The following is a 72089-nucleotide window of genomic DNA, read 5'->3' on the forward strand; positions in this document are numbered from 1 at the left end:
ACAAGTAACACACACGAAATACGAAAATAACCAAAGGGGAAAGAAAGAGGAAAGGAGAGGCGAGGGGAGGAAAGAGGAAAGGAGAGGCGAGGGGAGGAAAGGGAAAGGAAAAAAGAAAGAGAAGAAAACGGGAGAAAAGGAGGGAGGAGGAGGGAGCCCAGCGGTTGACAGAAGGAAGGGGCTGGAGGACAGAGAAGAGGGCTCCAGGCAAAGGGATCCAGTGAAAAGCCCCATCAACCAGGGCTGATGGATTCAGGATCTGGAGGAATTCAACGAAGGGAAGAAGGCCAGCATGGGACAGGGCTGCTGCAGGCCTGTCACACTGCATGTCCAGCTAACAGCAGCAAGGACGTGTTTTTAAACCTAGACGGAAAGAAGCCACTTTCGCGTTCACTCTGTAACCACATAGAAAGTGATGACCCAGATGCAAGATGATGGAAGGTGGATTGAGTGCTGTCGACGTGACAGAGAGAACTGGGCCAGTGTGAAAGGCATTTCTATGGTGGTATTTTACTTGTACTGAAATGTGATTTTAATTGTATGTTAATAAATAAAATTGCCTGGGGGGTCAGAGCTATTAGAGCCATAGCAAGAGCATGGCGGTGGTGGCGCACGCCTTTAATCCCAGCACTTGGTAGGCAGAACTAGGTAGATCTCTGTGTGTTCAAGGATACAGCCAGCATTGGAGACACTCCTTTAATCTCAATACCAACCATAGAAGACCTGGAAGTCTCTACAGACAGGCAGTGATGAGGCAGTCATGTGTTTGGGTTTACAACCAATGAGAAGGCAGAACCGCTAGACTATATAAAGACATACACACAGGAAGTAGGTCCCTTTCGGAGAGCTCTCTTGGCTGAAGCAGGAAGGGTAAGGCTCTTAGTTCTGACCTCTTGGCTTTCTTCTCTGAATCGGCTCTGTGTTTCTTATTTAATAAGACGGCTGGTTACATCTACATGTTTCCACAGTGAAGTTGACAGAAGTCGAATCCAGGGTTGAGGGAGAAGAAAGCATCCATGTGACTGCAATGCTGTCACCTGGATTTGAAGAAGAAACAACACCCAAGAGTCGAGCTGGTACACCAGGTAGGCTTCCCTAACATCTGTCTTTCTGAAAACTATTCCAAATGTTTAATAAAAGGAGATAACAGTAGAGTTTCTGCCCATTCGTCTCATCCTCTCCAGTAGACTGCTGCTTTTAGAGACAGATGCTGGGCCAGGTGAGGAAACTCTGGACCAACTTTGGACTTTTCAGTGGTTATTGATGGTCCTAGGCAAATCATTTCACTTCTCTGAATTTCTGTTTGCTGGAAGCCCCCCTTTCCAACACCTTCTTCCCCCATAGGAGTCCCCGTAAGTATGTTAGTGTGAAGGTTTGTCACATTGTGGGTAATGGAAAGGTGTCAATTTATGAGTTGACTGTCCACACGGGTAGTCAGAGCCAGAGCTGAGGGCTCGACTCCACCCTGTCTTACCCCGGCACTGCAAGGCATGAGCAGCAGCAGAACGGTGCCATTCCGAACAGCACTCCAACTGTGTCCCTAACAATGTCCTGGTGGGACAGGGCTAGGTTTGGGGGAGAGCTTCAGTTAATTCACCATTTCCTGGTTGGAGAGTGCTACAGGTAAGTGTCAGTAACCCATCATTTCCTACACACACACACACACACACACACACACACACACACACACACACACACACACACAAAGTAAAAAAAAAAAACAACAACCCTACAAACAAACCTAAACTTTCCCCTTGAAACCTTTTGAATAAACCCACCTCACATCTACAGTAACAAAAAAAAAAAAACAAAAAAAAAAAACAAACAAACTTTTATTATTTCCAGGATGTTGACTCTACAGAACCATGATAATCATGCAATGGAACATTTGAAAAACAAGATAATGTATCAACCTTTCATATGACTTATGAGATGCTCCAAGAAATCCTTGCACAGTTAAAGAAAACTCTTCAATGTGTCAAAACCTGCACCAAAGAAAATACTTCATTGCAACTGACATTTAAAAAAATTATCTGAGTAGACTCCAAAGTCAGTCAGGATTTGGAGGGCAGTTAGAGCTCGTGAGGTCTTTGTTGTTTCCTGATGGTTTCCAATAACCCTGTATTTTCTGAATAAGCCCAGTACCTCCTTTTACATTCTCAGTGCCTAATACTGTTGCAGCATCGAGCATGTACCAGATAGAGTAGTGCTCAGGGCCAGCAGCTACTGAATACTAACTACGTGTCCCATCTGATTTAGCTTCACAGCAGCCCCTGTAAATGGGGAAACAGGTTGTACTGCTAGCGAGTGGTGGAGCTGAAAGCCTACCCTGTCGGTATGCTTCCTCTCCCAGGAGCCGCTGTCTCCTATCACATTGGTACTCACCAATGTCTCATACCTCCCTTTCCATCTCTTCCTCTCTTCCTTCTAAATACTTTCCTGTGTTCTGTTAATTGCCCTTGCCATTAAAACCATTGACTAAGGGGGAAAGTGCCTTTGTACTAGTGTGTGAGACTGACAAAATGGTAAGACCTTTTTACTCCAGTCTTCAGTATTGAGATCAGGTGGCTCAGTAGCTACTCCATTACTGGATATGGCCAAAGAGTATAGTCTCACAGATACGAAAGGAACTGCATCGCATACACTATAGCGACATTTGTATTGACAGTGACAGAACTGTATGCCAAGAGAAGACTGGGAAAATAAGTTAGATTACTCCTTATGCCAAACTGCTCTTTAAAACATATAAGAAGGCAGCATCGGGCGGTGGTGGTGTACGCCTTTAATCCCAGCACTCGGGAGGCAGAGGCAGGCAGATCTCTGTGTGTTTGAGGACAGCCTGGTCTACAAAGCGAGTTCCAGGAAAGGCGCAAAACTACACAGAGAAACCCTGTCTCAAAAAAAAAAAAAGAAAGAAAGAAAGAAAGAAAGAAAGAAAGAAAGAAAGAAAGAAAGAAAGAAAGAAAGAAAAAGAAAAAAGAAGACGGCATGAATTTGAAGAAGAGTGGGGAGGATGTATGGGAGGGCTTGGAGGGAGGAAAGGAAAGGGAATTATTTTCTTTTTTCTTTTCTTTTTCTTTCTTTTTTTTTCTTTTTCTTTTTTTCTTTGTTTTTGTTTTGTTTTGTTTTTGTTTTTTTTTTTCGAGACAGGGTTTCTCTGTGTAGTTTTGTTGTCTGTCCTGGATCTCGCTCTGTAGCCCAGGCTAGCCTCGAACTCACAGAGATCTGCCTGCCTCTGCCTCCCGAGTACTGGGATTAAAGGCGTGCGCCACCACTGCCCAGCGAATTATAGTTTCAAACATAAAAAAGAAGAAGGCCAGGTATTGTGACACTTGGGAAGCAGAGGCAAGCAGATCTCTGTGAGTTTCAGGCCAGTCAGAGCTACACAGTAAGATCCTGTGTAAAAAACAAAAACAAAAACAAAACAAAACAAAGATGTGTATATGATCATGGAAAGATCTTTAAGAAATATTAAGTTGAACAGAGTACTAACTATACAAAAACCTTACTTTCCATTAGTTAGACTACATAAAAGATACACACCTATAAGAGCTTACCATTTTGTAGTATTTCCCAATTTATTTATTTATTTTTAAGGGACAAGTGTATTTCTGGTCCTGGGGTGCATTTCCCATTTAAATTAAGACATAGTGCCAGAGTTGGGATGGAGAAGGATGAGCCATCAGAGAAGCCCTTCACATACCAAAAGAAGTAAAGTGCAAGAGTAACCTTCGTGCTGTGTGGACTGTGTGAAGAGGAGACTGCAGGTCAGGGAAGTAGACACCGTGTCAGGGACAGATTTTCTGCCTCACAAACCAAAGATCCCGAGGGAAGAGATGAAGGGCAAGTTACAAGCAGCAGCTTGCTCTGTCTTTCTTCCTGTGGCTGACCAGGAAGATCATGCTCCCACGGGAGAGGGGCAAAGTCCTCTGTGAGTTCTGATAAGACAGGAAAGGGGCGCTGAGTTAGTGACCCACCGCTCCTCGCTGTCCTGTGACAAAGGCGTATATGCCAGTTACTGTCTACCTCGGAAAGAGACGCAAAGCGGCTGGTAGCGCCGGCTGGTAGCGCCGGCTGGTCAGTTCATAAAGGGTGGGGAAGGGGTGGCCATCTGAGGGTTGTTTTGTCAAGAGCTGCCACCAGGCCTGCCTCAGGAGAATTGCAGGTGGGCTAAGTCAGAGCAGTGGAAAGAACACACTCCTCAGGTCTTCTAGCCACAGGTTCTAAGTGTCGCTACAGGAGGATGACAGGCAGTTGCAGGTACGGCCCACGGTCCTAGCACAAGTACCGGCGAGCGCCCAGCTAGGAAGGTCCTAGAAAGGAAGGGTGTCTAAGACAGCAGATGGCAAGGACAGAGCTACTTCTCCAACTGGCGCGGCTACCTTCCACACTGCCCAGAAGAGACAGTGCCGAGAGAAAAAAGAAATGGCCTGCTTACAGCAAACCCGGGCGCATCTGAGTGGACAGTGAGCAGTCAGTGACCCACCATGGAAAAATCTACTTCATAAAATTTCCAGAATCTTAGCTTACCTTTGTGGTGCCATTTGTCACCGGAAGTTACTGGACATGAGGGAAGGAACTTTAGTACTTTCATAATAGGAAATGTTGGAATGGTACAATTTTTTGCATCTATTTAGTGTGTGTGTGTGTGTGTGTGTGTGTGTGTGTGTGTGTGTGTGTGTGTGTGTGTGTGTGTGTAGGTCAGAGAACAGCTTGCTGGGGTCATTGCTCTCTACTCCACCATTCCAGAGATGGAAGTCAGGTCCTCAGGCTGGAAGCGAGTGCCTTTAAGCTACTGAGCCAACTCCTGACCCTGTGAAAACACCTAAACAGGCATCTCTAGTGGTCTCACTTCCCGTTTACTCTATGTACCCTATACCTACATAAAAAGTTAAAACGGTACGTTGTTAAAAGCCAACCCTTTCTTCTATTTTGTTGATTGAAACAGCAACACCAGATTAATTTTTTGCATAGCATATATCAGAAACAATTCTTTTTTTTTTTTTTTTTTTGGTTTTTCGAGACAGGGTTTCTCTGTGTAGTTTTGCGCCTTTCCTGGAACTCACTTGGTAGCCCAGGCTGGCCTCGAACTCACAGAGATCCGCCTGGCTCTGCCTCCCAAGTGCTGGGATTAAAGGCGTGCGCCACCACCGCCCGGCTTCAGAAACAATTCTTAAAGGGAAAGGCTCTGAGTTATTGAAGATTCTTCCAAACGTGGATTACTTTTAACTGAATTCTTGCTGCAGATATTTTTATTTACAAGTGTCCTTAGATTTTAGAAAGTAAAATTATTACACTATAGTATTGTCCAGATTTTTCCCAATAAAAAATAGCAACATAGAAAGGACGTAGCTAAAAGGATGGTACTGGCAGTGAGAGGATCAGGAAGGTGGGGTGATTATGAAGTTCTGCTGGAATCTGAGGCTAATGTGGCACACATTCAGCACTGTGTGGTCTACTCCAACCTACAAGATGGGCATTTTCATAAGGGCTGTCTTTTAAGACAAAGAAGAGGAGACTAGAATACCACATCCAGGGCTCAAACTCAGCGCTCTTTCTAAGATTAAAAAAAAAAGTGTGTGTGTGTGTGTGTGTGTGTTTGTGTGTGTGTGTGTGTGCACATGCACAGGAGTGCAGGTGTGCACGGGGAGGGGCCAGAGGAGGGTGTCAGATCCTCTGAAGCTGTAATTCTAGGCAGTGGTGAGAGGCCTGACATGGATGCTGGAACTGAACTTGATTCCTCTGGAAGAGCAGCAAGCACTCTTAACTGCTGAACCGTCTCTCCCTCAAATGCGGTTTTAAACTCCATATTTTACAGCACCCTGTAGACATACAAAGTAAGGCCTCTTATTTAAATTCACATATAGGAAGTGAAGGCAGAAAAATGCTTTGAGTGAATATCCTTTGGTAGGATAGGACTGGTTTTTCTTTGTTTGTTTTGTTTGTTCTGAAACCTACAACTGAGACAATTTGGATACAAAAGAATGCTTAATTTTTTTTCACCATAGCCCCAGACCACAAGAGAAGGCTCCCTTGAGTACACAAGAACTGCACTCCCAAGCATTACAGATTTGGGATGCTAAAGAGACACTTAGTGCTCTTATGTCTGAGAAAATTGATTGTCAATGGGAAAATTACTTACTGTTGGGATTGAATCTTAGCTTCAAGAACCTTTCCCACAAGTTAGCTTTAAGAATCCGGACAGGCCGGGCGGTGGTGGCGCACGCCTTTAATCCCAGCACTCAGGAGGCAGAGCCAGGCGGATCTCTGTGAGTTCGAGGCCAGCCTGGGCTACCAAGTGAGTTCCAGGAAAGGCACAAAGCTACACAGAGAAACCCTGTCTCGAAAAACCAAAAACAAAAAAAAAAAGAATCCAGACAGATGTAGGTTTGAATTCTGCCTTACTACCTTCTACCTGTGAGTCACGTGACTTTCCAGGCCTTGAGTTACCTGTCTATACAGGTATTTTTATTTTTATTTTACAGGTACTATTTATGTATGATTAGATGGGCTCAGCAAATATTTGTTGGCTATGGACATGTACCAGGCTGGCAATGGCCAGGTGTGATATGAAGATGAACAAGAGAAAAGTCTACTCTTGCAAAGCACCTAGTCTAGCAGAGGAGAGATGAACAAGGAATCCTTCTAATGCCACAAAGCAATTTCTGCATCTGAAGACAGACAGAAAGAGTGGTGACTTTTCTCCTGTGGTTGGGCTTCTAGCACTCAGGTAGGTACAGTTCTCTTTTCCTTCTGGCCTGTTGTCAACATGGTCCCTTCTGTTCCTTTCCGCCAGTAACAGTGCTGCTCTGTGGGCTGAGAAGGGAAGGGACTAATCACTGCTGAGTGAATATCTTGAATCGCTAGCAAAATGGCCTCCAGACTCATCACAGTAAAGAGTATATACATGAATCTCTCGGTCAGCCTTGCTAACAGAAACAAACAACCAGGATATCCACAAAGAGGAAACTGGCTGAAGAAATAATGTGACACACCAATATATCCCACGTTATTTACAAAAGTGAAAGCCATGCTAACTGATGTGGACAGAACATGTAGAGAAATAAGCCCCAAAGAACTGGAATTAACAATGTTCTTCCTACAAAGAATACGACCAGTTGCAAAGGCATTACCACCTTTCAGCCATTAGATTCCATGCTAGTTGAAGTTTCCTCTCTCCAAAGGAATGCAATTGTTTTTCAATCTAAGGCCTACCTTGCATTCTCTGTCATTATTCATTCCAATGGATTGAGCCATAGACTCTCAGGGGATTTAAATGGATTCTAGCCTTCAATACTAATAGCTCCTTGAAAGGAAGCCTAGGTCACTTTTAGGAAATGAATGGGCCTTCCCATCAGGATAAGCAAGTTACAGGACTTTAATCTATGGGAATAGGCATTTGCAATCTTCTTAACAGATTTTTTTTTTTAACCTTAAAGCAGCAAAAACATGCAAATCAAGTTGAATCACTAAAAGTTCCCTGAAGTCAGGAGTCAAGGTCTGTCAAAAGCTGAAAATTTATCTGAAATTTAAATTAAAGATGAGTACCACCCTGAGATACAGTGTCTGAGTTCACATCCCCATGTTTCCATCCACAGCCTATTCTACCAGGTATACACTAACCCTTCTTTCCAGACACAATCTTAGGGCATACAGGCTGAATTGAAAGTTCAGACATGCACCCTTCTGCTATAGACAGCAGTAGCTTATTTGTAAGTGGCTTTATATATTCTGGGCCCTGGGTCTACACACAGAAGAGAGCTTGTTTCTGCGTAGTGGTTAATTCACTCAGCTTCCAATCTGGGCTCTATCTTTTCTAGGTGGGTGCATTTGGGTGTGCTGTAATGCTTTGGTTTCCCACGTGTAAGTGAAAAGTTTCTAAGCATAGCTTCCTCAGAAAGGTGTACTGAAGCACAATGACACCCCTAAAATATCATATCTTAGGAGACTCAGTTGGGACAGTGACCTGAGCTACATCCAAAGGGAGGAAAGAGAGGCATCAGAGGTGGGAGGGACACAGAGGCCTGGCAGTAAAGAATGGTCAGGAGCTTCACAGATGCCATGAGGTAAAAGTAGAATGAGCATGCTTTCACAGGGGTTAGAGATGATGGAGTCATTAGGAACATACCAACACTATTTAAGAGGGAGACTGTCTACCAGGATAGATGGAGACATCATGGGAATAGGGAGAAACAGGGTGCTAGAGAAGTTCCCAGGAATCCACAAGAATGACCTCACCATAGACTACTAGCAATAGTTGAGAGGGTGCCTGAACTGGCCTACTTTGGTAATCAGATTAGTGACTACCCTAACTGTCATCATAGAGCCTTCATCCAGTAACTGATGGAAGTAGATGCAAAGATCCACGGCCGGGTGCCAGGCCGAGCTCCAGGAGTCCAGTCAATGAGAGAGAGGAGAGATTCTATGAGCAAGGGACATCAAGATCATGATGGGGAAACATACAGAGACAACTAGGCCAAACTAGTGGGAACTCATGAACTATGGACCAATAGCTGTGGAGCCCCCATGGAACTGGACTAGGCCCTCTGCATAGGCGAGACAGTTGTTTAGCTTGAACTGTTTAGGGGGCCCCTGGCAGTGGGATCAGGACCCATCCCTGGTGCATGAGTGGACTTTTTGGAGCCTAGTGCCTATGGTGAGACACTGTGTGCAGCCTTGGTGCAGGGGGAGGGGCTTGGACCTGCCTCAACTGAATGTACCAGGTTCTGCTGATTCCTCCGTGGGAGGCCTTGCCTTGGAGGAGGTAGGAATGGGGGTGGGTTGGGAGGAAGGCTAGGGGGCAGGAGGAGGGAGGAGAGGGTGATCTGTGGTTAGTATGTAAAATGAATAGGAAATTTCTTAATAATAAAAAAAGAAAAATATTGTTGGTATAACTAAAAGAAGAAGAATATTGGAGAGATGGCTCAGAGGCTAAGAGCACCGACTGCCCTTCCAGAGGTCCTGAGTTCAATTTCCAGCAACCACATGGTGGTTCACAACCATCTATAATGAGATCTGGTGCCCTCTTCTAACTAACATGCAGGCAGAAAAACGCTGTACAAATAATAATAAATAAATATTTTTTAAAAAAAGAAGAAGGAAAGAAAGAAAGGAAGAAAGGAAGGAAGAAAGGAAGGAAGAAAGGAAGGAAGAAAGGAAGGAAGAAAGGAAGAAAGGAAGGAAGAAAGGAAGAAAGAAAGGAAGAAAGAAAGGAAGAAAGAAAGGAAGAAAGAAAGGAAGAAAGGAAGGAAGAAAGGAAGGAAGAAAGGAAGGAAGAAAGGAAGGAAGAAAGGAAGGAAGAAAGGAAGGAAGAAAGGAAGGAAGAAAGGAAGGAAGAAAGGAAGAAAGAAAGGAAGAAAGAAAGGAAGAAAGAAAGGAAGAAAGAAAGGAAGAAAGAAAGGAAGAAAGAAAGGAAGAAAGAAAGGAAGAAAGAAAGGAAGAAAGAAAGGAAGAAAGAAAGGAAGAAAGAAAGAAAAGAAAGAAAGAAAAGAAAGAAAGAAAGAAAGTTGGGCACCAGTGGGGATTTCAAATGTCTTCCTACAAACCACTTTTCCTGTGGGGAGACTCTCTCACCCCTTACTCTAGTCAGGGTCCTGTGTGAGGGACACAGAGAAAGAGGCTTGTCTGGTCCACTCTGTGATGTCTAGTAGCTTCAGTAGCTCATTTGATTTTCCATTTGGGGTCAGTGGTGTGACTCCAGGGGCGAGAAGGAACTTTGGATCCTCATTGCCGTCCTACAGGCTCACTGGCTTTCTGGGCAGGTTCCAAGAAGGGATTCTACTTACAGAATGAAATGTTCTGACTTCTTTCCTCCAAGCTCCCGAGAGAAAAAAAAAGGCATTAAGAAGGCATTTTCCACAAGTTAAGAAAACCCCATGGTTTAAAGTAACATCTGCCCGTCATTGATGGTGAAATCACCCTGGGAAGACACAGGCTGAACTAACACAGTCTTTGAGATCCCCTCAAACACAATGGCAAGAGAAGAAAACATGGCAAGGACCTCTTGCAGTTTTGTCCCTAATGAGAGTCTCATCACAAACTTTATGTGTTCCTTCTATGTTAGACTCCAATTATTCTAAAAGTTTTACATCTATGCTGAGATCTGGGAAGAATTCCAGGGGCCAGCAGCTCAGCCTTCCTGTTTTCCACTTGAAAAAGAACTGGAGGAAGCCATTAGAGAAACGGGTGTGTGTGTGTGGAGGGGTTCCACATCTGTGTTGGGGAGGAATGGACTTGTGATGGTGGATGCATGTTTCAAACAAGTGCAGTCATCTGTGAGGTACAGAAGGGCACTGTGATATCCCAGCACCTCCATATCCAGCTACTCGGGTAGCCTGTGAGCCTTAGACAAAGAGGGGAAGGGTGAAGTTATTAGTAATAAACAATAATCAGATGCAAGACAAGAGAAACAGGAAAAGAAGGAAATAAAGGAGGAAAAATGTTATAGAACACCATTCTTCCTCACGAGGGGATGTTCATCTAGTCACAATGGCAGAGTTACAAAAGAGTGTGATAGATTCTATGACTAATATATGGACAAAATGTGATTGATTGATTCACAGGAAAAAATGTGTTTGCTTTTATAGAGAAGGTGAGATTTAAGTGAAGTTTACTTGTAACAGTGTAGCAGGTGAGGCTACTTTAGCATAAGCCCACAACAAAGAGCTTCTAAAATTGGGCACATATTTGTAGATGTAACTGTCTTGTTAAATAAGAAACACAGAGCCAATTGCAAAGTTAGAAGCCCAAGAGGTCAGAGCAAAAGCTAAGAGCTAAAATCCTTACCCTTCACTGCCGCTGCTGTCCTCCTCAGCCAGAGACCTACTTCCTGTGTGTTTGTCCTTTTTATTGACTTTCTATTCTGCTTTCTCATTGGTTGTAAACTCAACCACATGACCTCCTCGTCACTGCCTGTCTGTATAGACCTCCAGGTGTTCTAAGGTTGGTATTGAGATTAAAGGCGTATGTCTCCATGCTGGCTCACTCCCTGGAGGTGAGAAGGAACCTTGGAACATTTCATTCTGTCAATGAAAACACACAGAGATCTGCCTAGCTCTGCTCCCCAAGTGCTGGGATTAAAGGCATGCACCACCACCACCCAGCTTCTGCTATGGCTTGCTATTAGCTCTGACCCCCAGGCAACTTTATTTATTAACATACAAATAAAATCACATTTCAGTACAAATAAAATATCACCATACATATTGGTTTTTAGAGAGGACCTGTTTGATTCTTAGCACCCACATCACTCAGCTCACAGCTTCCTGTAACTCCTGGTCCAGGGAGTCCAACTCTTTGATCTCTGTGGACATGTGCACATAGACAAACAAACGTACATATTAATAACAGTAAAAATATTTTTAAGTAGTTTAAAATGGAGTGGAATTTTCTATGCTCAAACAGTACTCCCTCTTCCTTCAGTAAAATTTCCACAGCTATTTCTCACAATTATTCCTCAAAACATTGTTGAGTATAAGCTGTTTGGATTGAAGAGTACATGAGCATTAGATTTAAATGTTACTCTTCCTCTTAATTCTTTTGACCTTGAAAAATTTTATTTAAACAATGTTCTAATCAGGTTAAAATGAAGAAAACAGTAATTCATTGAGTAGGAGTGGGGGGAAGGGAAGGAGATTGTCACTGTTGTATTGCTATGAAGAGACACCATGACCACAGCAACTCTTATGAAAGAAAGTATTTAATTGGGGCTGTCTTAAAGTTTCAGAGGCTTAGTCCCTTATCATGGCAGGGAGCGTGGAGGCAGGCAGGTGTGGTGCTGGGTAATCTAATTCGCAAACCCAGAGCAGAACACTGGGCCTGTTGTAGGCTTTGGAAACCATTAAAGCTCACCCCTAGTGACACACCTCCTCCAACAAAGCCACATTCATTCCAACAAGGCCACCTTCTAATCCTTCTCAAATAGTGCCACGCCCTGGTGACTAGGTATTCAAATATATGAGCCGATGGGCGCCATTCTTACTCAAACCACACAGAGACCAAACAGATGGTTTCTGAAGCAAGCAGTCAGAATTACTAGCATTCTTTAATACCTAGGAACCAAGAGACAACTTTATGGAAGTTTAAAGGTAGCTGGATGGTGGCTCGTGCCTGTTATCCCACTAGCTGGGACACTGAAGCAGAATTGCCATGAATTTAAGGCAAGACTGGGGTACATAGCAAGATCTTGTCTCCAAAAAAAAAAAAAAAAAAGAGTCAAAAAAGGTCAAAACAAACTTTTATTAACGTTTTTCTTGCTATCAAAGTAATACATAATTAATGCAGAAAACATGGAAAACAAAGAAAAGTACAAAAAGAAAAAAAAAGGCTTGCTTGTTTGACATTCTAGCTAGACCTACATTTTTTTCTGCTTAGTTTATTTATATCAGGGGGTGATGAGCACAGTCCTTCTAGTCCTGTAATGAACAGGCTACAGCCTAGTGTCTTAAACCCTAGTACCTTGAATGAAGAAAGAATCTGTGACATCAGAGCAGACTAAATAACCTGTTAAGCTCAAAGAGTGAAAACAGATTCCTTTTGTGGCCACTCCAGAGGTGTCAATCATTGAAATCTAAGGTGGTTTTCAACTATCTGACTGAAGGCTCCACCTTTCTTGCAATAAGATGCAAAGGAAAACTCCAGTGAAATCTGGTTTTCTTTTCCTCTCATCAGGCTGGTAAAGATCAAGATTGCACGAGGTGTTGATGATAGCATGGGGGACGTCACTGGAGGGAGCGTTACGTTGGTGTAACCTCTATCTATCACTATCTGTCAAACTTGCCCATATCCTTTGAGTCAGCAATTCCTTTCTAGGAAACAATCCCACTGATACACACAAGTAAAGTCACACTTGGACAAGATTATTCATTACAGGTTTAGTTGTAGTAACAAAGACTGGAAACAACCTAAAATTCCATTGATGGGCTGTGGGTCAGATAGATGGGATACCAGGGCTACAAAGGAAGGGGCAGGCCTGGATTGAATGGTTTCTAAAGCACACTCCACAGAAATGGATGTCATAGCCATTAATTCCTCACTATATATGTAATGAATGATAATAGCAAAGAGAATATTTCACTTATACATTCATAGAGTATTTCTAGAAGGAACCACAAGAAGCCAGTAATCTCTCAATTGTTGGGCATGGTAGATGTGACTTGCTTTTCACTGAGGGTCTTTTATACTTTTTTTTAATTTTGTGCCATAAGCATGTGTAATTTATGCAAAAACTACAACGCTAGGTAAAATATAACATTCTAAAGCAAGATGAACCCTCCCAGTCACTTCCTAGCAGTTTCTTTGCTTTGGTACTGGGGGCTGACTCTGGAGCCTCCAATGCTGATCAAAGCACCCATCAACAAGATACACTCCCAGGCCCGTCCTTGGGTGGTTGTTTTTGAGACAGGGTCTTACTAAGTTTCCCAGGCCTTTGACTTTTCCCCCTGGCCCTTGAACTCACTTTGTATTCCAGGCAGACCTTGAACTTGCACTCCTCCTCCCTTAGATTCTCACAAGGCTGATATCAGCTTTTACTTTGGGTGGCCATGCTCTTGTGCTGTCAGCTTAGGTCCTTCTGTTTCCTTCTCAATATTTTCCCTTTGCCCTGCCTCCAACAACACGGCAACTGAACACTTTATAGTTACCACCAACTGACAACTTAGGACATTCTAGTAACTGCTCAGTGGCTATGACGTCATTTAACTTTCACAGTGTCTCTCAGATGGTTAATTCTGTCTACAAGATCCCAGAAATCCTGGTATCCATAGGAAGCTGAAGCATCTTGACAAAGCCACACAACCAACAAAGGGTGAAGCTGGGTTTTAGACCAAGTCTACCTCTATAATCCAGGCTTTCTCTAGAAAACCGTATAACCAGTGACACAGAATCAGCATATATCTATATCTATATCTATATATATTACTATTCTTCTTTTATAGTTTTCAAATCAAAGGAATATAATATTTTGTATAGCCCTTAAAACCACACAGCATTGTATGAATGAATTGGCTAGATTCACACAGGCACCAACAACCAGAAGTAAGGTGTAATTGCTGTTCCCATTTTGCAAGCGAAAACAATGAAATCTGATGTTAAAAACTCCCCAGTGGATTGGAGCATGTAAATTACTGAACAAAGATTTGAATCGAGGCAGTTTGACTCCATGACCTGCGCCATCACTGCCCTGCCTGGAAACACATTTGTACAGTGCATGACCCTATGGGAGAGACCAGAGGAGAGCCTCCACTATTCCTGGAAATGGATCTGCAGAGGCTTCCTGGAGGATGGAGGCAGGATCTGAGTCTCAAGGTTTAAGGCATAGAGACGTCACGACATCCGAAAGATGTCATTCTGTCCTGCGCTGAAACAGTTCTGGAAAGATCAACATGCTTTTGGGGAGGGAAGGGACGGAAATTGTAGCACAGAGCCTCATATGACGTGTCTGGGAACTGTGCCATGTAATAGACGTTTCTGTCAGGGATTTCAAATTTTACTCAACATTCTGAAGTTTGGCTAAAGCACAGTCAAATGTTGACCAGGTTCCTGTCATCATCAAGTACTGTCAAAGGCAGGTGGAGGTTGGATTTAATGGCATTGTTTGTTTTTGTAATGCAACATCCTAGAAATCCGCAACTGAGCTGTAGCAAAGCTGAATCAAATGTGACGCCAAGAATAACATTAGAAGTGATGCCCTGCCATTCTGGTGCAGCTATAGCCAGACACATCCAGTAACAATCCTTTAGGGACCCTCAGAATCCTCCATGGCTCTGGGAATCCTGTCTCGCTCAGGGCCTTAACACCAGCCTCTTTGTCCATCATCTCCCTGACCAGGATGGAACAGTGACACGTCAGAAAGCCCTGGTCCCCGGAGCTACCTCTGTATTGTGTCAAAGTCCATAGTGGTATGACTAGCCTTCAGTCTTAAAATGACTTGAAAAATCTGGACTTGACCTCTGCCCGTGAAGGCATGATCCAGTTCCTGGCTGGAGAAAATCCAAGAACATGTGTGTAAGATGGTCTACTCTGCAGAGTTCCTAATTCTCCCTTAATTCAGCTGGGTGCCTTTATTTGGGGACACAGAAGAAGCAGCATGCTTTGATTACAACAATGTTTTTTTAAAATTACACTTATTTATTGTGTGTTCACGGGTTCTTAGCGCATGTGCCATGTCATATGTATGGCAATCAGAGGACAATTTGTGGAACTGGCTCTCTCCTACCATGGGGTCCTGGGGACTGAACTGGGTTCGTTAGACTAACAAAAGGTGCCATCTCACCAGCCCCCACAACAATATTTAATCAAACGTTCTTTAATATGTTTGTTGTGTCTCTTTCAAAAGTATCCACATAATAACTAATCTCCATTTGAATTGATTTTGCTATCAAAATCTCCCTGCATTTCCTTGGCCCGCTGATGCACGTGAGAATATCTAACAACTTGTGAGGGGGAAGGAAAGTGAGCAGAGGGTTCTTATGTGCTGCTCTTGCCAACTGTTAGGTTGTAAGTATTTCCCTCTTGTCAATTCCAAGCTGCCATCAGGAGTCACTGAACGTAGAAGTGATGAGCACAGTTTTCTCTTGAGCCTAACCACACCAGCCAGCTCTGGTGGATGTCCACTGGGCTCCATCTGCTCTTAGGAGGACACGATTGCCACAGCCTCAAACCCCCAAATCCCTTTTCTGATTCAGGTCCCTGGGATCTTTTCCCTGCCCACTTAGATTAGATACTCCCTGCCCGATCCAGTGGCTCTCTATTCCCTTTACTGCCCTCTAGTTTTCAATGTCCTCCCTGCCGAACAAAGTTATTATTTTTAACAAAAATATAGAATACCCAGTTACATTTGAATTTCAGTGAACAAAGGAAACTTTTTAGCATGATCATGCAATATTTAAAATATATAAATATTAGAAATTTATTTGTGTGTATCTGAAATTTTTCTGGGCAACCAGCTTTTATCTGGCAATGACATGCCTGACCCACCCCAAACACTGATCTTAGGAAAGTCACCAAACCTCTTAGAAGTTTATACCCTCATCCATGAAGTGACATTAAAATGACTCAGTTTCTTTCAGGGATAATCCAAGGGCATTTCAATCTGTGGACTGAGCTCTGTCTTGTGCACATCCTGGCTCCTCTAACTTAGCTGGCAGCCTGTGTCTGTCTGTGATAGAATCCATTGTCGTACCTGTGCGGACATTTCCACCCAGCAGATGCTGAGGGCTTGGCTTGCTGAGGCGACGGTTACAGCTGAAGCAGATTAAGAAGCTCGCGCCGCCGGGCGGTGGTGGCGCACGCCTTTAATCCCAGCACTCGGGAGGCAGAGCCAGGTGGATCTCTGTGAGTTCGAGGCCAGCCTGGTCTCCAAAGCGAGTACCAGGAAAGGCACAAAGCTACACAGAGAAACCCTGTCTCGAAAAACCAAAAAAAAAAAAAAAAAAAAAAAAGAAGCTCGTGCCTTCTCTCTCTGGCTCCGTCTATGAGGTAGCAGGGACTTTTTAGTTTCTACATAGCACATTATAAGTCTCACTACTCACAGGAAAAGTCACCCAGTTCATGGTTATAATAAATCTGAATCTGCCTGGAATTGAGTGTTCCCATAATGGAGATAAATAATTTTCAAAACTGGTCTCAACCAATAAAATTGTGTTGGTTCCAGTTAGCAAGGTTTACTCTTCTAAGTAGAAACAATCCACTATAAGCATAACACATTATACATTAATACATTTGGATTTTCATGGTGGTGGTGGTGATTTTGTTTTTTCTTTGAGTTTTAATTTTTTTTATAAAATTCTTAAATAACTTAGACAAGCAAAAGGGCATTCCTGGTAATTGGCACTCAACGCATACTTGTTTGATCTACCTGACAACCCTCATTTATTAGTTTAGGAAGAACATACTGTTATGGTTATAGGGTCAAAAGAGAGGTGGTCTCTGGAGCTCACCCAGCATATCAGAATTATCACAACTTGGTACTTATGGCTGTATTTTTAAAGGGATCGACAGGGGAAATGTATGCTGAAATACTCTGTGTTCACCTATTTCAGCATCTGGGTCCTGAAGTTGTGGCTGTCTCCTTGTCCACATCAGCCTGCCCACCGTCATCTGCCTGGTCTGTGACAGGTCTTACCTCACCTTCTGGCAGTGTAGCTCCTCTTGCACAAGCAGAGCTATTATAATAGGTAACTTAGTGCCCTAGGGAGCACAGCCAGATCTGAGAAAAGAGACCTACCTCAACTGTAAGCTCCTTCTATCAAACTCCTTATCCATTTGCTGCTGTGTGTCACAGGCCCCACTAACGAAAGATACTAGAAGTACTGTGCCATATGAAAAGAATGGTCAGCCTTTGCCCATGACAACTATCTATATATCCTACCTCACTGAGAGCAATGAGCTACTGATGCCCACCGTGAGTCCGACCAGGGCTTGGCTGTGTTCCAGACTAGCTGAGAAGCAAGCATCAAGTCAAGCTGCCAAGTGTGCATGATATCAAACAACCGGCACAACTTGATAATTTAGAGATGCCATCACTCCATGAACAGACAAGAACTAAGCCCCGGGAAAGCAGTGGCTATTTTCACTGCCTCTTATCACCCTAAGGTATGAATGCTTTCCCTGTGTCTTGTGAACAGTGAGCATCTATAAACTTCATTTGACGCTTCTCTTCTGAACTCCAACTAGTTTATCTATATTCAGAGATAATATACTCAGTGTTTTATATGCAGAGAAATACAAGAAAGGAAGGAAAGCCAAGCCAGGCCTGGTGAGACGAATTTGTAATGCCAGCATTTCAGAAAGCTGAGGCCAGAGAATCAATGTCAACTGTACAGTTACTAGAAAATGTGCTACTTATTACACTGGTGTGACTTCACAAAGACACGCTAACTTCTCTTGAATTCGTTTATTTTGCCTGAGGCCACCAAGATCCTGGGCATGTAAAACTGGAAAGCATCCCAAACAGCTGAAATATCTCTTCTCTGGGTGGGACCTGGATGATAGCATCAGACTTCTCAACATTCCAGAATTATTTCTCAACTCTGAGGGCAACTCCAGTAACAGCCCTTTGGGTTGTTGAGTGGAGAGCAGCAGAACCACAGAGCATGGACAGACTGCTGGAGCAGGGAAAGAATTTAGAGATTATATTCTGTGGAGGACTGAGGTGGGAAAATACCCTGCCCCAACACCTTCCTGTTAGTCATCATCTCAATGTCCATACCTGCAAACAGCTGTATTCCTATAGTACAAGGACCCAAGGATTTGGTAATGTAGTAAAAAGACAAGGCCAATTTAGGAGAATCTACATTCAGCCAAAGGTTTTGCAACCTCATTCTGAATCCTGCATTCCAACTCATTCAATAAGGCTATTCAGACCCTCACAAGTCTGGCCAAAAAAAAAACAGTTATATAATATCAGACAGAACAGTCCTGGGCCTGAGTCTCCTTCTCTTGAGCACAACCTGCCCAAGACTACATACCTGGGTCCCTTAGTAGCTTCCCGGGGCCTTCGATGAACAAACTAATCACAGAGAAGGAGTGTATATAAAGTATACATACTGTTGTTACAGAGCGATAGGAGAATCAGATTTAATCAGCAGCTGTGGCTTAGGCACCAACCCGCAAAGCAGATGTTTTGTATTGCCAGGCATTGTGATCCCTTGTGAAGCTGACTAGTAAGAAAGTCAAGCTCTCTCTCCTATCACTCACTGTCTCTCATCCACCTGAATTTTACCTACAGGGAAGTAACGTGGTTTCCTGGAAAAGGGATCTAGATAAATCATCTCACAAGAGCCCAGATGTGCACCAATGTGGAGAAGCCACAGGCCTGGCAGAACAGTGACAGCAGACCATAGCCCAGGCTGCTTGGATACTTCAGATCACAAGGACAGCACTGTAGAGCTGTGATCATAGTAGGTCTGTGAGTCAAGGACTTTCTGTCTGTCTATCTATCTGTCTGTCTATCTATCTCTCCTTCTTCTTCCCCTCCCTCTCACTCCCCCCTTACACACACACACACACACACACACATACAACATATACACAGAGCAAGCAAGAGACAGACACACAGAGAATTCAGTACTTTCAATATATCACCTATCATTCTTTGACCTCGACTTGCTTACCAGGATCTGAATTCTTCTGTAGCACTTTCAATCAATCCAGGTGGATTTGCTTCAGAGCAATGAGCCCCAGTGTCTCAGATGTGGAGAGTGCTTCACACATCCAAAGTATTTTGTGGAAATGTTTCCACTCTGAAGATTAGAAAGACCTTTCCTCCCTCCATGAATCCAGCTTGCATGAATACAGAAGAGGCTTTATTCAGAGGAACTAAGACATTCTCTTATTAGCAAATAACTCAAAAGGGCAGGGAAGGGAGGTGAAATACATCATAGGCAGGCCAAAGGAATTCCCTGGTCTTGACACAACATGTGATTCTTTCAAGTGGGTTCTTAGTACCTTCATTTGGAGGGAAGGAGTGGAGGGAAAGTCAATGCTTTGCATGCTCAGTTTCTGCCCATGACACTGAACTCAGAGAACTGAGATCTTTGGAGAAGCCAAGGGTGGTTTAAGTGACTTGCCAGAATAAATTAACTGGTTTCTCTAAGCTGAAGTTTCTAACTTTGAAGCACAAGCAGCAGTCACTAAAAAACCACCCCACAGAGAGAAGCAAGCACAGAAACTCTGCCTGAGGGATCTCCCTGCCCTGTTCAGGATCACACAGTGATTTCTTATCACCAACCAGCTTATCAACATGTTGGTATCAGAGCACTCATCCTAGCAGATCTAGAGAAGAGACAGGAGCAGGTGCAGCAGGCACCTAGGCAGGGAAAGTCTTCCTTATTATCCGCAGGGCCACTCCTAAAATGCCTGGCATATCCCAGTTTTCTAAGGAAAAGGTATCTCCATGCACAGCAAAATAACAACGGCAAAGAAGAGATGAAACAGCTGGGCAGAGGTGCATTTAGCTTGCTATTAGGGAATCTAGGTCTAGCCCCAATGCACACTGGGAAATCTCAGGCCAGACCAAAAAGTTGTTAGTAGCTACACTAGGATTGGAGCATCAGAACTGAGGCTTTAAGGCCAGAACTGAGACTGACCTAGCTGGCAACTGTCAAGAACTTAGGACAGTTAGCCTGGCTGCCCTTCAGAATCAGCCAGTGCCTTCCAAACAGACACAACATACATCTCCCTAATATCCTCTTTCCAAGTAACAGCAATAATTTCCCCAATACAAGACATTTCTCAGAGCCTCTCTTGCAGAAGAAGCTGTTAAATTACACTTTGTTTCACTTTGCAAACATCTTCTGTCTGATGACAAGTGAAACTACATTCTAAAAGCAACTGCAAGTTCCCTAGTCCCAATGACTTCTCTTTTCTCTGAGCTATTCCCTTTAGTTAAATCACAGGCCCACCCATCTCCAACCCTAGCCCTCAGCACATTGCCTGCCACAGCTGAAGCGTGTGCAGAGCATTTCTCTCTTGGAGGCCTTAAGTACCAAATGGAAATGCCTTTCTTTTACTCACCTCAAAAGTACTAATGAACTCTGGATTCCATCACCACTAGAAAAGCAGATCTGAGTAGTAATTCTGGGGGACACAGCCAGCACCCTACAAAAGAAGATAGCTGCCTTTTCCTCCCTGTGTATATATTCCCACCTACCCTTCCTCTCTCGATCACAGCAAAGCTGAAGTCCCCGAAGTTTCAGTTAGTAATGGCAATGTACACTAGCCTTTCTTGGTTACTAATACATACTAAAGTGTGAGTGAGATTTGGGGGCAAGTAAGGGCAGCTCAGGAAATCAGTGCCTTCCTCAAGTTTTGCTGTGAATTTAAAATTACAGAAAAAAAGGTCTACACACACACACACACACACACACACACACACACACACACACACGATGAGTTCTTCAAGTGGAAAACTCACTAAGACACAGAGAAAAGAATCTGTAATGGTAGAAAAGGATTTCAGAGTTACTGTACTAATATTTTGGTTTAGGGAAACTCCATTTCTCACACAAGCAAATGACAATCAAAGGCATTGGCACTCATAAAGATCCATGCTGGTGGCATACAAAGGGACAAGACAGAATCACCTGGCCTTCCAAGCCCCATGTGCCTGTCTTTTGCTGACTGTCAAAAGCACACGCTTGGCTGCTGTCAGGACCATTCATGCTTGAGAAGCATGCTCAGAACTGTGAGGGATGAAGACACGCACGGGCTGTGACTCCTGACATAAGAACCTTAGCAGAGGGGGCTGGAGAGATGGCTCAGATGGTTAAGAGCACTGGCTGCTCTTCCAGAGGTCCTGAGTTCAATTCCCAGCATCCACATGGTGGCTCACAACCATCTGTAATGAGATCTGGTGCCCTCTTCTGGCATGCATGCATGCATGCAGACAGAACACTATATACATAATAAATAAATAAACCTCTTTTTAAAAAAAAGAACCTTAGCAGAAGGCACGGGGGAAATCTAGGAGTAAGGCAAAGGGGAGAATTATCTAAACCAAGGCCCCAGTCTGAGCACTGCTTGTCTGCATGTATGCATGTGCATCATGTATGTTCAGTGCCCACTGAGGCCAGAAGAGGGTATCAGGTCCTTGGGAACTAGAGTTACAGATGGTTCAGAGCCACCAGGTAGATCCTGGAAACTGAACCCAAGTCCTCTTGAAAGGGCAGTAAATGCTCTTAACTTCTGAGCCATCTCTCCAGCTCCCCATAATAGATTTTCAGTAGCACCTACCATCTCGTTTTTTCCAGAGGAAAATGTTTAGGAGACTAGCTCATCCCTGGCCCAGTAGGCTGGCTCTCCCTAGTAATGTCACAGGCAAGGCCCCAGGTGAACTGACAGTCATGCTGGGAGAGTTCCCCGAGGGAGACGTTCCAGCTCTTGAAAATTCTAGAATGGGTGTTTACTCTCTCGTTTATCTTCATAGCAGCCCTGTAAGTGATGCTCTAGTATTATTCTGGTACTACAGAGTAAATAAACAATAACACAGATCTTGGGGTAACTCAGACAGTGTCAAACAGCTAGCAAATGGTAGAGTTGGGCTTCAAACACTTAACTGTTGCTCAAAAGCCTATGGGCTCCATGTGCACCCCCATGAAAAGCTGTTAAAGACAGCATCCAGACCATTAACATACAATGTTTATCTACATGTGAATGCATGTCTAAGTTCGTCTTTTTCTACATAAATATGTATAAAATATATGTGTGTGAGCATATGAGCTGAAAAGACTCTTCCAGACTAGGCTGACAAGAGTTCCACTAAAACTACTAGGGACTAGGTACTACCAATGGGACCCTTACTTCCCCCTGTTGCCTTGTTTAAACTTTTTTTTCATGGATGCATGCCCCCTATTTAAAAAGCACCTTTTTATTAAAAAGAGAAATCTGGATGTTGTAGGAAGCAAAACAATCTAAAATGTATTGAGTTATTTTTAAAAAAAAATTGTTAAGTGGAGAAAAGAAACTCCATGCTGCAAAGGCCTGAGACAGCATGTGGTGGGGAGCTGGAATGGCGGGGAGCTGGAATGGCGGGGAGCTGGGGCAGTGGCTTCCTTCAGTGCAGGAGACAGACTCAGCTCAGGGCTGGTTCAGCTGCCTTTTTAAGTCCCGAGAGCACTAAAAGTGAAACAACCTGCCTTCTTCCCCCATCTTCCTTCTCAAACTAAAAACCCCTGCTCCCTCTAGGACCGGTGCCTCAAAGAGTAGAAGAACGGATGACCTCACTTCTTTCAACTGGCAGACCTAACATTTTATGTACACCAACGGGAGAGTAAATCCACGACTCCTGACACTGTCCTAGCAAAGGCCGCTGCTGTAAGAATCTTCAAGCAATCTTTGCAAGGTAAAAAAGCTGAATGTGATATTAAGAGTGTGTTTTGTAAATGATGTGGGGTTCTTATATACAGAACCACTTTCAGCCTGGAGTCATTCTGAATGCTGTCTAGGTATCTGGAAATGGGTGGGCAGCAGACCAGGGACCCTCCTGTAGAAGAAATCAACCAAAGGGAAGAAGAAGGAGTCTGTTCAAATTTGACCCAGCCTAGAAGACTTGGGCATTGGAGGGGTCACTCAGAGTGAGCCACACCCCTTCAGATTCAAGTCAAGACATCCAGTAAAAGGGAGCTTCAAACACAAGCTAGCTAAGATGTCATAGGTCCTTCCTTGACATCTTTATCCTTTGTGTATCCTGAACCAAGGAGACTTCAACAACTTGAGGACTGTGGCAGACCTTCAAGCCTCCTCGGGGTGACCTGGGACAGTAGGATTACACTGTGACATGTTTTGGGGGTGTTCTGGGAGCAGTGGGGTCAGCATTAGCAGATAAGGGCAACTCAGTTACACAGAGACTAACAGGCTTACCAGGAAGATACCCAAGAGGCCACTAGGAAGAAGGCAGAGGAGAGGATGGATGTGAGAGGAAGCCAGCAGGGCTGGATGGCACACAGAAGCTATTTCTCTCCTTTACTCAAGCTCCACCAGGGACTCCTAAGAAACCACTGCACAAAACCTGGAGGTGAACAAACCGTTTGGAAACAGCAAGTCCTGACAAGATCCGGGAACACAAGCACTATGCTCAGACATTATTACTGTCTGTATAGCCCCAGGTTGTTGTTGTTGTTGTTGTTGGTGGTGGTGGTGGTGGTGGTGGTAGGGGCTTTGTATGATCTGAAGAAACTCAGGTCAGAACATCTTAGGTGCTTACAGACATAAAAAAGTAGGATACTAAATGTTACCCTCTTTCTCAGTGGTGTGTGTGTGTGTGTGTGTGTGTGTGTGTGTGTGTGTGTGTGTGTGTTTAAATCACGTCAGCTGTAGCTTTTTTTTTCTCCTTATAAAACATTGTGCATTTCAGCTTTTCTTTTTTCCTCAAGACATGCTGAGTCACTTTTTTTTTTTTAAAGAAGAAAGTAGAGAGTGATCATGCTTCTTAGGGCTAGCCTCAAGGATGACTTAAGCACACTTTCCCCCCAGTTGTGATTCTTTCGACGCAAACGACGTCACATTGTGCAATCTTAATAAGGTTTCCAATCAGCCCCACCCACTCTGGCCCCACCCCCACCGTCCAACAAAGATTTTTATCAAATGTGGGATTTTCCCATGAGTCTCAAAATTAGAGAGTCGACTCCCAATAAATATGAGACTGGGGATGCCTGTAGCTCATTCTACTCTCGAGCCCACCAGGAACGAAAGACAACTCCATCTGCCCTCCAGGAACCGCTATGAAGTTCCTCTCCGCAAGTAAGTGAAGGCAGCTCCTCGCCCTCTGGTGGAGCTGTTGAGCCGGTGTGAGAGAGGAGCGTGCAGCTGAGAGCTGAGAGCCAGGGCTGCGGGCTGGCCAGCTTCCAGGGCAGGCTCCCAGCTGTGCTATCTGCTCACTTGCCGCTTTCCCTTCCCTCCACACAGGAGACTTCCATCCACTTGCCTTCTTGGGCCTGTTGCTGGCGATGGCCACTGCCCTTCCTACCTCACAAGTCCGGAGAGGAGACTTCACAGAGGACACCATATATACCACTTCACAACAAGTCGGAGGCCTGATTACATATATCCTCAGGGAAATCTTCGAAATGAGAAAAGAGGTGGGTAGGCTGTGAAAGTGATGAAGGCCCAGGGTGGGCGTTCATTCATTCTCTTTGCTCCTGGGTTGGGAATTCTCTGCTGGGTTCTAGGGCATTTAGGATTTGAGGCTAAAGATCAGACTCCACTGTGTTCTCTACCTCTTCTCTTTGCTGGTCTCAGGGGGTCCTTCCCTGTCTGGAAAATACAGAATGTGGCTGCGTCTCTAGAAAATTCACAGTGGGCCATTCTCAGCTCCACATTCAGTAATTGCTTCTTGGGTGGGGATTCCTTTTTCCTTACCAAAGAGTATGGTCTCTTTGCCTCCATTTGTTCCTTGAACTCTGGAGGACTGGAAGGTGTCACTTCAGCTGCCTGTGGCAGGTTGCAGCACTTTTTGGATGAATGGCAGCTGTGTGATCAGGACTCTCCAGGGCCAGCCCAGCAAAGATGAAAAACGGAGCCCAACAAAGTGCTAACGTAAAAACCAGATTAGGCTGGGCGTGGTGGTGCACGCTCCAACCCCAGCATTCAGGAGGCAGAGGCAGGAAGATCTTTGTGATTTAGAGGCCAGCCTGATCTACATATCGAGTTCCAGGACAGCCAGGAGAAACCTATATCGAGAAATCCTGTCTCAGAAAACAAAAATAAACAAACAGAACCTACCTAGATTAAAGTATCTCCCATCTTTAAATGCAAAGTATTTTGACTCTGCTTGATAGAAAGAAAACACACACACACACACACACACACACACACACACACACACACACACACGAGATAAGATTAAGAGCCCAGACTCTAGGTCTGGGTGTGCAGAACTAACTTTATAATCTTGGGGAAATTCCCTACTATTTAGGACTCTTATCTGCAAAATTATAGAGTTACAGATGATGGCACAGGCTCTTCCAGATGGAATATTCTGTGGCTTAAATTTATTTGCCCCAATTATCATCAAAATTTCTGTCATTTACTAAGTTCCTACTATGTGTCAGGCACATTGAATTCTTGAAACAAATGTATAAGGGGGACTTTAATAATGCTTTACTTGAAGATAAGAGACAGACTCAGGAGAGTAACAAGGTTGAAGCCAGAGGAGAGCCTGGGACTGAGCCCCAGGGTTTCTTTCTATTGGGCTGCTTGGTAGGGTGCCCAGAAGGTGTAGCTTCCTTTTTCTTGGGGTGTCTCCTGCTGTGGAAGAGCATGAAGTGGCCCTCTAGTGGTGTTTGTCTTGGGGACACTGAGTGAGCATTCTGGTACTCTTTTGCAGTTGTGTACTAGCGATCCTGATTGTATGGCCAATGATGATGCCTTGTCAGAAAACAATCTGGAACTTCCGGTGATACAAAGAAATGATGGATGCTTCCAGACCGGATACAATCGGGTAGGAACTTGTCACATTTACTTTCAGCAATTCTTCAGCCAAAGTTCTCTTGCATGTGGTGTCTGCATATATGCTGTTCCAGTCAGGCAGCAAAGACGGGGGAGTAGATATAAAGAATATTATGTAAATATTATGAGAAACACACCTTAAAGCTTTGAGTAAAAATCAGTTTCTGATTGAACAGGTAAAGTCCCACTATGTTGGGGTTCTTCACATCTGTTAGATGTTAGAAATCATAGCAAGTCTATCACGAGTACAGTGGTTCAGGGACCATTCTCTTCTCTGGCTGCCCCGGAAGGATCCAAGCCCACTCTCCCTACTGAGAACACTCTCCACGCTCCTCCCCCTCCAGCCAGTGAAATAACCTGCATGGATTTCTCACTATTCCTTAAAAGCAGTCTCTGGCTGACCCAGACAAGAGCAGAGTACAGGAAGGGTACTGGGGGCAGAGGCAGGGGGTCAGAAGAGAATCCTCACTGCCACACTCTTGGTCCTAGGGGAAAATATTAAGTGGTGCCTCTAGTTGTCTAGATATTTAAGGGAGGTCAGCTGATGCTGCCTGGTGTCTAACTCTCTAGAAGGACAGAGGGAGAAGGTGCTGAACAGCAGGAATCTTTTCTCATATTGAGTCTGCCTCCTAGAGAGAATTAATTTCTCCTCCCACTCTATCCTAGGAAATTTGCCTACTGAAAATCACCTCTGGTCTTCTGGACTACCAGATCTACCTGGAGTTCGTGAAGAACAATGTACAAGATAACAAGAAAGACAAAGCCAGAGTCCTTCAGAGCACTACCAAAACCCTAAATCAGATCTTCAAACAAGAGGTGAGTGCTTCCTCATCTCTGCCACAGTGTGGGGAAGGGATGAGGGGTGCACCCCACCCAGCACCTCAGCCTGCATCACTGCTTCCTCAGAGGGGGAGGGTCTGAGCACCAGCACTACAGTCTTGTTGCAAGACCTTGTTTTGTTTCACTTTGGGGTTTTGGTTTGGGGCTCTCTTTTGCAAAGGAAATGACTACTCTAAACCGTATTAAACAGATTTTAACTAATTGCTTAGGAGGTAAGAAAAATATGACAGACAAAAGGAAGCATATTCAACCCTACCCAGTCAGCCATTTTAAAAGAGCACAGGGCACAAAAATGACTTTAATATTTAGTACCTGGTGAGTGACATTCTTGTTACCAGAGACCCAATGCAGAGAAGTAGCCAAAGCTGAAAAGACAGGAAGGGAGGAGATTAAGGGCTTCTGGACACACTGGCTATTAAATGGTAGGTGTGGAGGGTTGATGGCTCAGAGTGTGGATGAGCCAAGCCGGATGCAAGAACAAGGGCCTGGAATGAACCCCTGGTGCTAAGTCTGCTCCTGCCACTTGTGGTTTCTTGCCTGAAACCAGAGCATCTCCTAGTTTAACGTGCACAGGAATCATCAGGGGTCTTGTTCCAGCAGTCTGGGGAGGGAACTGAGTCACTTTATAGACAGCTGCCTGGTTATGCAAGTCTGTTGTACTTGAGAAGTAGTGGGGCAAGCCTTCCAGTTAGTTATCCCCATGCCAGTGCGTCCATGGAAAGGTGTCTCCAGTATTCTTCATGCTCCCACACTGAGAGACTCTCAACAGAATCTGAATGGGAAGGGAGAGGAAAGCACTTGGTTTAGAACCCGCTGAGCCACCTTTCCCGGTGGGCTCCTCTGTCTCCAGTAGCAGCACTGCGCATGTCAGCACTCTAACCCGCTGAGCCACCTTTCCCGGTGGGCTCCTCTGTCTCCAGTAGCAGCACTGCGCATGTCAGCACTGTTTTGGGTAACAGACAAGTTAAGATGGTGGTGCTGACCTCTGGGTGCTTACTGTCTAATGGCAGACAGAACAGTATAGGGCAAAGTTAGGATTCTGTTGCTATTGAAAAACTAATAATCACCGGGGTTGGGGATTTAGCTCAGTGGTAGAGCGCTTGCCTAGCAAGCGCAAGGCCCTGGGTTCGGTCCTCAGCTCTGAAAACAAAAAAACAAAAAACAAACAAAAACAAAACAACAACAACAACAAAAAAAAAAACTTAATAATCACCTTGAGAAAAAAGAAGAAAAGAGTGGAATTGCTATGCAGAGGTCCTTCTCAGGGTGAGCTTGGAGCCAAAACACCTCCCCTAGCTTGGGTGAGTCAGGGCAGATGGATCCAATTAGTCTAATTCATCCTAAATTTGAACATCATCTTCCCACAGCCCAGAGCACCTCACAACAAAAGATGTGTACAGTACTTAACCAGTCTTTCCTCCCCTCCCCACCCCAGGTAAAGGATCCAGGTAAAATAGTCATCCCTAGCCCATCTTCCAAGGCCCTCCTCATGGAGAAACTGGAGTCACAGAAGGAGTGGTCGAGAACCAAGACCATCCAACTCATCCTGAAAGCACTTGAAGAATTCCTAAAGGACACCATGAGGTCTACTCGGCAAAACTAGTGTGCTGTGCCTACGTGTACCAATCTGTGAACGTTCCTCACTGTGGTCAGAAAATATATCCTGTCACCGGGTATCTACCTTACGTTGTTCTCTACGAAGAACTGACAGTATGAATGTTGGGACACTATTTTAATTATTTTTTTAATTTATTGATAATTTAAGTATGTAAACTATAAGTTAATTTATGATTAATATTTATAATTTTTATAAAGTGTCACTTGAAATATTATATGTAATAGTTTTGAAATGATAATATAAAAATCTATTTGGTCTGAATATTCTGTTACATAGCCAGATTACTTCTTGGAATGTATAAATTTACCTCAGTAAATTGCTAATTTATACATGTTTTTAAAGAAATGTTTGTGTTGTATTTTTATGATCTTTAGACTGTCTCCAGACAAAGAAATCACATTATTTTTAAAAATCAGGGACTGAAGGATACAACTCAGCTGGTAAAGTTAGGCCCAGCATGAGCAAGGACCTAAGTTGGATCTGAGCATAAAAAAAAAAAAATAGAATAAAATTAAATTAAAAAAATCAAGAATTAAGCAACTGTATGGTATGTAAAATTAAATAACAAGAGAAAATAGCTGCAGGCAGCAAGTGAAGGGAAAATTCCTTCCGGGGCCTTAAGGCTTTACTTTACTCCCAGGAATGAGACTGGCACACGGAATCTGCAAAAGGAGCAAGTTTCTGGGTATTGAACAACACCTTGCTAGGGAGCTTGAGTAATAGCAGATGAATATTACCGCTTGACCTGTCCAGATGTAACTCCATGGACTTGAAGAACTTACAGCCACTTTTATGGATCCTGATGTAGTGAGTCCCTAAGTCCACTTTCCTCCATTGGAAAGCTCATTCACCTCTCCAAGCCTTTGTCTGCTTATTGGCACACCTTTCTGCACCCAAGTAGGCTTTCTTTATTTTGATGTTAACTTCATTTATGATTTCTTGGTTTACAAATCTCCATATAAATACATTTCTTGTTACCATTAATAAAAACCAAACAAACAAACAACAAAACCCTTAAATCCCTGCCTCCTGCCAGGTACCATGACAAAAGGTTGCATTCATCACAATAGTTAATCCCAGGATGTGTACATTCTTTTCTGGACCTTTCTGAAACATAAGACATGGTCCCCGAGTTGAAATTCAAGTCTACCTGCCTCCAGGTCTATTTTTAACTCTTAGTTTTCATTGAAAGATGGATATAGAAAATCTCAATTTTAAAAGCATTTTAATAAAGAAAATACATTTAAAGTTGCAACCCCCGACTCTGAGACCATACAACAACTTAGATAAGGTAGAGCAATGCACAAGCTCCCAAATAACAACTAGACATTCTCCTCCCTCATCTGCCATCTCCATGCACTGCACATACCTCCTATCGGGGTCTGCCATGATACATCACACCTTAAAACTGAAACAGGAAAGCAGACTCAAGTGTGTCCACCATTTCATGCTGGACCCATGGCAAAAAGCCTTTGCAAAGGAGACCCCTATAAGTATAGGCTGAATGAAGAGAATGCTTAGCTAGTCACAGTATAACACAAGTCAGTTCTTGGTGAATATAGAGTATTTGGGGGACATTACACTGATGTGCCATTGTCATAAGGAAAAATAGAAAAGAATGTAAAAGAAACATTTTGAGAACTTCTAAATAAGGCAATGAATAGTCACAGGGTAAAGGACACCTTCATTTCCTTTCCCACAGACATTACTCCTCACTCCTTCCAGTCCTCACCAGGGTTGGTGGTAAGTCAGGTGTGATGGCACACACCAACAATCTCAGCACTCTAGGGGCAGATACAAGAGCACTGTGGCTTTTAAAGCAGACTAGGCTATGTGGGTAGACCCTGTCTCAACTCTACCCCAACTCATATATGTACACACACACACACACACACACACACACACACACACACACACACACATATATATATATATATATATATATATATGGTGATTCTGATGATGGTGATGAGACAGTGTATATAACTGAATGTGGCTCTCTCTTCCTGTTTCTATGCGAAGCTGGGCATTTTGTACAGAATTCCCCTTTCTAGTCCCAGAGTACGAAAGTTCTGTCTTCTAACAAAGGTGCTCCCTACCTTAACCTACGAAGGCTTCTTCCTCAAGGGCAGGTGTTCTGCTGGGGAGGAGAAAGTCCACAGAGGCCAAGAATGCTGAGGAGTCAAACAAGGGAAGAACTACATACTCTGACTTCTAGAGACTATGTGTCACAGTGGGCCTCCCAGGGATAGGGTCAAATCTAAGAACAAAGATACAAATGCTAGCCAATACATCCATTCTTTAAATAAAAACAACAACAACAAAAATGTTGAGCATCATGTCCAGGAATGTTCATGATAAAGAGATAAACAAACAGGCATGGGCCGTGACTCTGTGGCAGGAAAATCAGACATCAAGCAAGCACCATAAGTGATGAGGTTTACAAAAGAGAAATGTGAGGTACTCAGAGACTCTATCTTGGTTATACTAACGACAGGGTATCCAACTAAATCTGGTAAGGGTGGTCATTTAGGCTTCTTGGAGAAAGAGAGACATTGGTTGAGATATGGAAGGTATGTGAGAGTTAACCAGGCCAGGCTAAAGAGAGCATTCCTGGCAGAGGAAATAACATATACAAAGCTCTTTATTAATAATAATAACAACAATAAAATAATGCATATTGTATAGCTTTCATAATTTTTGAAGGTGCTAGCCAAACTGCTGGGAGAGAAAAGTCATCAATCGTATCATTCAGAAGTGAACCTTAAATTCTATAATACTAACCTGGTAGGCAAGCTGTGCCCATTGGTGCACAGTAGAATGGAAGTTATGGAGAAACCAGTTGCTTTCTGATTGGATCTGAGGTCTGGTTCACAGAAAGAAATTCATGTCTGGCACTGTAAACCTTGCTTAAAAGCCCCGTGGCTCAGGAGGTCACAGTTCTTAGGGAGGAACCCACTGCTGTTATTTTACTAAATGGTTCTGTTAACAAATTGGCTTCTGACACTTACATTACACCCATAGTCTACTGCTGCTCTCAACCTTGGCCAAAGAAACTCCTGCAATTAATGAAGAGACTTATAACTGATCCAAGTACTGAAAGTAAATGACTGTTGAGTGCTCAGCCCTAAATGGGACATCTATATTAACACCACCCTCAACACAAGGCTCAGAGAACATTGTGGAAGAACAGGTGGGAAGATTATAAGAGCTGTAGGCTGGGGGAGAGTGCTGGGAAATGCTGGGCATGACATGCTGTGGCACTCATGAACTCACTGCAGTTCGAGTTATCCACACAAGACCTGTACAAGATCACCCCAACAAAATCAGTCAGTATTCCAGTAAGCTGCATTAAATGGACTCAGTGGGTTACAAAAAGACAACAGGAGAGAAAAGGAAGCTAGGAGGGGGGACATATTGTTGGGAAGGAAGTTGTTGGGCATAGATATGATCTATACATACACATATGAAATTGTCAAAAAAATACGGAAGTTGAGAAGGGCTAGAAAAAAAAGGTGTTAACCAGACCATCAAGAATATTAGAAAGCATATTCAGAAAATTCAGACCTTATCTCACACGTGGTAAGAAGAGATTTGAAGTAGTAATGGCATATGAGATTTACATTTTAGTGTGTTTACTCAAGTTGCAACTTGGAGAATAGATAAAAAAGCTGCTGGAAGAGAATGCTAGAGAAACTTTCCAAGGCTTTTATTAGAGTCAGGGGAACAAACGGCAGTGTTCTGATTCAGGGTGGTGATAATAACCAGCAAATGTAAGACTGGCCGGCTCAGTTAGAGGAAATAGGAGTTGAACAGAGAAGTAAACACATGGAGGGTTTGGGATCTGAACATGTTCATTTAAACACTTCAATGAGCAGCTGTAACATGTCAGCATCTCTCCTCAGGCCTGGAAATACAGTGATTGCTACAAGCTGCAGGAATGTAGTAGGAATTCAGCTGAATATGGTAAAGCTATATACCTGGAGGAATCCGGGGAATTCTTCCAGTGGAACCCAAATCTCAAGGAGTATTTAATATATCAGCTGTTTCCTGCTATGAGTTTCTTGTGTGCTCTCATACCTTCCCCTAAGAACTTCTAACAGTGTATTCTCTCTATCATCAAATATACTTCTCTATCATCCAAAGCCAAAAGGCAGACAGGACAAAGCATTTCAGACCAACCACTGAGTCTCCTGAATTAAGGTAAACACCCTTATGGAGACACCGCTTGTCTCCTAGGCTTAGGAGACAGATGATGTTAGGTGCACAGCTTTGTTTCTTATGCAAATTAAGCTCAGACCCTGCTTTCTTATACAGCCTTAATGGTATTTAAACTAACATTATAGACTCCTAACATTTTACCTAATCACTTCTAGGAATGTAGTTTGAGCACATAAATTCCCTTTTTCTGATATATTAACCGATTTTAGCTCTTAGTTGACCTCCTCCCTTAACCACTCCCCTTTTGGGTTGTAAAAGAAAGCCTGACAGTCACTGCCTGAGAAAAACTCTTATCTGTCTTTATGGCCCTGTAAGAATTCAAGCCTAGTGACTTTGCCTTAGCCAGAGCATCGCTATTGCATGGATATATAACTATAAACCTCAGAGAATGAGGGGACTAGATTGGAGAATTGGATGTCGTGAACTAGAAAGACAAGATGAGCCTGATGGGGAAGAACCAGGTGGGTAAGAACGAGATGAGAAAGACCAAGATGGGGCTGAATTAAGATGAAGGAATTAAGATAGCACTTAGAGGGAACAGCAGAAACATGTAGAGAGAATCAGGCAAGAAAGGAGCTAAGTATGAGAGCAGAAAAGAAGCTATGTAGAGAGAGAACTCACTCAGAAGAATAGAGTGTATAAACTAAAGAGTTTCGTGTACATAGATTTATTAGTGAACCCCTCAGATTAACCCGCCACTGGTAGAGTCTCTTCTGGAACTCTGGGTGAAGGCTATCGAGGGGCAGGACCCCAATAGCTTTTGTTAAACAATGATAAGACAAACATCCCTACTCACAAAGAACTTAAGGCCAGAGAAAGAAATTTAAAGAAATGAATACTGAATGATGTGCTAAACATGTGTTATGGTTATGGATTGAATTGTATCCCCCAAAATTTGTGTTAAAGTCCTGATTCCCCAGTGAATGTGACTTTATTTGAAAATGGGCTCTTTACATATGTAATCAAAATAGGGGCCGGGCGGTGGTGGCGCACGCCTTTAATCCCAGCACTCAGGAGGCAGAGCCAGGCGGATCTCTGTGAGTTCGAGGCCAGCCTGGGCTACCAAGTGAGTCCCAGGAAAGGCGCAAAGCTACACAGAGAAACCCTGTCTCGAAAAAAACCAAAAAAAAAAAAAAAATAGGATGAGGTAATTACAATGAGTCTTATAATACCAGAGGAACCAGGCAGTGGTGGCCCACACCTTTAACCCCAGCACTCAGGTGGATCTATGTGAGTTTGAGGCCAGGCTGGTCTACAGAATGAGTTCCAGGACAGCCAGGGCTACACAGAGAATGCCTATCTCAACACCACCCCCCCCCCCAAAAAAAAAAACCCAGAGGAGATAGAAACACACTAAGCAGGCATTCATATGGATGCAGAGGTTCGGTACAATAACCGCATCTGAAGTCTCTGGGTCAGATGTGCCCACTGGTGCTTTCTGATTGGATCTGAGGTCTAGTCCATACAAGGGAAAGTAGGAAGATTGAGGCGGGATTGCTTGATCCCAGGAGTTCAAGGCCAGCCTGAGTAACATAGTAACACCTATCTCAGAGACGGGGGAGGGGAAGGTATGAATCAGTTCTCATGTGAAGACAGAGGTAGAGATTGGAAAGATGCAGATGCATCTAGAAGCCAAGGAACACCAAGGACCACCAGCAACTACAAAATGCAGGAGGAATAAACAAGGAAAGTTGCTGTGGGATGTTCTGTATGGCAAATGTGTTGCTCTGATTGGTTAATAAATAAAACACTGATTGGCCAGTAGCCAGGCAGGAAGTATAGGTGGTACTAACAGAGAGGAGAATTGAGGGAACAGGAAGGCAGAGAAAAGAGACACCAGCTGCCCTTCAGGGAACATCATGTAGAGACAACAGGTAAAGCCACGGAACATGTGACAACATATAGATTAACAAAAATGGACTTAATATAAGAGTAAGAGCTAGACAATGATAGGCCTGAGCTAATGGCCAAGCAGTTTAAGTAATATAAGCGTCTGAGTGATTATTTTATATGTGGGTTGTGAGACTGCAGGGGCATGGCGGGACCTGGAGAGAAGCTCTCCAGCTACAGAAAGTCTTTCCCTATAGGTTTCACAGGGAATACTGGCCTACCTTTTTGGCTTTTGCTTTGTTTGACCCTTTGTGAAAGGGTATTGCTCTTTAATCGAGTGGCCTTGAACTTGCTGTGCACCACAGGTTAACAATCCTCCTGCCATAGATTCCTGAGTGTTGGAATCATAAGCATGTGCCATCAAACCCCACCCTTCTAGCCAACAAATCTGTGAGAATAAATTCTAGTTTTAAGCTACCAACTTGTGGTAATTTGTTATAGCAGCCCTGGGAAACTCTGGCAGTGCACAGTAGTTAAGTCATCAAAGGTCATAGATTGTGGAGGAATAAAATGGCTAATATAACAGGAAGATAAAGAGTAATGTTATTATAGGGTTGGTTTTTTTTCGGTTTTTTTTTTTTTCTTACTTGCTTGCTTACTCTTGTGATTGATTGATTGATGTTTTAAGAGTTGGTCTTGCTATGCAACCCTGGATAGCCTGGTGCTTATTACATAGCCCAGCTGCCTCAAACTCATAGTTACCCTCTTACCTTGACTCCTTGAATGCTGGGATTGCAGGTGCATGCCACAATAACAGGCAGAGGTTTCCTGTCGTTGCTTTGTTGAGGAGGGGTTTGTTGTTGTTTGGGGTGGGGGGTGTACAGGCTTGGACGTGTGCACTGGTGTGTGTCTCTGTGTGCATGTGGGGAGGCCAGAAGTTGATGTCTGATGTCAGATATCTTCCTCTTACTTTTTCACATGGGGTGTCTCACCAAACACAGAGCTCATTGATTCAGTAAGGTTAATTAGCCACATTCCCAGCACTAGGTTTATAAAAGCACACCACCATACCCCGCATTCTACATGTGTCTTTGTTAAGGTTTTATTGCTGTGGAGAGACACCATGGCCACAGTAACTCTTATAAGGGAAAACAGTTCATTGGGGCTGGCTTACAATTCAGAAGTTTAGTCCATTATCTCCATGGCAGGAAGCATGGTGATATGCAGGCAGACATGGTGCTAGAGAAGGATCTGAGAATTCTACATCTGGATTCACAGGCAGCAGGAAGAGGCTGACACACTGGGCATGGCTTGAGACCTCAAAGCCCACCCCCTAATGACACACTTCCTCGAACAAAGTCACACCCCCTAATAGTGCTGCTCCTTATGAGCCTATGGGGCCATTTTCATTCAAAGCATCACAACACGGTGCTAGTTATCTAAACTCAGGTCTGCATGCTTGCATGGCAAGCACTTTACCAACTGAGTCACCTCCACAGCACCACAACACATATTTTCATTTATAAATGTGGAGAGATATTCAGGTCTTATTGGTAGTTTGGGGTCAAGAGAATGGGCTCCAGAGATCAGAGGAAAGAATCTAGAAAATATCCAATTTCTTGAAGCAGGTTCAAGCAAAAATAGAACAGTACTAGTGAAGTAAGCAAGAAAGAAAATAACAATAAAGTCCCTGCTGGCAGATATGCCCCAGAACTTCCAGATGTGGTGATGTGATATCAGGCAGTCAATTTTAATTTGCTATTTCCTCATAAAACTTCCACAAAACTAATTCACCAGCACAAAGCAAATATCTGCTAGTCATGTGTTGTGGAATATTATTTGAAGATGTGTTACATTTGTTTATACTGTGGAATATTTGTTTAATGATGCCATGACGTATTGCATTCTTTTATGTTGCATTTGTTTAACTCTGTGAAGCTGTGTTACTTTGCCTGTCTAAAGCACCTGATTGGTCTAATAAAGAGGTGAACGGCCAATAGCAAGGCAGGAGAAAGGATAGGTGGGGCTGGCAGGCAGAGAGAATAAATTAGAAATCTGGGAAAATAAAGGAGCAAGGAGCAAGAAAAAGGGGGAGTGAGAAAAGAAAGGACCAGCCACTCAGCCACACAGCCAGACATGGAATAAGAAGGAAATAAAAGGTGTATAGAATAACGAAAGGTAAAAGTCCAGAGGCAAAAGGTAGATGGAATTATTTAAGAAAAGCTGGTTAGAAATAAGCCAAGCTAAGGGCAGGCATTCATAAAAAAGAAATAAGTCTCATGTGATTTATTTGGGAGCTGGGTAGTAGTCCCCAAAGAACGAATGAGTGAAGACAGCCAACTGTGTCACACGTCCATCCAACTCTGAAGAATAAAGGGCAGTTTATACTCATGCCTGGGGGAAGAAATGGACAAGGGGGTTCATAGACAAAATTCTAAACAGTCTTAGTAAATAAGAGACACAAAGCCAAATACAGGGGTAATAGCCAAAGAGATCAGAGAACTAGTGAAGAGCCATGACTACCTTATCTTACCACCTCAACACTGTTGCTTCCCCAGAGAGAGCTTCTTCCTGTGTGACTTGTGTTTTTATTGCTTTCCTGTTTTGCCTTCTCATTGTCTCTGAGCCCAGCCACATGATTTCCTTGTCACTGCCTGTCTATACAGACCTTCAGGTCTCTATGGTTGGTACTGGGATTTGTGTCATCACACTTGGCCGTGTCCATGACCACACAGAGACTCTGCCTGCCTTTGCTCCCTGGGTGCTGGGATTTAAGACATGAGCCACCCAAGCTATCAACATTTAAAGCTGGCATATTGTTTGAATGATGAAACTATTGTCATGATTTTATTGTCTCAGTGTTCATGTACATTTCAAAATATGTGTACATCTGTGTCTTTAGGAATATATGGGTCTGGTATGGTGGCACAGACCTTTAATTCCAAGCATTCAGGAGGCACAGGCAAGTGGATCTCTGTGAGTTCAAGGCCAGCCTGGGCTACAGAGCTAGTTCCATGACAGCCAAAGGTACACAGAGAAACTCTGTCTCGAAAAACCAAAAAATAAAAAAATAGAAATATAGGTACACATTCTGCTGAGGCACTGCTCATCATAACAAGAATGTCTACCCAGGCATGGTGGGTAATACTGAAATCAGCTCAAAATCAGCTGAAGTTTGAGGCCAGCAGGGACTACCTAGTGAGTTTCAAGCTAGGCACCAGGCTCCTGTCTCTATTTTTTAAACAAATCTACTAATTAGCAGAACAACTAAATGGAGCTGTTACTGTGATAAACCTGACCATTGGGTTTTTAGGCCTTTGAGACTGGTTTGCAGGAAGAATGAGGAAGAGTTTGGACCTTTGGGCTGAAAATCCCTTGACTGCTATAAACAGAACTTAAAGAGCCATTCTGGTGGGAGTTTGAAAGACCAGAAGGCCAAGAGCAATGAGGCCAATGGAGGACTGTCTCATGGGGTTTCAGGAAGGATGGAGCCTCTACTGAGAACTTAGCTAGTGACCATTTTAGTGTGATTTGTCTATCCGGTTGGTTAGGTTTTGCTTGTTTGTTGTGTTGTGCTGCGTTCTTCTCAGACAAGGTTTCTCTGTAACAGCTCTGACTACCCTGGAACTCTCTGTAGACCAGGCTGGCCTTGGGTTTACAGATACACACCTGTCTCTGTTTGTGCTGAGATTAAAGGTGTGCACCACCACCTGGCTTTAGTATGATATTTTTAACAAAGAACCCTGCTGCATTCTGCCTGTGTCCTGAGAAGTTAATGAGGATGAATTTAAAGGTGATGGACTAATTGGTTGGGTAGAGGAATTTTCAAGACAGGATAGCAGCCCAGTTTTGCCATGGCTATTCCTCACTCTCACCCATTTGATTCAGTTCTACAGTGAAAAAGAGCAACAAGTGGGGCAGAACGGCATTTAAAGAATGTGGGAAATGTATGTTTAAGGTGGGGGAAGCTCAAGGGCTGCAGCCTTGCATGGCCTCAGGGACTTGACCTGACTAGGGCAGCGAGGATATGAAGAAATGGCAAACACCTGGGTAATTACCCAGGAAGCTCAACGTGTTTATTATATACAGTTGAATAGGGAGGTAGGGTTATTGTATACAGCTGAACAAGGAGGCAGGTCTAGCTGGTCTCAGGAGGAGCTGTCTGTGAGGGGAGCAGTCTTCAGGCCACAAACACCCAGTGAGGAGAAAGCTATGACGGATATTTTCTGCACGTACTATCAACATTTGTACATGACCTCCATCTGGGCCTCAACCCCTGGGTTGGGGGGAGGCTTTGCCATTTTCCCATGGTTCTGAGGCTCTGGTCCTTGACATGGCTGGCTAATGTCAACACAACACATTCACTTAGGACTACACATACTCAGGGCTTCCTTGCTCTCCATGCTCAAGGAAGTTTCAAGTTGCAGAGAAGGTGCTTGTTGAAAACGACTGTGTGAGTTACAGAGACATGTCTTGCTAGTCACTGGAGTTATAGGCAATGTGCCCTGAGGGCAAGACCTATCTATCAAAGGCTCCAACTTATAAAAATGCAAATATATATATAAATGAAAGAGAGAGCATAACCGAGAATGCCCTGAAGGAGTTCCCTGCTCTTGAAAAGCCACTGTCTAGGAAAGTGTTTCCTCAGAGTCAGCACGAAGAGTCTATTGCATTTCTGCTCCAGGAAGGCCAGACTCCATTTCCAGCTGGTAACAGAATGAGGCAGCAGAAGCCACATGCTAGTGGTTTTACAGGCGTGAAAAACACAAGATTGAGGGGGGTCAGAGAGTCTTGCAGAGCCACTGAGGCCAGGTGATGTGTGGCGGGATTAGAGAACCTGCTAGGTTGCTACATAAAGCCATAAAGGAAAAGCCCAAGTTGCAAAGGAAACCCAGGGATGTTAAGGATGCCAGAACCCTGGGGTGTCCATTAAGGAAAGTGGCATGCACCCAGCTCAAGAGAAAGACTGTGTGCTGTAGGAAGCAGAGTTGGAGGGGCAGGGCTACCCAGGTCCTTTGGAGCCCAATTTATTCCATCATGAACTCCAGATCTGCAGGGCACAGTTCTGCAGGACTTGGTGTTTGTCCTGCTGAGTTTTGGCTTGTCTTTGGTCTACTCTTTCCTTTTTTTTAAAAAAAGATTTATTTATTTATTTATTTATTTATTTATTTATTTATTTATTTATTTATTTATTATGTATACAGTGATCTACCTGCATGTTTGCGTGCAGACCGGAAGAGGGTGCCATATCTCACTGAGCCACCATGTGGGTGCTGGGAATTGAACTCAGGTCCTCTGGAAGAGCAGCCAGTGCTCTTAACCACTGAGCCATCTCTCCAACCCCTACTCTTTTCTTATTATGCCCCCATTCCTCTCTTTTGAAATAGGGATATTTATTCTATGTCATATATTGGAAGAATATGACCTGGTTTTTATTTTCAGGGGCTCACCATTAATTACCTGTGTCTCAGAAGAGACTGCACTTTCTTTTGAACAGTGTTGGAATTATTTTTTTTCCAGAGCTGAGGACTGAACCCAGGGCCTTGCACTTGCTAGGCAAGCACTCTACCACTGAGCTAAATCCCCAACCCCTAGTGTTGGAATTATTAAAGATATTTATTTACTTATGTAAGTTCCACTGTGTAAATGTAGAGGTCAGAGGACAACATAAAATAGTTAGTTCTCTCTTTTCACCATGTGGGTTCCAGTGGTTGAACTCACCTCATTAGGTTTGGAAACAAGCTTCTCTACTTACTGAGCCCAGATTGGGACTTTAGAAGTTGAACTGACACATTTTACAATATGAAATGTCCATGAATCTACAGAGACAAGAAGTGAAAGGTTGTGGCTTTAAAAGCAGTATTGTTTGGATGTCAAATTACCATGGCAGGACTTGTCATGATTAATCTTGTCAACCTGATAGGATCTAGAGTAGGCGAAGAGATGGCCTTCAGGACGTGTGAGGGTTATCTAGATTAGGTCATGTCTTACTTAGGGTAGGCACTGCTGTGATAAACACCATGACCAAAAGCAACTTGGGGAGGAAAATGTTTATTTCATCTTATGTGTCCTGTTCATAGTCCTTTATGAAGGGACATTACGTGTGTGTATGTGCATGTTGCTGGGGGTGTCTCTCTGCAACCTTCAGGAGCAGCAGAGAGACGAGCCAAGGGAGGCCAAGACAGGCTCAACACAACTCAGTAACCAGTGTTGGTTTAAACGTTGAGACTCTGACCCAAGTTGTTTATTTTAAGCATATTTAAGCACAGCACAATTTGGTGAAAACTACTTTGGTAATGATTGTAGAGAGCTGCGTGAAGCTGCATTCTTGAGATGGCTCTGGCTTTCGCCCCCCGCCCTCCCGATGGCGAGTGCTCTCTATGTTAAACAACTCCTTATTTGGCTTGGCTTTAAATTTCGGCTTGCTAAGGCATACGTGCACCTATCCAGGAATCCCATGTGGCGCATGATGTCTGGTGGTCTGAGACCTATATAAGGCTGGGCGGGCTCTCCCTAGGGGAGAAGAACAAAGGACACAGATTTTGAAAAGACCTGAATAAAAAACAGCTTGAAGAAGAGCTCGGTGTTGTGTCTTCCTTGCTGGTCGAGGCAGACGCGACAAATGATTAACTCAATCCTGAGTGCACAACAAAGCATACGATCTCCTTGAGGAAGAAAGTAAGCTAAATACAGATCAGACATGACTATAGTGAGACACTTTGTAAAGTCCACAGAGATAAATTCTATAGATTGACTGAGAAAAACAAATTTACCATAAGGGTCTGGAGGAAGGTATGATACCAGAAAAGTCTCTAACCACACAGATAACACAAAGTTTACCAGGCTAGAAAGTACATCCACTCCAGCTTTCTGGCTAGAAAACAGGTTTTGAATTCCTTCACTTGAAGAAACAAGTCTGTGTTTAACATTCTAGGTTCCCCTAGCACATGTCTGTGAGCACAAAGACCTCTGTGCCCCTTCAGGAAGTCAAAGCAGGAACTGAGGTCAGGAACCTAGAAGCAGGAGCTGATTCAGAGACCATGGAGGGGTGCTGCAAGGCTTGCTCTCTGTGGCTTGCTCAGTCTGCTTTCTTCTAGCACCAAGGAGCACCATTCCAGAGGTGACACCACTCACAATGGGATGAGCCCTCCCACACCAATCACTAATTAAGAAAATGGACTGCATGCACACTTGCTTATATGCCAATCTTAGGGAGGTATTTTCTTCACACGAGAGTCACTTTTCCCAAATGACTCTAGCTCGTATTAAGTTGACAAAATTAGCCAGGTTCATTGAGGTAGGAAGACTCACCCTACATGTGGGTGGTACCATTTTTTTCATGGGTTGTGGTGCTGGACTGAACAAAAAGGAGAAAGATAGCTGAGCACAAATACTCATTATTCTCTACTTCCTGCCTGCAGATATAATGTAATCAGCAACCTAGACTCCTGCCACCAGATTTTCCCAAGATGAGCTGCATCTACAAACTGTAAGCCAAATTAAACCCTTCCTTCCTTCCTTCCTTCCTTCCTTCCTTCCTTCCTTCCTTCCTTCCTTCCATTGTTTCATCAGGGATTTTGTCCCAGTGACATGCAAAGAAACTATGAATAAATAATAAGGTAGTAATGCACGTGACAATGCTCTATAGGCAGTAATGTAACATCCAAATAGGAGCTATCATCTGCAGTATTCTATGTATTTATGTTTTTCATTAGCTTAATGTTATTCAAAGTGTGGCCTGTGCAATATGGTTATGAATGAACTTTTCATTATAGATCTGCAATATGACAAAAAAAAGTCAATTGAGCAAACGTTTGAAATAGCTATTTTTATATTGTCACAACATCCAAGTATGTGATCAATGGCCACTTTCACTGCACAAGTTACAGTCTGGTTCAATTTAGTGAATTAATGAAATGAGTAATACATAGAATGAGTTGCAGACAGATCATGAGTTACAGATAGGCCATGGTATGAGTATAAGTTACAAATAGGTTGTAGGTCATTTTTTATTTTAAGGTTAATCTGTCAATTGAACTCCCAAAATATACAAAAACCACAGACATGTTGGCATTCTTTAGAACTTACTTTACAATTAACTTAAATATTAGTCAAGTCCTTAAGAAATTTAATGAAAAATATCATATAGTATAAATTTGTGCATATTCCAAATAACCTGTTTGGGGTTGTAGCACTATGAAAGTGATTCCAAAGAAAGATGAAGAACATTCATCTGTCTTGCTCAGATCAAGATCCCTCTTTCCTGGACTTGTTTGCTTTGGGAGCTGCAATTGATGGTCAGTGCTAAAAGTATAATCCTGTGAGACCAAAATGAACCATCTTAGAAATAAGATCAAAATGCCTTCACCCAAAAACTAAGGCCTAAGATTTCTCCTTTTAGGAATAGGCCAATAGTTACTGAAACAAGTCAGTCCAGATTCCAGAAACCAGGAAGTATAAAAGTACAGAGTCACAAGGTAGTCACGAGGTAATGCCTGCCAGATTATGGAATGTCCTCTCCCTGGTTTCCAGGGTAACTGACCATAAAAATGCCCCCACCTGAGGGCAGCCAATGAGAAATGGTGGCGGGCAACCACTCCCTTAGAAGTAATTTCTAGAAGCCCCTAGAAGCGAGCCAATCAGAATTGTACCCGTACTAGCACCCCTAAATGATGTAACCTTGTGATTTTTCCCTTTAAAAACTGAGCTTGCCAACAGGTGGGCACTTCCTCCAGACTCCACTGCGTTGGATGTATTGGACAAAGTCCCTGCCTAGTCTTGTATTGCTTTTGGATATCCCAGAATTAAACCTTGCTTTTGCATTCCGGCATGCTCGTCTTTGGTGGTCTCTCTGGGGGGTCGCGATCTGGGCACAACAATCCATAGCAATTAAGAACATCCCAACCTTCTAAAGCTAAGTAGTATTTGCACTGTAAAAAGCTCAGAACCACACTGTTAGTATTCAGACCTGCCCCTTGGGGACCTGACCAATATGCAGGCAGGACATTGGCCGGCTCAGGGTCCTGACAAAGTCATGCGCTCATTGATAGGTGGTCTTTCTACACATGCCCAAAGTCCCCTCATAAAAGGCGGGGCCCCACCCGCCTCCTCTCTTCTCTCTCCTCTTCTCAGTCCTGCCTGCTCTCTCTTTCCATCTCCCTCCCTGCCGTCTTCCCTCCCTCCCCCCTCTTCCCATGAGGCAGCTCTGCGCTCCTCCCACCTCCACTAATAAAACTCTCCTTATGAGTGCTCTCTGTGTGGCACTTCTCTCCCCACCCACAGTGGGGCCCCTCGACTCCAACCCACTAAGGTCCCTCTCCTGCCGTTTTTAAAATACAACACACACAAAATGATTTTGTAAGAAAAATAGTGAATTAAGAAACCGATACAGAGCCCGGTGGTGGTGGAACACGCCATTAATCCCAGCACTCAGAAGGCAGAGGTAGGCGGATCTCTTGTGAGTTTGAGGCCAACCTGATCTACAGAGCGAGATCCAGGACAGCCAAGACTACACAGAGAGAAACCCTGTCTCAAAAAACAAAACAAACAAACAAAAGAAACCTACAGGTGGCCAGGTTGGTGGTGGTACATGACTTTAATCTCAGCACTTGGGAGGCAGAGACAGAGACAGGCAGATCTATGTGAGTTCAAGGCCAGCCTAGTCTACAGAGTGAGTTCCAGGACAGCCAGAGCGGCTACACAGAGAAACCCAGTTTCAAAAAAACAAAAAAAGAAGTCAGGCAGTGGTGGCACATGCCTTTAATCCCAACACTCGGGAGGCAGAGGCAGGTGGATCTCTGTGAGTTCGAGGCCAGCCTGGTCTACAGAGTGAGATTCAGGACAGGCACAAAGCTACACAGAGAAACCCTGTCTCGAAAAACCAAAAAAAAAAGAGGAGGAGGAGGGGGGAAGAGAAAGAGGAAGAAAGAGAAGAAAGAGGAAGGAAGAGGAGGGAGGGGAAGAAGAGGAAGAGGAGGAGGAGAAGGAGGAGGAAACCAATACAGAGGACTGGAGAGAGGGTTCAGTCAGAGGTTAAGAGTACTGATTGCTCTTCCCAGCACCCACATGGCAACTAACAACTGTCTGCCACTCCAGGTGTAGGGGATCTGACTCCCTCACACAGACATACATGCAAACAAAACACCAATGCACATATTTTTTTTTTTTTAAGGAATCATCAAAAGAGAAAAGAAAAGGAGAAACCAATACAGGCAGGCAGGAGAGAGGCTCAGCAGTTAAGAGCACTTGTTGCTCTCGCAGAGGACCCAGGTTTGGTTTCCAGTGCCACACAGCAGCTCACTACTGTCTATAACTCTAATTCCAGGAATCCAGTGCCCTCTTCTGGCTCCTGAGAGCACCAGACATACACTTGGTGCAGACAAACATACAAGAGAAACATCTGTGCACATAAAATAATTAAAAAATAAAAATGAAACCAATACAGGGACTAGAGAGATGGTTCAGTGCTTAGAAACACTGACTGTTTTTGCAGAGGAACCAAGTTCAGTTCCCAGCATTCACATTGGGCAGCTCACAGCTGCCTATAATTCCAGCCCAGGGGTTTCTGACATCTCTGGTCTCCTTAGGTACTCATGTGCATACAGTCACACACCAACATATGAAAAATAAAAAATAATAAAATCTTTAAGTTAAAAAGAAGTGAATCAATACAGACAAATGTTTAATACCCTATATAGAGTATTCTGGAAGTTTTTAGGCTCCCAAGATGTAAAAACCATACAATTGACATTAGTCAAGGATTTAAGTGAAAGACTGAATCAAAGACATTCACTCCAAGTTGTTCCATGAATGAATAACAAACAAGGTAACTAGGTACAGCTCTCTAATGGTATCACAAATGGGTGAATTCAGATATCGGCTAATGAGACGGAAGACCAACGCAATGAACAGATAAACCTGGCAAAACACTTGACATGGCAACTTGATGTAATATGTGAATTATTTGAGAGCACTTTCATTTTGAATATGATAATAGAGCAAGGGGAGCCTTTTGCTCAGCTCACTGCTAACAGCATAACTAGCTCTGAAACACAGACGGTGGAAGACTCCATTGTCTACAGGTGTGGCTTGGTGTTTAGTCAGGAGCAGTATCACAAAACCTCAGCTACCCCACCGGCAACCTGGTGCATTCTAATAGTCAAGGACCTAGGAAGAAATGTCTCAAATTCTTTGTCTTACTTTCTTTTTTACCCTAGACTTGTTGTTGATTTGGCTGGGGTTTTGTTGTTGTTTTGTTTTGTTTTAGTATTTTTTAATCATTTATGATTTTATCTTTTATTACTCATCTTTAATTTTATTTATATGTTTCAATTTATTTTATAATTGGATATTTTAGTTTCTTGTTTTAAGAGAGTAAAGCTTTCCCTCACATTCTTTTTCTTCCGTTCTTTTTACCTAATATTTTGTTTTGTTTGAGACAAGGTGTCTCTGTATAGCCCTGGTTGTCCTGGAACTCCATATGTAGAACTCTGCCTTGAACGCAGAGAGCCTCCTACCTCTGCCTCCTGAGTGCTGAGATTAAAGGCTTGTGCTACCAAGCCTGGCTTTAACTTTGAGTTTTCTTTCTTTCCCCCTTTTATGCTCCCCTCCTTTTTTATTCTATTGTTACTTTCTCTGATTTTTTTGTGTCAGAGTTTATTGTACATCATATCTTTTGCCACTTCCTCCTCATTCCAGAAGGCTAAGACACTGGCTACCCATAGCCCAAGCTCCCTGCTGCTGAAATCCTCAGCAATCTAAACTTCCCATCTCTACAGCTGCCTCTTGCGTCCATCTCCCAATCAAATGCTATGGCAGATTGTCCCCAGGCCTCCTAACTTGTAATTCCTCCTCAGATTAGCCCTGTCCCAACCACCAAAGTTCTCCTCAAGACTTGGTAAATAACACAATAGATTTCTTCTCCAATGATAACCTGCCAAGCAAAGCATACTTCAAGCCAATATTAGTCAGAAAAAGTAAGTGCTACTAGATATTAATAAATGAAACAGCTCATTTGAAGAAGATATAATAATTGTAAAAATATATACAGCAAATACTGACACACCCAACTTCACAAAACAAGCACTACCAGACATAAAGGGCAAGATAAGTCCAAATACAGTAATCATGGGTAATGTTCATACCCTAGCCTTACCATGTACAGTAGGCCAAAGGACTACACAGACACCTATAGACTACTCATCCAACAGTGGAGGAGTACACATCTTCTCATCAGCTCATGGAACTATCCCAAAGCCAACCACATATTACAGCAAAAATCAAGTATTAATAAATAACAAAAATAAAATAATTCTGTATCTTTTAAAAATAATTATTGTAATGTATCTTTGTGTGTCATATGTGTGCTGGTGCCCATAAATGGCAGAAGAAGATATCTGACCCCTTGGAGCTGGAGTTACAGGCATTTGTGAGCCTCCCTGTGTGGGTTCTAGGAACTGAACTCGGGTCTTCTGGAAGAGCAGGTAGTAGTCTTTTTTTTCTCTCATTTTTTTTATTTATTTTATTTTATTTTGTTTTTTTTTTTTTTTCGAGACAGGGTTTCGCTGTGTAGCTTTTCGCCTTTCCTGGAACTCACTCTGTAGCCCAGGCTGGCCTCGAACTCACAGAGATCCACCTGCCTCTGCCTCCCGAGTGCTGGGATTAAAGGCGTAGGTCTCTGAATAAGCTAGGCATTTTCTGATCTAATCATAGAGAAAAAAACATATTAATACATGTTCTTCCTTTTGAGATTATAAAGAATCTGAGCAAATGACTGGTACATGCTGAGTTTCCTACAGCTACAGACTTCAGAGGACTCTTGCTCTTCAAGAATAAGAAATGAGCTCTTCTATGGATACCTTTCAACATAAAATAACCTGTAGGTATTCTCTACAAAGCATTTGAAAGTTTCAATCACTTAGCCCACACCCACATAAACATCATTTAATAATAGAGCTTCTTTTTACTTCAAAGGAAATATTTCATCCAAAAAATCAAAACCTAAGTTTAGGCAAAGCATATAAGCCTCCTCTACTTCTCATGGGCAACTATATTAAAAGAGTAAAGTTGGTTTGAATATCTCGTTCCAGCCACAATAGAGTAGTTGGTGTTAGACTCAGCCTCTAGCCACAAATTTGTCAAAATATATTAAACGAAAAATTTCAGGGGTTGAGTAGCAACAAAATCTCCTTGCTTGGCAAGGTAAGTTGGAGTAAGAAGTTGCTTCTTTATGGGGCAAAGGAAATAGGCTGGGCTTTGAAGCTTCCACCATGACTGAGATTCTCGGATTAGGTGCTGGAAAGGGGAGGGCTCATGTCCTAGATAGAGTTTCTATTGCTGTTATAAACACCAGGACCAACGTAGCTTGCATAGGAAAGGGTTTATGTTAGCTAAAACTCTCAGGTCGCTCTCCGTCACTGGGAGAAGTCAGGACAGGAGCTGAAGTAGAAGCCTTGGAGGAATGCTGCTTACTGGCTTGGTCTCAGTGGTTTGCTCAACCTTCTTTTTTTGAATTTTTCTTTTTTGAGATTAAAATTATATCATTTCTCCCTTCCCTTCCCTCTCTCCCAATCCTCCCATGCACCTCACCCTGCTCTCTTTCAATCCATGGCCTCCTTTTCTCCCAATCCTCCCATGCACCTCACCCTGCTCTCTTTCAATCCATGGCCTCCTTTTCTCCCAATCCTCCCATGCACCTCACCCTGCTCTCTTTCAATCCATGGCCTCCTTTTCTCCCAATCCTCCCATGCACCTCACCCTGCTCTCTTTCAATCCATGGCCTCCTTTTCTCCCAATCCTCCCATGCACCTCACCCTGCTCTCTTTCAATCCATGGCCTCCTTTTCTTTCATTGTTGTTACTTATGTGTGTGTACCTGTATTCATAAATACAAAAAAGAAAAAATCCAACTTACTTAGTCCATGTAATGTTTTTTGTGTGTATGTTTTCAGGGCTGACCATTTGGTATTGGACAACCAATTGGAGTGCTCTTCTTTGGGAAGACTTTTTCTCCCACTCTTAACATTCCTTGGTTGCCTGTTGTTCTTTGTCTATGGTTGAGGCCTAGTGAGATTTCCCCTTTCCATGTTAGTATGTCTACCACTGTTGATCTTGTTCAGGTCATATTTAGGCAGTCATGTTGGTGAGACTTCATTCTGTAGCTTCTCTGACATTTCTAGAAGACACAATCTCACAGCAAACTTCCTGGTCTTCTGGCTCTTATAATCATCCTCCCTCTCCTTCATGATGGCCCTTAGGTGCAGGAGTTGTGTTATAGATGTATTGTTGGGGCTGGTACAACAATTGCATTTTGATCAGTTGTGTTTTCTGTAATGCTCTCTGTCTGTTACAAGGAGAAGCTTCCTTGATGAGAGATGAGAACTAACACTTAGCTAAGGGCATAAGGATAAATATTTAGAATGTAGTTAGGAATTATGCTGGTTGCATAAAGTAATGGTCCATAGATTCTCTTCCAAGATCCATGTCTTCACTAGCTCTGGGTAGCTGGCTAGGTTTTCAATATGAGGCATGATTTCCCTCTTGTTGAGCAGGTCGTAAGTCCAATTAGAGAGCTGTTGGTTAATGCCAAGGTACATGCTCCATTATTGTACTCTTAGGACTACCATGCTATGCTGGTCATTGTGGTTCACAGGTGTCATAGCTAGGTGGGACTATTGGTACTTCCCTCCTTTGGAAGCTTGCATGGCATTTTCTGGTACTGTGAAAGGTAGTCCTCATGGAGGAGGAGGCTTTCAGGTCAGATCCGTCATAGGTCCTCTGGACCTTGTGTCTGAAATGCATGGTGTCTTTAGCCATAGGGACTTACCTTCCACCCTGGGGAATCAACAAAGAGCAATAGCAATGTCCTAAAATGTTTGGGCAGTCTTTTAGACAAGCCTAAACAACAGCTCAAAAGAGGACTTCTCATGCTTGGTGTTGAGGTTTTTGTTAGATAGTCTATGATTCCTGGGGAGAGCATTGTCAGCTCAGATTTAATTTTATTCAAAAGAGGACTTCTCATGCTTGGTGTTGGGGTTTTTGTTAGATAGTCTATGATTCCTGGGGAGAGCATTGTCAGCTCAGATTTAATTTTATTTAAATTATACATGTATGTAGCAGGGATCTTAACAGGTCTTATCAATAAAAACAAACCCGGAGCTAGGTATTGGGGTGAATGCTGGAAGATCAGAGAAGCAGAACAAGCCACAGCCACCTCATCTTGCCAATTCATCTGATCCTGTTTTCTCAGACTGGAAGCCTCTGAGTCCTTATCCAGAATGAATCTCAGCTGAACTGCTGCTCCAAAGCCTGAAAGCTTAACCAGCTAAAAGCTTCTAGTTTCTGGTCTTCACGTCTTATATACCTTTCTGCTTTCTGCCATCACTCCCTGGGATTAAAGGCGTGAGTCACCATGCTTGGCTATATCCTTGAACACACAGAGATCCAGGTAGATCTCTGCCTCTGGAATGCTAGGATTAAAGGCGTGAGTGCCACCATTTTCTAGCCTCTGTATCTAGTGGCTGTTCTGTTCTCTGACCCCAGATAAGTTTATTAGGGTGCACAATATTTTGGGGAACACAATACCACCAGACATGTATATGTATACACCAACTTACATGTAGCACCATAGGTATTTTAGGTAGACAATTAATAATGATTCCTTATGACTTTTTCAGACATCCTTACTGTTATTTTGCCCTTCTCCCTCCTTCTTTTGTATGTCTCCTACGCCCCTCTCTAGTTAGGCCCCCAGTTTCCCATTTCCTCTTCAGATCACCTGTACTCTGAGACTACTCCCCTCTCTATTGCTCCCCCTCCTCCTGCGGTCCCTTTTACTTTCCTGAATTCTGCAGTTACTCTAGGATATATATTCATATCTGAAGATTTGGAGCTAGGAGCTACAGGTGGAGAGAGCATGTGATATTTGTCTTTCGGAGTCTGGGTTACCTCACTCAATAACCTTTCCTGGTTTCATCCATTTACCTGAAAAGTTCATGATTTCATTTTTCTTTACAGCTGAATAATATTCCAGTTTATATATACCATATTGCCATTATCCATTCATCAGCTGAAGAACATTTAGATTGTTATCTTTTCCTAACTATTGTGAGCAGAGCAGCAATGAACATGGCTGAGCAAGTATCTGTGAAGTAGGATGCTGAGTCCTTTGGACATAAGCCAAAGAATGATATTTATGATAGATTTATTTTTAGCTTTTTGAGGATTCTCCATGCTGATTCCAGAGTGACTGGACCAGTTTATAATTCTATCAACAGTGAAGGAAGGTTCCCCTTTCCCCACATTCCATCCAGCATTTGTTGTCATGTTATTGTTGATCTGTGCCATTCTGAATGAGGTAAGATGAAATCTCAAAGTTATTTTGATTTCTATTTCCCTAATTTCTAGGGACAATGAACATTTTTGAGATATTGCTTAGCCATTTTTATTACTTCTTTTAGAAAACTCTGTTCAGATCTCAATCCCATTTTCTTAATGGGTCATTTTTTTGTGTGTGAGAGTTTGTTGTTGTTTGTGGTAGTGTTTTTGTTTTTGTTTCTCTGTTTGAATCTTTGGTTCTTTGAGTTCTTCATATATTTTGGAAATTAATCCTCTGTCAGGTGTATATCTGGCAAAACTTCTCTCATTCTGTGGGTTTCCTCTTATTCAGTTGTTTATGTGTGCAGAAGCTGTTTAGTTCTGAGAGTCCATTTGTCAATTTCTGGGCAAATAGAGTCCTAATTCAGAGAGTTCTTTCCCACACCTGTATCATGTAGGGCACTGCCTATGTTTTCTTCTAGCAGGTTCAGTATTTCAGCTTTCACATTTAGGTTTTTGGTGCATTTGGAATTAGGTTTTGTGAAAAGTGATAGATAAAAGTCTAATTTTATTCTTCTACATTTGGACATTGTTTTTTTTAGCACTATTTGTTGAAGATGCTTTCTTTTCTCTAGTTTATGTTTTTGGCATCTTTATGGAATAATAAATGGCTGAAGCAATATGTACTCATGCTTGGGTCTTTGATTTTTTTTTTTTTTTTTGGTTTTTCGAGACAGGGTTTCTCTGTGTAGCTTTGTGCCTTTCCTGGGACTCACTTGGTAGCCCAGGCTGGCCTCGAACTCACAGAGATCCGCCTGCCTCTGCCTCCCGAGTGCTGGGATTAAAGGCGTGCGCCACCACCGCCCGGCCGGGTCTTTGATTTTGTTCCATTGGTCTACATGTCTGTTTTTGTGCCCATACCATGTTGTTTTTATTACTATGTCTCTAAAATATACCTTAAGATCTGGAACTGTAATACTTCTAGCATTGTTCTTTTTGCTCAGGATTGTTTTTGCCATCTGAGATCTTTTGTGGTCATATGAATTTTACGATAGGGTTTTTCTTCTTCTTTTTCCATGCAGAATAAGATGGGGCTTTTGATTAGAATTACATTGACTCTGTAAATGGATTTTGGTAAAAGGGTCATATTCACAATATTAATTTTACCAATCCATGAGCACAAAAGTCTTTCCATTTTGGCTGTGGAATAATGCTTTTGTACACTGGAGATAGTATAACTATAATTCTTGCTTGATAATTGTTTTGTTATATGCAATTTTACTATGTTGAAGTTAAAACCTTCTTTTTGAATAGAAAGAAAAGGGGAAATGATGGGAATGTTTTTCTGTATGCTGTGAAAATATGTTGCTCTGATTGGTTGATAAATAAAGCTGTTTGGCCAATAGTGAGGCAGAATAAGATTAGGCAGGACATTCTAACTGGAGAGATAGGAAAGAAGAAAAGAGCTGAGGAGATGCTGCCAAATGCCATGAGAGGCAAGGTGTAAAGTACCAGTAAGCCGTGAGCCACGTGGCAAAGTATAGATTTATAGAAATGGGTTAATTTAAGATATAAGAACTAGATAGCAATAAGCCTGCCATGGCCATAGTTTAAAAATAATATTAGCCTGTGTGTGTTTATTTGGGTCTGAGAGGCTGCAGACCGGACAGGACACAGGAAAACTTCAGCTACAAATGGTGCCCAGACATGGGGCAAGAATTTTCATCTAAAACCTGAGAAAGCTTTAAAAAAAAAAAAATTCTAAAATGGAGCTAAAAATAGCTTCCTAGTTGTCTCTCTCAGGCCAGCCACAGCCTGCAGGCTTGAGCTACTCTATGGTGGGTTCATGGTGTGCGGGTTTGTGGCATATGGGCTTGACCTGCAGCATGGCAGATTCCTGCCATGGTACACAGGGGCATCTTAAAACCGAACATTACACTGTGTGGTGGATTTAGCCTTTGCTAGTAGAGAGAGAGAGAGAGAGAGAGAGAGAGAGAGAGAGAGAGAGAGAGAGAGAGGTTTTTGAGCTATACGCTGCTTTAATGGAGGCATAGGCCCACTGTTTCCAAGACTTGATGATACATATGGCCCAGAGCTGGAGGTGAATTACCTCCGCCATGTTGAAAAGCTGAGATGGGCGGAATCAGCAGCCAAGGCTGCTGCTTCAGTACTAACCACTGCAGTTTAAAGCAATAGATTCACAATAAGGCAGATTCAGATGGAATAAGACTTTAAATGGTTTACAGTGTATGTAAAAATGTATGTAGGCTTGGAAGAGAGAGGAAAATGAATATAGACAGTTAAAGAAATAGAAAGTTTTAAAAACTAAGTCTTTAAAAAGAAAGTAAAAGTAATATAAAAATAAACCACATAAAGATGGAAATCACACACAGAGTCTGGATTATATTGTCTTTGGGATTTTTAACTGCAGAGAGAAATTTGAATGTAAAGGCTACTAAGTTAAACCAATATGTACATTTTAAAAGTATCTTGACTTCAAAATTTGTGTCTAAGGATATTTTGCTTTGGAAAAGTGGTTCTGCTTTTGTTTCCACAGAAGATAAGAACCTATGGATTGCTTCTAGCCTTATATGGTTTGATCAGCCAAGGACCCCTGAAAGGTCTCTGATGATACCATGGCCCAGATCATCCAACATACAGAATGACTTCAAGGCAACTGACTCAGAGAATACAGCATCACAGACTATTCCAGTCAGGACTTGACCATAATTTTTAATTTTCTCAGGATCCCCATAATAATACAGCACCCTTTATCGGCAGGAAGTAGCCTAGAATACTATGTCCACATTCTCAAAAAATGGATTATGGATGTTTGTCTTTGTTTAGGTTGTTGGTTACAAATTGTTATTGGTTAGCCGGGCGGTGGTGGTGCACGCCTTTAATCCCAGCATCCGGGAGGCAGAGGCAGGCAGATCTTTGTGAGTTCAAGGCCAGCCTGGTCTACAGAGCGAGATCCAGGAAAGGCACAAAGCTACACAGAGAAACCCTGTCTCAAAAAACCAAAAAAAAAAAATTGTTATTGGTTATAGTTAATATCTTTCTAAAAGAAGAAAGGGGGGTATGATATTGACATATAGGATATAGATATGATAGGATAAAAGGGTGGATTGTTGAACCTATTTTTAAAGAGCAACTTGTTTAAAATGTTTTACATTGCTATGGATTTTAGTTTATTACAAATTTAAAGTTACTTTTGCTATACTGTATGTATATTTCTATTCTTGTTTAAGATATTATGTTTGTGCAACTCATTTACATTGTAGTGGATAATTAAGAAATACAGATTAATAATTAGTCTTCTATGATAGTCAAACTTATAGTCATTTTAAGTTTTTTTGGTATACACAGATATAATTCAATTAGGTAGGTAATCTTCAAACACTTCAAAGACCTACAGAATATGGCATTTTAAATGTTTTAAGAACTTTGACTTTCTGGACATTAGACACATCTGCTCCTGGCAGCACCAATCTACTTAAGAGAAGATAATGGGCATTGAAGAAACTCATTATGGAGTTTGCTTTCTTTGTGGCAAAAGCTAGCCACTGGGCAAAAAAAGTGCCCTTGTGTTGACTGCTTGATGAGATGTTGTATAAACTGGACATGCAGGACTCATAGGAAGGTGACCACTAAACTTTGCAAGGCAAGACAGTTCTTGAGGTTCCTGCTTCATGGAGGAGACTACCAGACATCCTACAGGACACAGAGAAAAGTGACTGAGAGACTCTAGACCTGTAGGCTAAAGAATGGAAGACCTAACATTGCAGAAGAATTTTGGATGACTGTCCAGGCAGGCAGCTGTCTCTGTCATTCTGGATTTTTGGAAGTAGTTTACAATGTATTTCCTGTTTACTTAGGCAATATCTTTCTGAGGTCTTTGATGTAGTTGAAGACTAGATATTTATAATTTTCCTTGGTTATGATACAAGATCAATTAGATATGAAACTTTAGACTCATAAATATAGGATAGATAAAATATCTTCTTTAATTTTGCCAAATACAAAGACTAGATATTATAACTATAATTCTTGCTTGATAATTGTTTTGTTATATATAATTTTACTATGTTAAAGTTAAAACCTTCCTTTTTAATTAAGCAGAAAAGGGGAAATGCTATGGAATAATGGTTTTGTACACTGGTTTAATAAAATGCTGATTGGTCAGTAGCCAGGCAGGAAGTATAGGTGGGATAAGCAGACAAGGAGAATTCTGGGAAGAGGAAGGCTGAGTCAGGAGACATCAGCCATTCCGTCCAGAGAGCAGCATGTAATGGCACACAGGTAAACCACGGAAAATGTGGTGACATATAGATTAACAGAAATAGGCTGAGTTTAAGTGTAAGAGCTAGTCAGTAATTAGCCTGAGCTAATGGCTGAGCAGTTTTAATTAATATAAGCCTCTGTGTATTTACTTGGGGGACGCGAGTGGGGGAAATTTGTCCCAACTGCCAGGAGGCCAGGACACAGGAAATCTTCCAGCTACACATTTTCTCATTTCTTCCCCTCTATTTCTCTTCAGAAGTTAAAGTTTTCACTGCAAAGGTCCTTACTTCCTTGGTTAGTTTTATTTTATTTTATTTTATGCTATTGTGAATGTGAGTGTCCCACCATCTCTTTCTCTGTATGTTTGTTGTTGGTGTATAAAAAACAAAACGAAACAAAAAAACTGATTTGTGCAAGTTTATGCTGTATCTTGCCACAGTGCTGAATTTGTTTTTAAGTTTTTAAAAGTGTTCAGGTCAAACTTTGGAATCACATGCATTCTATCATGTCATCTTCAAACAGGAATAATTTAACTTCTTTTCCTATTTGTATCCTTTTAATTTCCTTCACTTAATTGCTCCAGCTAGTGCTTTGACCACAATATTGAAAAGGAATGGGGTAATGGACAGCCCTGTCTCACTCCTGATTTCAGTGGGAGTGCTTCAAGTTTTTCTCCATTTAGGATGATGCTGGCTGTAGATTTCTCATATATGGCTTTTTATTATATATGTTCCCTCCAGTCCTACTATCTCTAGGACTTTTTTCATGAAGGCATGTTGGATTTTGAAAAAAACAACTTTTCTATATCTATTGAAATGATCATTAGATTTGTGTCTTTAAGTATATTTAGCTGGTTTATTATATTTATTGACTTGCATATGAACCATTGAACCATTTCAGCACTTCAGGAATAAAGCTAACTTGATCATGGTGAATAACTTTTTTTTATGTATGTCTGTATTCGGTTTGCATGTATTTAATTGAGCTTTTTTTTAATTAAAAATTAATTTTTTTAAAATTAAAGGCGTGCGCCACCACCGCCCGATTTAATTGAGCATTTTAAAATCTATGTTCATTAGGGACATAGACTTGTATATAGTTTTCTTTTTTGTGTGTCTTTACCTGGCTTTGGTATTTATGATACTGGCTTCATAAAAGAAGTAATGAATTGCTACTTTTGTTTCTTTTTCTTTCTTATAAAAAATTAGTTTCAAGAGGATTGCCCTTAGACCTTCTTTGAAAGTCTGATACATTTCTGCTCTGAATCCATTTGGTCCTGGACTTGTTCTAGTTAGGGTTATTTTTTAATTACTATTTCAATCTCTTTCTTTGTTATAGGTCTGTTTAGGTTGTTGGTCTCTTCATTGTTTAATTTGGGTGGTTTGGCTAAATCTACAAATTTATCTATTTCTTTTAGGTTTTCCAATTTAATGGAATACAGAATTTAAAGTATTTCCTTATAATATTCAGAATTTCTTTGGTGTCTGGTGCAATGTTTTCCTGTTTCTCAGTCTTTTAATTTAGGTTCTCTCTTTCTTTTGGTTAGTTGAGCCTAAGGGCCTGTCAATCTTTTTATCTTTTCAGCTCATAACTTCATTGATTCTTTGTATTATTTCTTAGTTTCTATTTCATTGATTTCTGCTTTGATTTTTTATTATTTCTTGCCATTAACTAAATTTGCCATGATCTTTCATACTGTTTGTATTTTTGTGATGAGATCTGGGCATGTTAACTTCTCTTGTTTGTTCTGTGTCTGATATGGACAAAGCAGGTTGGATCCAAAAATGATGTACAAGTTAAGTTGAGCCTGAGCTAGGATATGGCTTAGTTGGAATGAAGTCAAGTGGACTCATGAACTGTGCTGGTGTGCATGATGTGCATGATGTGCACCCTCATCCAAGCCTAAGTTTAAAGGTAGATTTGGGTTTGGGAAGGATTTGTGCGTCAAACAGACTCACCTGGCTAGACTCTGAGAAGAATGTGCAGGATTTGGCTGGGTGGAGAAGTTGGATGTAGTGCAGGAGGAGCCAGTTGGTTGGGAAGAGTCAGTCTGCTTTCTTATATAACTCAGGACCACCTGCCCAGAGTTGGCACTACTCCCCATGGGCTGAACCTGCCCACATCAATCATTAATCAAGAAAATGCCCTATAGACTTGTCTATAGGCAATCTGGATGAAGGCATATTCTTATTTGAAATTCCTCTTCCCAGATAACTCTAGTTTGTGTCAATATAACTACACAAAAGAGAAGTCCAGAGAATGAACTTCTAAAAATTATACAGAAACCTTTCTCAATCCTTAGCCCTACCCCATAGGACCACAGGGTGAGTCCCAAAGATCTAGCAGAGAATAGCTTACCAGAATTTGATGGTTAAACTCTATTTTGAAGACAACACATGGCTTGGTTACAGAATATACTGAAATTAAGCTGGGTTGGAAGCTTCCTCCGTGCTGCTTTTACAGTTCCAGAAGATGCTTTGTAGGCTGGAGAATTTTCACTGGAAATCCTATTGAGCTGTGGACCCTGTAAGCTACAGTACTAGCATGCCAGGAAAGATGTGCCTGTTTGTATTATAGCAGCATTACTGTTGTAACTGTTTGTTTGTATTTGAGGCCTGCTCCACAGGGGGAATAGTAATGTAAAACTGGACAAATGCCCTTGGCCTCAGAGGCCATGGGCCCTAGCAGAGGCTACTGCACGAGTTTTGTTTTTGGAGGTGTGTCTAAAATGGACAAGAGACGCCTGTCAAACAGACTAGTCATACTGTCAGCTTTAGTTAGAAAAGCTTCTTTGGGCAGTGTGCAGCAGTTACTGCAGAATCAAAAGCCTGAGAATAAATGTGAGCCAGGTCTAGATGGGTCTTTTTCCCCCCCATATCTGGAGTGCAATGGATAAGCCTTATCCTGGGAAAATCATCTTCATGATCATGATATCACTCCTATCAGGCAAGTATTAGATGGGTCATCTAGGTCCATCTAGGTCATTCATTCCAAGGCTCAGCAAAAATTCTCCAAAAAAAGAGAGTCAGTCTTGCGGAACATGTCTTCTGGGCATGGCATGGCTGTTGCTCTCATGAGCTCTCAATAGCTGTAATCTCCTGCATAACGCTGGGTCCATCAACATTGTTATGGGAGGAACTCAGAAAGCTTGTTTAGGTTCTACTTCGTTTCATTAATTATAACTTCCAATTAAGTAAACAAGGTTATTTTGTTAGGATGAAAATGCAAAAGAGGGGTTGGGGATTTAGCTCAGTGGTAGGCAAGCACAAGGCCCTGGGTTCAGTCCTCAGCTCTGGAAAATAAATAAATAAATAAATAAATAAATGAATGAATGAATGAATGAATGAATGAATAAATAAATAAATGAATGAATGAATAAATTTTAAAAAAGAAAAATAAAGCGGGCCTCAAATATAGTGAAAGGTGAGCAAGTTTATAATCCCAGCCCTAAAGAAGGCAGCAGGGTGGTGAGTTCAAGGCCAGTCTGGGATACCCAGCAAGACTTTTTCCAAAAACAAAAATAAAAATAAGGTCAAAATATGCACTTACAAGGCAGAGTCAAGTAGATCTCTGAGTTTAAGGCCAGCCTGGGATTGCACAAAGAAACTGTTTTGAAAACTTAAAATAATAATAATTTTAAAAGGTCAAAATAAAATACTGGTAGAAGTCCCAGGAAACCAGTATCCAGAACTAACTCATTCCATTAACTACATTTTCTTCTACTGGAAGAAAGTGCGGCTATGATATGCACACACCCAAAGAAAACTCTAGACTCACATTTAACCTACAAATAAATCAGACACAATTCCCCAACACCATTCCCATTCCCTAGCAGCGCAGACAGTAACCCCTCATTTCTTACAGTCAGAACTTCATGTTAGTGCAGTGGAATATCCCAGTCTGTCACAAAGTGAATCATTCCCACTCTCTGCACTTAGAATGTTTCTGAGAGGCTACTAATTCACAGTGAAGGGAAATTACAATCCATTTGATAAATGAACAACCAGGAATTCACTTGAAAAGGTTTTTACTTTTTTTTTTTTTTTTTTTTTTTTTGGTTTTTCGAGACAAGGTTTCTCTGTGTAGTTTTGGTGCTGTCCTGGATCTCACCCTGTAGACCAGGTTGGCCTCGAACTCACAGAGATCCACCTGGCTCTGCCCCCCGAGTGCTGGGATTAAAGGCATGTGCCACCACTGCCTGGCGGTTTTTACTTTTTAAGGCAGTATCTAAACACACATAAGGATTTCCTGTAATAAAAGGATTGATTTTTCACCTGATAGTCCCAGCACACTTAATTCAAGAAATGCTCAAGGCAGGCCTGACGACAACTCTGGATAAAACATTTGCCAGCAAGTTATATCTGGAGTTACATCTCCAGACCACATGGTAGGAGAGAATAAACGTCTGCAGTAGGTTGTCCTTTGACTTCCACACTCGTATACCATAGGCACCCACAAACACACGTTTTAAAGACAAAACATAACATTGTTAAAAATATTTATTTTGACAGTCTATCTTAAGTCAGTACAGACTCCACTCTGCCACAGATGCGTTGAAACGATGTCTTTCTTATCCAGCCAGAGTACACACCTTCCATGTTGGATTGCTTCCAAATCCAGATGACCAAACAGTCCTTTATCCCCAAAGTAGGCTAAAACATTTGTGAAGAGGAAAAATAAATTAAATATGGGAACAAACACTTTTCACACACAGCTGAAGAACCAGGTCTTACATTTATGTTTATGTTTCCCTATCAAACTCAGTGACTAGAGGATGAGAATCCATCATCAGACAAAACGAGCAACGAAACAACAAACACACACAGATACAGTTTTGTTACTGTTGAACATGGTGACCTTGAGAAATGCAAAGGAAATTTTCAGTTTATATATAAAATGAAGTCAATCAAAAGATAACGATAGGTGGGCGGTGGTGGCGCACGCCTTTAATCCCAGCACTCGGGAGGCAGAGGCAGGTGGATCTCTGTGAGTTCGAGGCCAGCCTGGGCTACCAAATGAGTTCTAGGAAAGGCGCAAAGCTACACAGAGAAATCCTGTCTCAAAAAAAAAAAAAAAAAAAAAGATAAATGATTAATGATGTTCATTAACTAAAAGGATCAAACTGTATTATTATTACATAAAGCATCAATGAAACAGCAAAAATCCTTTTCCTAAGTTCTTTCTATGAGTCAGTTGGTATTTCTGCTTCTAAACTACCATAATTCTGACACTGAAATGGTTACAGGATCGAGAAGCAAGCATGAGATGTGACCTGGAGCCTTAACCTTAACTACCCACATCCCTAGGATCAATTAGCCACTATTTCCTACCCAAAACGTTTAATTCATGAAGGGGCACAAAGTGCCATGTCATTTGTTAAAGGAAAAGAGGGGTACCGGGATCCAAGAAAGAAAAGAAATGTGTTTCATGTCTCAATCTTACTGATTAAAAACGTAACTTAATGAAAATGAGGTTCTGTAGATTATTTTTAAAGGCCATTTAGGCTGTTTTATGCCTAGAAAACACAACATATATTTACCTTTATCTATCAGATATGAACTGAAGTCTCCCACTGAATCCAATTATTTTTACATACAGTTAAGATACAGAAACAAACTCTTCACTTATTTAGATTTCTTTCTCAATGGATGAACATCCAAAATAAAGAAAACAGACAATCTTCCTTGGTCTGACACAGATAACAGAAATAATGATTCTGTTAATTAATACATTTGTCTTACTCATGTTTTAACTGGGTATGATGGATTAAGTCTATTGTCTTAGTACTCAGGAGGCAGAGGCAGGAGGATCAAGAGTTCAAAGCCAGCCTGAGCCACATGAGACCCTGTCTCAAAAAACAAAAACCAAAACCCAAAAAACCATACATGGCTTTACTAACCTAGTACTATTGATTCATTAGAATAATTTGTTCTGAATAAGACATTTCTATCAACCAACTAACCATATACAGTAATGTGCTATGCTGAGTCAAAAAAGATGGCAGATGAAAAGTGTATTTTATATTAATAAAAACATATATAGTTCCATTTGTTTGGAGGGGGCAGAGTAAGCAACTCAGGAAAATCTTTCTAGTCAGTCTCCTCAGCACAGTGGATAAAATTAGTACTGGGGCAACCCTTCAGAGGCAATCAAAAATTTTTTTCCCAGACAGGGTCTCATATAACCAGGCTGACCTCAAACTTACTATGTAGCTAATGATGACCCTAAAGTTTTGGTTTTTTTTTTTTTTTTTTTTTGGTTTTTCGAGACAGGGTTTCTCTATGAAGCTTTGTGCCTTTCCCTAAAGTTTTAATCCTCTTGCCCACACTTCCCAGGAATTCGGATTACAAATACAACCCACTATGCCCCATTTATGCCAGAAACTGAATGTTAGGCAAGCATTCTACTGACTGAACCAAATCCCCAACCTTCAATTCTTTACAGGGAGATTTCTGTTTGCACAAGAAAGGAAAGAACATGAAAAGACAGAGTGAAGAAATGAAAATGCATACAGGAAGCTGCTCCATCTAGCCTGCAGTTTTGAGAAGTCAAAACTTGCTGGGATAACAGAAGGATGCTCCATCTCACCTCTCAATCATAATCACCTAAGAAGCAAGGACAGTTGAGAAGCTAGTCTACATGCTCATAAGACAAATGAATGTACAAGTGAGCAACAAGCAGATCATGACACTGAAGAATACAGACATGGGAACTGTTTCAACAGGGAGAAAAGGGAGAAAGACTCAGCAAGAAGACGTCTGAGTTTGGGGTTTTCTAGAAGCAGGTTTCATCAGGTGGAAACTGAGGGGAAAAGCATTCCAGATGTCAGGAGCACATGCCTTTGCTTATCTGACATAAGCAAAGACATAGCTTATTATGCATTGCCATACAGTCATGTAGCTAGGGAAAAGTTTGTTTTCTTAAAAAAAAAAAAGTGGAGATAGCCAGGTGGTGGTGGCACATGCCTTTAATCCCAGCACTCGGGAGGCAGAGGCAGGTGGATCTCTCTGAGTTCGAGGCCAGCCTGGTCTATGTAGCAAATTTCAGGACAGCCAGGGTTTTATAGAGAAACCTCATCTCCAAAACCAAAAACAACAAAAAACAACAATTAATAGTTTATTGATCAAATTACCTGACAAGTGGTGTTAATATTTACATAAAATATTGTTACTCAATTCTCATGGCAACCTAATTTAGGAGGTATTATACCCAAACTATAAAAGAGGAACCACAGCCTTGAAAGTTTAATGGCCTCTTGAGGAAACATGCTTAATACTTTGCAGTATTTGGAAAATATGCACACAGCTTGACCAAGTAGTGAAATCTATGGTACTGTGTCTTAAATGAATGTTTCTCTACAGATATAACTGGCTTGCAATCAATGAGCCAGTCAAGAGCAGACACACTACTTCACTATTTCACAGGAAAACTCCTTGTGAAATTCATAGTTCAAGGAATCAAAGCTAAGAGAAAGGGAAGTTAATGGGGAGCTGTGAAGGCAATTTTAAGAAGCCATTCCATGTGGTGCATTCCTGTAATCCTAGCACACAGGAAGCTGAGTTCAAGGCCAGCCTGGTCTATATAGTGAATTCAAGGCCAGTTTGGGACAAACAAGACTTTGCCTCAACTCCCCTTACTCTCATCCCCCCTTAAAATAAAATCACACAAGAAAAAGAAGCTGTGTTATAACAGACCAAAGAATAAAGTGAGGAAATAAAAAAGTGAGAACCATCTATAAAGAATTTTAATAGGAAAAACTTTAACTGCACACCAGTCAAGCCGAGGGCACATGTGGTGGGAACTTTCCAAAAGCAAAATCTCTTCTGAAAAAGAGAGCCCAAGAAGCAGAGGAGTGGAGAAAATGTGTACCACACAGCACAGGCAAAGCTGGTAAGTTAACTCGCAGTTGCTATGCAACCCTGTGCAGACCAGCTAGGCTTTGGAGCTAATCTACTACCCACCAACTGTGTGCCTTGCTCTGGAGGAACTCAAGTGACAACTACAGACAAAATGTACAAAGCGGGGCTGGAGAGATGGCTCAATGGTTAACAGCACTGGCTGCTTTTCCAGAGGACCTGAGGACCCGAGTTCAATACCCAGCAACCACATGGTGGCTCACAACCATCTATACGAGGATCGGATGCCCTCTTCAGTCATGCAGGCATACATGTAGAGTACTCATACATAAAATATAAATAAATAAATAAAAGTTTTAACAAAAGAGACAGTGTGGAGTGGTCACACACACACGAGTGCACACACACACACACACAAAATGTACAAAGCACCTAAAATAACTGGCACATTGTAGGTGACCATGAGTAATACTATTGCAAACTGCCCACATCTAATTAGAAATCAGAGGGGTTGGGGGTGTGGCTCCTATTGATAGAATGCTTGCCTGCCGTGCACAAAGCCTTGGGTTTAATCCCTCAGTACTCCCAAAAAAAGAAAAAAATGAAAGTTTGAAATTTGAAATACTTCTAGTATGAGCATTTCAAGCAAGGAATCCCCAATCTGCCCATCTTTTTAAAAAGGTATTTTCACCGGGCAGTGGTGGTGCAAGCCTTTAATCCCAGCACTTGAGAGGCAGAGGCAGGCGGATCTTTGTGAGTTTGAGACCAGCCTGGTCTACAAAGTGAGTTTTAGAACAGCCAGGACTGTTACAAGGAGAAACCCTGTTTCGAAAAACCAAAAAAAAAAAAAAAAGGTATTTTCTGATCATTCTTTAAAAAGTGACTTGGAAGAAGGTTTGAAGAAACTGAATGCCTGGTATATCAAATGAAAGCTGTTACGATAACTGGATGTCTACGAAACACAGCTGAATTCTCATGGCACCAATGTGGTTCCTATCATAGTGACTAGAGCACCAGCCCTTCCAGAACACACCTACCCGTTGACTCTGCTTTTACAAAAATATTTATAAAGCATTTACACACATGTGTATATCATTTTCGCAAGTTGCTACATTTAAAAAATTCAAATATAAAGATCTACTGACCAGCCTGAAAGACTATTGGAAGGTGATAGAACCTTTAAGGGGCAAAGCTTTGTGGGAAGAAGTGAGATCATGGGAGCATGTCCCTGAAGGGATACTGAGACTCTTGCCCATCTTCTCTTGGCTTTTCCACCAGGAGGTGAAAGGCATCCTCTCACTACTGCCGTGGACAGTGCCACCAGATCAAAGCAACAGTGCTAAGCAACCATAGCCTGAGACCTCTGAAATGTGAGCCAAAACAAACCTAGAAAGCTGATTAATCGATGAATATACACATATACATAGATACATTAATATGCACACTATGCGTGAAATTTTCAAATAGCTTATGTAATACCAACAAGATTGTTTCTGGGTAACAAATGGGACAGTGCATTTTGGGAGCTATATGTATTGATAAGACTTCAATTTACTAATCCCAAGGATTTATCATGAAGAAATAAAATCAATAAAAGCTATCTATGTGCATTAAAATGCTTGGGAGCTGAAGAGATAACTCAGCAGTGAAGAGCACTAGCCACTCGTCCAGAGGACCAGGATTAAATTCCCATCATCCTACATACAAGTTTACAACTGTCTATAATTCTAATTCTAGAGGATCTAACACCTCCTTCTGGTCTCCATGGTCACAGGCACACACATGATGCACAGACATACATGCAAGCAAAATACTCATACACAGAATAATAACAACAATAATAATTTTAAAAAGTTACAATGTTATATAGAGTACTAAAAACCTAAGTAATTTACAAGTGAAAAATATGGTTTATCAATTCTAATTTTAGGTGAAAAGACAAAAATTCTACATATCTCTGTTAGAATATGATATAAAAGGTTACCCTTTCATGTAGTAAGACGATAAACTAATTTGTTTTAGAATGTGTATCATTATGATAACATAGTAAATAAGATGGGGGGAAGCAAAGTAGCTACATAGCAATTAATATAAGTTGACTAGTCTACAATTTTTCTTCCAACAACCCAAGAAAGACCATAGTGATTGGTGAAATTATGGGTCATCGCTTCCCAGTGATTCAGTACCAATTAATATATGAGCATCTGCCTTCAAATTTTGATACTCAAGAGCAATACCTTAAAACTGATGGCTCAGGCATTCCAGGATCTGCACCCCTCGTAAATCCTAAAGGGAAAAATAAAAACTTTCAAATAAAACATTACAAATCCAGTAGACAAAAAGTCTACAGCCACGTCTCTTTCAATCCAATCCAGGATAGCTGTCTCAACTGACATGTGCTGCTCAAGGTTTCTAATTTTCACCGGAATGTGGAGCAGCATCCAGGACTTCTCGGCAGCAAGGGCAGTTGTTTCCACTGTACAGTTAGAGGAGTCACTCTTAACATGCCCTGCTTCCACTCAGTCACTCCATGAGACTGTCACAAGTCCCAAACCACACTGGAATACTAGGAAGAGCTTAATGATAAAGTAAAACTACACCTTTTCTGAAAGTATTGACTTAATAAGGCAATTAAGATTAAAAATGAAAAAAACCTACTCAGCCAAGAACAAGGTAAGGTCCAGTGTGCAACCCTTGGTGAAAATATTTGTCTGGACACTCGGGCAAGGAAGGTATAACTTTATAGCTTGGTTTCTTTCCCTGCAAAATAGGGGCCAGTAACTTTTGAAGGAAAAAAAAAATCACCCAAATCCTTCATTATACAAGTAAGAAAGTTTAGGCTTCCAACTACTGTCATAATCATGCTTCGAGGCAGTGACGTTTTAACCTGATCTAGCTTCATTCCATTTAGGCCAACCTACAGGAGGAGAAACGCTCTGAAAGCCACACTAGCGTATTACTCTTTCTTTAGGGAGTCATCTAACCCTAAGATCAATCTTGAAAGGTCATACTTTTAGCTTACAGATGTAAGTACGGAATATGAGGGGGTGTGACTGGTTAAATACCACCCATATAAAGGGAGGAACTCGAAGTTGGGTTCTCGAGCCTGGCCAGACAGCTTTAGAAAACGTGGAGAACACGATGACCCGGTTTGTTCTCCCCAGCCACATAGACCAAAAATGAGACTCCCAGACGCACCAACCCCTAACCCCTGCCCTGCGGCTCCTCCAAGCGTTTCTCCCACTGACCCAGGTAAATCACGAGAGGAATAAAGCCCCAACGGATGGCAAACTGGCCGCCCTTGAAGAGCTGCTGCAGCCTCTGTTTGGCTTCTTTGCTCAGCTTCACCATGGCGAAGACGGGCCCGTGGAACCAGGAGACCCCACAACGACAACCGCGTCCAGATTCCGCGAGGGAGAGGAGCTGCGCATGCGCCACATGCGACCTTTACGGCAGGAGTCGTGAGGCGTCGCCGGCAGAGGCCGTAATTCGTCGCCCTTCACCTTGTCGCCCATAGGAGGCGCGTGCGCTGTTGGTTCTCTGTGCTCCTATTGTCTTTCACGTTCTTTTGTTAGTTTGGAGTATGAATTGGATGAATTTTTCTTGGGGAAAAGGGGATAGTTTTGTTTTTAAAGACAACGTCTCGCTGTTTAGAACACGGCTTCCCTGGTTGCTATGGGATGCAATAGGCACTTACTTGGGATAGAAGGAATTTTAATTAAATTCCAAACGACAGAGTTTAAGTCTGATTCGGTCTCCTATTTTGGGTTACTTGGGATAAGTTCTTTACCATCCCAGAACCAGTTTCTTAAAGCCAGAGGTATGACTGCCTGAAAGGTTAAGAATGGACCCTCAATAGGGCAATCTCCAGGTTTTTTTTCCACCTTTGCATCCATGCTCTGTTGTTTTGTTTTGTTGGTTTTTCGAGACAGGATTTCTCTGTGTGGCCCTGACTGTCTTGGAACTCTGTAGATCAGGCTGGCCTTGAATTCTGAGATCCTCCTGCCTCTGCCTCCCAAGAGCGTTGGGATTAAAGGCGTGCACTACCACTGCCTGGCCTGTGGTCTGTTTTTCACTTCCCAACATTTTCAAATTTGGGAAGTTTCACATGAAATTCCAGATTTGTCTGTTGTGACAGGGTCTTACTGTGTAACCTTGGCTGTTCTAGAACCCTTCTGTGTAGTCCAGACTGGCCTCGAACTCACAGAAATCTGCCTTCCTGGTGCTAGGATTAAAGGCTGTACCACCATGCCTGATCTTTGGCCCAACAGATTCCATTGCACCAATCAAGCAGGAGTTAATAAGATGTGACTCCTGTTGGTTGTATGTGAGAGGGCTTCCTCCTCTACTGTACGTTCCAGCGTTCAACAAGCCATAATATTCTGGCTCACCGCAGGCTCACATCTTGTCCTCCTTAATATAGAAGGTCTGTGGTTGTCCTCTCTGGCTAGACATTACATTTTGAAGAGATTTAAAGCTATATCTCATGGTGGGGATCCACACCTAGAAAACTTGATTAGTTTGGGGATGAGGCCATTGGTTTGTATTTGAAGTTCCTTGAGTGGTTCTAATGTTTAGCAAGAATTCCAAAGTAGCTGTCTGGATGCAGTCACATTTGAGTGTTTGATTTCAGGTCTAGAACTTCTCGATTTCTCAAGCTCTAAGAGAGCCTTTTTTTTTTTTTTTTTGCCTATGTGTATGCCTGTATACTGTGTACGACGTGACAGGCTGTGTGTATGTGGGTGTGTGGGTGTGTGGCCATGAACTCTTGTCCTGATGCTTACTCGGGCCAGAGGTATAGGATTCCCCTGGTGTCAGAGTCACAGGTGCATGTCAGCCACCTGTTTTGGGTGATAGGAACCAAACTCAAGTCTTCTGCAAGAGCAGTACACACTCAGCCACTGAGTCATCTCTGCAGCCCCAGTATTCTATTTATTTTTTAACTTTTTAAAGTTAAAATCATATTATAAATATAGTTATTGAATGAATACTGTGAATGTAATCAATGAATACCACAAATGTTATGAATATCATGAGTGTAATTAATGAATATCATGAGTGTAATTAAAATAAATAATTAATTTTTTTTTTTTTTTTTTTTTTGGTTTTTCGAGACAGGGTTTCTCTGTGTAGCTTTGCGCCTTTCCTGGAACTCACTTGGTAGCCCAGGCTGGCCTCGAACTCACAGAGATCCGCCTGGCTCTGCCTCCCGAGTGCTGGGATTAAAGGCGTGCGCCACCACCGCCCGGCTTAATTAATTTTTAAAAAAGATGATGCAGATCTGATTGAAAGTGAAAGCCATGTTCTAGCCCTAGCAAGCAGCAGAATTTGGCAGCCTCAACCATATGGTTCTTGATTTAGAATCAAGGACACAGGAAAGGGGTTGGAGATTTTCCCTCCACAGCTAAGGAAAGCTGCTGAGGCCAGGCACGTGTCAGGGGTGTCCCTGAATGGAGACCAAGAGAGGCCACTGCATAGAGTTTTGAAGGTGGCCAGGCGGTGGTGGCATACGCCTTTAATCCCAGTGCCACACCAACTCCAGTGTCGTCCGTGTGACATGAACAATTACGTCAATAATAGCGGACGGGAGTTATGTGTCCCACGGGACTAAGCTCCCTGGAGGTCCCTGGCAGAGTGCCCGTGTTATGCCTCCTTCTTGAAGGAGACGTGCTTCACAGATCATGAGCTCTCTGGGATATGGGTTCTGTATAACTGCTTTTCTGATAATGTTCTAATTAATCTATAAAACACAGCCAAAACTAATGAATGCTTGGGTTGTGAACTATGGAGGAAAGGGGAAGCTGGACATGGACCTTATTTAGATATAGCAGAATGAGCTATTCCTTTAAGACCCCAAGCCACTAGATAATAGAAAATAGTTCAGGCACTTCTAGGGAATGAACACTCAACCACTAGGAATCCTTTAGGAATCCCAAACTAAAGTGATTTATGGCAGAAAATGTTGTCTCACAGGAGACAGATGATGGGCCCCTCTGTTGAGGAAGTTCAGCATGGAAAACTTAAGGATTACAACAGAACCCCTTCCCCTTACAGGAGTAAAAGTACAAGAGTCCATATTTCAGCAGGTAAAAAGGTTTTATATTAAAGAGACATATGGTAAAGAACTGAAGAAAGACTTAGGGAGGATCTGCAGCATCCAAATTGGCTAAGTGGGTCATGAGAACCAGAAAAGTAGAAATGCATAATAAACTAGTGAGCTGCTGAGGTAAGATGAAGGACACAGCCGCAACTGCAAAGAAGCCTTCTCAAGTCTAGGGACTGTACTAAGTTTAAAAAACACAGACTGCTCTTTGGGTCATAAAGTTCTTGTGGGTGAAGGGATATGTCTAGCGCCGATTAATAATTGTGTGCTTGCTGTTTTTTAAAGGTGATGTAATTGAATTATTGCCAAGCTCTTGTTGTTTCTTGTATGACTTGATAGTTTAGTTTTCTGTATATAAACTAGTGATTTACAGAAGTAAAATTGCAGCAGATTCAAACCACTTCTGAGCATGTTGTCTGTCTGTCAGTCGACAAATCCTTGCCTTCCTGACTACCCAAGCTCTGGTCCCCCTACGGTCATGTTACCCCTGATGGGCCAGTCTGTGGCATCCCAGCACTCGGGGAGGCAGAGGCAGGCGGATCTCTGTGAGTTCAAAGCTAGCCTGGGCGACAGGGTGAGTTCCAGAACAGGCTCCAAAGCTACACAGAGAAACCTTGTCTTCAAAACCAAAACCAAAAAAAAAAAAAAAAAAAAAAAGCTGTGAAGGTGAAGCCTGGATTGCCTTGGAGACCCCAAGATGTTGGAGATGCCAGGGCTATGAACCAAGGAAAGCTGTGAACAAGGAAGTGGAACCAGCCCAAAAGAGAGAAGTGTAATGCAGTCAACAAGGCTGGAGAAAGTTGGAGATCTGAAGGGCTCTTTGACATCAGATATGGAGGTGCAGAACTTGGAGTCTGTCCTGCTGGTATTCATTCGTCTTTTGCTCCAGCATTTCCTCACTATGCTCCCTTTCCTCCCTGTGGTCATGTATATCCTGTGCCATTGTATGTTGGAAGCATGTGATCTGCTTTTTGATTTTGATTTTACAGGGGCTACTGTTAGATAAGTCTCAGAAAAGACTTGGGACTTTTAAACAGCATGAAGACTGTGAAGGACGCTGGGGACTTTGAAGTTGGACTAAATGCATTTTGCATTATGATATGACTATAAGCCTGTGGGGGCTAGGGAGTGGAATGTGGTGTTTGAATAAAAATGGCCCATAGGCTGATATATTTGAATGCTTAGTCATCAGAGAGTGGCAAAAAAAAGTTAATGAATATCATGAATGTAATTCATATCTTGAATGTAGTTCATGCCACTGAACTGTGAACTAAAAATGGTTACAATTGCAAATATTATTTTCATTAAAAAAATAAGGTGGAATGTAATCACCATACATTATATAATTTCATGATTTTCTTCCATTCCCCTTCCTCCCTCCCACTCCTTCAGTACTCCCCCATGCCCTCTAAAATTGTTTGACCTCAAAAATGTTTGACCTCTTCAATTGTTACACACACACACACACACACACACACACACACACACACACATACACGCGCGCGCGTGTGCGCGGATAAATATATATATAAATATATATAAATATATAAATATAACCTGCTGAGTCCTTTCAGTGTTGCTTGCACATACATGATTTCAGTGCTAACCACTTGGGATAATCAACTAGAGGCCTCATCCCTGAGGGAAGACTATTTCTCCCACTCTCTACATCCCTTAGCTGCTTGTAGTTCTTTGTCTAGAGGTGGGGCCCCATGAGATTCCTCATTCTACATCTGCGTGTCTACTGGTATTATCATTGTTCAGCTCTTATTTAGGCAGCCATATTGTTGCGATATCATAGCTGTGGCTTTCCTGTCATTCCTGTGAGGTACATGCTCAGAGCAGACTTCTTGACTTCTGGCTCTTTGTCTTTCCATCTCTTCTGCAATGTTTCCTGAGCCTTAGGTGCAGAAGCTGTGTTGTGAATGTATCCACTGAGGCTGGGCACCCCATACCAGTTAGTCTCTGCATTTTGACCAGTCCTGCTTTTCTGTAATATACCTGTCTGTTGCAAAGACAAGCTTCTTTGGTGAGGGTTGGGAGCTACACTAATCCGTGGCTATATGCAGATAGGATTGTGTGAGTTTAGTAAAGTGGTGGCAGTAGGTTCTCATTAAGATCCTTGACCTCGCTAGCCCCTAGCTGGCTAGTTTTCTGGTACCAGGCACTGTTTCCCTCCTGTTGAGCAGGCCTTAAGTACTACTAGATAGCTGTTAGTTACTGCCAAGATCTGAGTGCCACTATTTAACCCCAGTGTTTTAAATCTTTATATAGCTCCTTATTAACCTAGCTCAACAGACACTTTCTCATCTCTCTATTCAAATGCTTGGTTGATAATGCCGTCCAATAGAACTGAGGTAATCTTTTCTCAAACCTTCATTGAGCCTTACTGTATGGTAGAATATTTTTGTGTTTATTTGCTTGTTCATTCATTAGTTTTAGTGCAGGGATGGAATCTGGAGCCTTGCACTTGTTAAGCATGGACTGTACCATTGAGCTACAACCCTAGGCAGCCCAAGATTACCTTCTAAAGAGGTGCTTTTCTTTCATCATTGAGTGGTTAAGAAGGGACTAAATAGCTTATTCAAATCAAATGTGAATATATATACAAAGTCCGACAATAAGATCACATACAAATATGACAGACAATGGAAGAAACATGACATCGCCTAAGAAGGTCAAGAAGCTTTGAAGAAACAGTGTCAAACTAGAAAGAAGAATAAATGTGAGAAGGTAAGATCAATAGAACCTGTGTGTCATGCTGAAAGAGTTGGGCAAGGGTGATGGCCCAGTTCTGAGTTTGTTCCATTTACCCAGCGAAGAGTTTTACTCCTTGACAACCATAAAGTGATGTTACCGTCCCTCAACAGTGACTTCTACTAAAAGGTTGGGAATGGGGGCAATACTGGCGTGGCTGAAGCTCGTCATTTATGTCCCTTAGATATTTCTGCTAAAGGAGGAAGGTTTAGAATGTGATTGTCCTTGATGTGTCCTCTAGGTCCAGGTCTCATAGCGGAGAGGATTATGATAGCCAGAAGCTAAGGGGTCTTCCCTGTGGTCTCCACCCATACTATCTAATC

At 42.2% G+C, this 72089-nt stretch overlaps 1 protein-coding gene and 1 long non-coding RNA gene across 2 annotated transcripts; one reads left to right on the plus strand and one right to left on the minus strand.

Annotated features, from left to right (window-relative positions):
* Window positions 1-24218: 24218 nt before the first annotated feature.
* Window positions 24219-28387, plus strand: Il6 (interleukin 6). Its single transcript, XM_052720376.1, has 5 exons — window positions 24219-24237; window positions 24403-24575; window positions 25823-25936; window positions 26611-26760; window positions 28220-28387. Exons 1-5 carry the CDS (start codon window positions 24219-24221, stop codon window positions 28385-28387), a joined length of 624 nt encoding a protein of 207 aa, XP_052576336.1.
* A 31144-nt stretch (window positions 28388-59531) lies between these two features.
* LOC128098880 (uncharacterized) lies at window positions 59532-66352 on the minus strand. The gene is made up of 3 exons (XR_008214363.1): window positions 66155-66352; window positions 65144-65192; window positions 59532-59702 (listed from the first exon to the last, which is right to left on the minus strand). It is a non-coding gene; the product is annotated as an uncharacterized LOC128098880 (long non-coding RNA).
* Window positions 66353-72089: the final 5737 nt, after the last annotated feature.

The sequence above is a fragment of the Peromyscus californicus genome, unplaced genomic scaffold (assembly GCF_007827085.1).
Source record: "Peromyscus californicus insignis strain IS unplaced genomic scaffold, ASM782708v3 Scaffold_6__1_contigs__length_162567912, whole genome shotgun sequence".
NCBI classification, from domain to species: Eukaryota; Metazoa; Chordata; class Mammalia; order Rodentia; family Cricetidae; genus Peromyscus; species Peromyscus californicus.

What these genes read in the sequence shown, in the direction of transcription:
- Il6 (XM_052720376.1), top strand. An exon ending in TCTTCGAAATGAGAAAAGAG is followed by an intron (nt 24,576 to 25,822) that starts GTGGGTAGGCTG and finishes ACTCTTTTGCAG; the next exon opens with TTGTGTACTAGCGATCCTGA. An exon ending in ATCAGATCTTCAAACAAGAG is followed by an intron (nt 26,761 to 28,219) that starts GTGAGTGCTTCC and finishes TCCCCACCCCAG; the next exon opens with GTAAAGGATCCAGGTAAAAT.